The following is a 53,369-nucleotide window of genomic DNA, read 5'->3' as shown; positions in this document are numbered from 1 at the left end:
CGACGTCCGCTGCCCCCTCCTTGCACGTCAGTCGCGGACAACCCTCCCCGACGTCGCTGTCATCACTGGACAGCCCCTTGCCAGAGCTCTTCCCGACGTCGTGCCCACCGTGTCGGATCTGACCCGCGCCGTCGGCGTCGAATCATTCGACACAACGCGAGGCAAGATCCCTCTTGCTCAGATCTGAATTTTTTACCTGTTATAAATTATCTGTATAGTTTATTTGTAATATATTTATCTATGTGGTTTGTTTCGTGAATAATATTGATTTAAATAATAGATATGTGATAAACAGTATTTTCAGAATAATTATAATAAGTTAAAAGAATTTAATTTGGTAATGGATTTATTTTAGACCGCCGCATCGGATCTGACCCGCGCCGTCGGCGTCGAATCATTCGACACAACGCGAGGCAAGATCCCTCTTGCTCAGATCTGAATTTTTTACCTGTTATAAATTATCTGTATAGTTTATTTGTAATATATTTATCTATGTGGTTTGTTTCGTGAATAATATTGATTTAAATAATAGATATGTGATAAACAGTATTTTCAGAATAATTATAATAAGTTAAAAGAATTTAATTTGGTAATGGATTTATTTTAGAGAATTTATAATATTTAAAAAGAATTTGTTTTGAGAAAAAGACCTATTTTAGATTAATAATGAGAAATAATTTTAAAGGAAATTATTCTTGGAATTAATAACTGAGATTTTGATTTTCATGTGCAAAACATCTGTTAATGATAGTTTCATCTTGCATTGGTAATAGTAGCTTTACTCTCATATGTTTCTTGCATGTGATCATGACCTTGTTCACACTTCATGACATTGACACTTAGCATAATTGCATTTATTATTCCATGTTGAGAATCATGAGAAGTACATGACTATAGTGACATGTATGACACAGTTAGGATCTAGATCCTCGTGTGTAGTTGACCTGGAATTACAAGAATTGGGGTGAGAAGTCTTGGTCCATGTGAGCGGTTGGGATTGTTGATGTATTTTCCAGGCTCACGCCGGTGAAGTTTGTGTAGTCACCGGGGTGGGTCTGAGGAGTTGAGATATTTATGATTGTGGTTGTATTCCGGACTCGTGCCGGTGAAGTTTGTGTAGCCATCGGGTTGGGTCTGAGGAGTTAGGATATTTATGATTTGCGATCAGTCAGTTACTTGATGATATGAGTGTTGACTCTGTGTGAGTTATGAGCCAGTGACCTGTTGTAGGATGACTAGTTACATGACTTTGATTCTTGGCTAAGTATGATTCTTGTGAGATGTAGGATAGTTGTATTTCTTTTCATATGTAGATCGGGATTAATACTTAATTACCTACAAATTGAGACATATGGTATATACATGAGGGTTTCCTTGTTTGGATTATTTTGCTCGACGTAGTACATCTCGAATTATAGATTTTTAAGTATTAATTCCATCTAGTGTATGACATTATTACTTGGATGATTATTCTGATGTCTAGCTGCATGATCTTGATACTTGGTTAATTTTCTGGGATTCTTTGACTATTATATACCATTGGTGGATTTCATCTAGTTTTTCGTATTCCTGTTGCATGCTTCTATTTTTTATTATTAAAGTTTAGCCTTGATCGTTCGACTGTTTTCTTTTCTCCCTTGTGGGATCTTACCGTGTGTCATGCATGCTGACGTACATCTATTTTCTCTAGTGTACGTCAGATTTAGGAGATAGATAGCCTCAGCTCGGAATCGTACAGGAGCCAGAGGATTCACAGTAGGAGTGCCTTGCAGATGGAGTAGAAGAATAAACTGAAGCCTAGACGTGTTTTTCTTTTTTTGTAGTAACTGATAAACATTAGAACTCTTTATAGTATTGTCCTTAGTTTGATGATGGATTCAGTTATTTTATCAGCATTTTCTTTTGTCATAGACTATGTATCTTTTATTCTTAGTTGGACCGTTTTGTAATAAAGTTATGTTTGACCTATATTTTTATGTTTGGGATGATTTACCATGGATGATATGTTTATTTCTTATTCTGGATTATCTTTATATTCTTGCTATTGAGATCGGGGACCTGTGATTGAGATTTATGTATTCGACGCTTAGCATATTAGATTGAGAAGAAAAGGAAAAAATGATAGTGTATATTTCTTCTCAATCTAATACGTCGCGGACTTATTCACGTTTCGATTCCCGGGTATTTTAGAAAGTGGGGCGTGACAGGTTTTACTGGTGGCCCATGCAGGTCCGGGTCCCGAGTCCTCATTAGTAAGAATATAGTAGATAATTTAGATACATATCATATTTCATCCGTAAGACTACAATTAAGTTCTTATACTATTATTTTGATAATTATATTTTAGTTCCTATTTTTCAATATATTATTTTGATTTTAACCTTGGTTATCCCCTTGGTCCTCGTTTTTCTTTAGCACCATGGCGATTACGCGTGGTAATGGTAACCAGTCCAGTAGCAGTGCCCCACCGCCTGAAGTGGAACCGCACCAGCTTTTGGAGATGATTCATGGATTGGTGACGAATCAGCAGTTCTTGGTTGGGCACTTGTAGCTAGAGCCTCAGCACCAACCTCCCACTCGTCTAGAGTCTAGTGTTAGGGAGTTTCGATATATGCGGCCCCCTTCTTTCTCTGGTGCTGAAGGACCCTTAGCAGCGGAGGAGTTCTTGAAGGTCACTGAGACTATCCTCACGGTGACCCGTATTGCCCCTGCTGAATGGGTAGATCTCATGGATATTCAGCTCACCGACACCGCTAGGATATGATGGGCATCTGAGAAGACCCACCTTAAGAGGCCAATCCTATAGGAGACGTTCATCGAGCGCTTCAACTGGAAGTATTTTCCTCAGTCAGCTCGGGACGAACTCCTGCGTAGGTTTGTTGAGCTCAAGCAGCAAGGCCGATCAGTTGATGAGTATGAGGCCGAGTTCTCTTCCCTGAGTCGATATGCTCCCCATCTGGTTACGAACCCTACCATTAGGAGGCATCAGTTTCAGAAGGGTCTGGATAAGTATATCAAGTTTGCTTTAGCTGGTAGAGCACTTGTGACACACGATGCGGTATTGGATGCAACACGTGAGATTAAGAGCGTGCAAAAGGAACCTAAAGACCCACATGTGATTCAGAGTAGGGCACAGTAGTTATAGATAGGAATTTCGAGCGTCCTCCTCAGAGGCATCAGCAGAACCCGCAGAGGCAGCAGCATTCTTAACGTCAGCCATTTCATCAGGCTCATCCTTATCAGCGTCCTAGAGTGCAGTCTCAGAGCCAGTCTTTGGTGCAGTATTCCTATTATAGCTACCCTGGGCATACCCAGCAGGAGTGCACCAGGCGCTTTCGTCTGCGCTACAACTGTGGGTCCCCCGACCATGTCAACCGGGACTGTCCGCAGCGGTAGCAGGCCAGCTTGCCCCCTCCTCCAGTTCGATCAGCTCTTCTAGCTCCACCTCGATCAAAATCAGCAACTCCAGCTCAGTACGAAACCTACCCCCGAGCAGGCCCTCTTCCTCGGCAGAGACAAATTTATCAGGAAGCACAAAGGCAGCAACCACCTCGTCAGATGTTTTCGATGTCAGCTGTGGAAGCTGAGGTGAACAACCAAGTTATCACCAGTAAGAATAGTTCATTCTTAGTTTTAATTACATATGAACTTCCTTATTTTGCATTGCCTTATGATGTTATGATAGAATTTGTTTATGAGTGCTAGTTTAGATGTATTTTCCTTCTACACTAGATAAGGTTCTTGTTTCTTCTATTATTGCCTTATCACTCTTTGACTCTGGAGCTTCATATTGTTTCTTGTCTCGTCGATTTGCAAGTACCCACTCTCGTTCCATATCTCTGTCTTTGGGTTTTTTTAATTTCGAGGATGGAATTTATTTTAAGGGGGGTAGAATGTAAGAACAATAAAATTTTAAAATAATTTTCTAGTATTTTAAAATATTTAATTATGATTTTTAAAAGAGTATTTATATTTTCTCGAATTTCTACAATTTTCTATGATTTAAAGTCTAAATTTTGTATTTATTTAAATGATTTTAATATTTATAAATTTATTTTGTATGGTAAAAAAATTTCTAGAATTAATTTATTGTGTTATCGGTACTATTACGTGTTATTTTAAATAATATATTCTATTATTAATATTATTACAAATTATTTTATATAATACGTGGTATTATTAATTACGTTTTTTGGGTATAATTTGTTGTATTATTTCTACTGTTACATATTATCTGTCGTATTAGTACAACTAGTACGTTTTACTGTGTACGTAATTATCCCATAATTATTTGATTTTAAATGTAAGTAAAAATATTTTTATTATTAATTATTCTCGTTTAATTATACAATATGTGTATATTTTGACTATTTCGTATCAACTGTTGTATTAGCACAACATGTACGTTTTTGTTTGTAGATAATTATTATGTAATTAGTTTAATTTTTAAATACCCGTAATTACTTATTTTATTTTTTTATTTTAAATACCTAAACCCTAAACCTATAAATATACCTACCTATGTATATTTTTCCCCTCCTCGTTTACAATGCCACCATACCCTCTACTATTCACACACCCAGTCACCCATAACCAGACCTCTCTCCTTTCTCTCTTCTTCTCTCTCCTCTTCATCTCTTTCATTTCTCTTCGTCAAAACCCAACTCTGGCCACCCTAACCCCGCTCGTCGCCCCTGACCATCGCCACCTCGCCACCTCAGTGTCGTCCCCGACGCCGTGGCCTCCTCCTCCTTCAGCACCCCGCCAACCGACAGCCCCGCGTCCGCCCAGCCACGCCGCGTGCCACACTGAGCGCACCTCCCCCTCTCTCTCGTTCTCTCCTCTCTAAGTCGCCATCGACTTTCACCGTTCCTGAGCTGACAACACCACCCCTGCTCTCTGCTCCGCCACCCCCCCTCTCTCCTCACCGTCGGCTATCTTCACCACGCCTCCTCCTTTCTCGGCCCAAGCCGTTCGCCCTCCTCATGACCGCGTGCCCAGATCTATAACCACCCTCGCAGCCAAGTGCCACCTCGTTCGTCCTCCCTTACCTCCGCCCTCTCCTCTCCAGCCACTCATCGTCGTAGCCCTAACCAAGCCGCCTTCACCGCCGATGTCTGCTGCCCCCCTCCTTGCACGTCAGCCCCACGGACAGCCTCCCCGACGTCGTTGCCGTCGTTGGACAACCCCTTGTCGGAGCTCTTCCCGACACCGTACCTACCGCGTCGGATATGACCCGCGCCGTCGGCGTCGAATCATTCGACACAACCAGAGGCAAGATCCCTCTTGCTCACATTTGAATTTTATACCGGTTATAAATTATCTGTATAGTTTATTTGTGATGTATTTATCTACGTGATTTGTTTTGTGAATAATATTAATTTAAATAATAGATATGTGATAAATAGTATTTTTAGAATAATTATAATAAGTTAAAAGAATTTAATTTGGTAATGGATTTAATTTAGAGAATTTATAATATTTAAAAAGAATTTGTTTTGAGAAAAAGAATTATTTTAGATTAATATTGAGAAATAATTTTAAAGGAAATTATTCTTGGAATTAATAACTGAGATTTTGATTTTCGTGTGCAAAACATCTGTTAATGGTAGTTTCATCTTGCATTGTTAATAGTAGCTTTACTCTTGTATGTTTCTTGCATGTGATCACTGTTAATGGTAGTTTCATCTTGCATTGTTAATAGTAGCTTTACTCTTGTATGTTTCTTGCATGTGATCATGACCCCTGTTCACACTTCATGACATTGATACTTAGCGTAATTGCATTTATTATTCCATGTTGAGAATCATGAGAAGTACATGATTATAGTGACATGTATGACACAGTTAGGATCTAGAACCTCATGTGTAGTTGACCTGGAATTACGAGAATTAGGGTGAGAAGTCTTGGTCTATGTGAGCGGTTAGGATTGTTGATGTATTTTCCAAGCTCGTGCCGGTGAAGTTTGTGTAGTCACCAGGGTGGGTCTGAGGAGTTGAGATATTTGTGATTGTGGTTGTATTTTGGGCTCACGCCAGTGAAGTTTGTGTAGTCACCGGGGTGGGTCTGAGGAGTTGGGATATTTATGATTTGCGATCAGTCAATTACCCGATGATATGAGTGTTGACTCTGTATGAGTTATGAGCCAGTGACTTGTTGTAGGATGACTAGTTACATGACTTCGATTCTTGGCTAAGTATGATTCTTGTGAGATGTAGGATAATTGTATTTCTTTTCATACCTAGATCGGGATTAATACTTAATTTTCTACAAATTGAGACATATGATATATAATTAAGGGTTTCCTTGTTTGGATTATTTCACTCGACGTACTACGTCTCGAATTATAGATTTTTAAGTATTAATTCCATCTAGTGTATGATATTATTACTTGGATGGTTATTCTGATGTCTAGCTGCATGATCTTGATACTTGGTTAATTTTCTAGGATTCTTTGACTATTATATACCATTGGTGGATTTCATCTAGTTTTTAGTATTCTTGTTGCATGCTTCTATTTTTTATTATTATTGTTTCGCCTTGGTCGTTCGACCGTTTTCTTTTCTCCCTTATAGGATCTTGCTGTGTGCCATGCACGCTGACGTACACCTATTTTCTCTGGTGTACGTCAGATTTAGTAGATAGACAACCTCAGCTCGGAATCGTACAGGAGCCAAAGGATTCACAGTAGGAGTGCCTTGTAGATGGAGTAGAAGAATAAACTAAAGCTGTAGGCGTCAAAAATTGCCTAAAGGTCCCGGTACGTAGCTCGAGACAGAGAGGAGATGATGAACGTCACTATTCGATTCACAAAAGCTCATTTGACGACGACAAACGCATGAAGTGAGTCGACGGATCATGCGAAGCAACGGAATTTCAGAATAACCGAAACACGAATGAACCGGGAGCTGCACGTCGCTTACGAAAGACGAAGCACCCCTCGTGTCTCATTTACTCCATATATGATTCAATCATGAGAGCTTGTAGATCTCCTCGTCGACTTTCCGATGCATTCTGGATCGCGTGATTCGAAGTTCGAATGATGAAAATACGGCGAAAATGAACGAAGCGCGCGAGACCAAGCCCTGAGCCCAACCAAGACACCCCATGGTGTCTCGGCTTGGTCGAGACACCCAAGCCGAGACACTCACAAGTGTCTCGACCACGCCGAGACACCAGTGGGTGTCTGCAACCCAAAAAAATCAGATTTGGTGGTTTTGAAGCCGTTTTTTCGACGTTAACCACCTGGATTTGTTCCAACTGGTCTGATATCATCTAAGAACATGGTTAAGTGGTTACAACTGAGGATTAGAGGGAATCGGTCATTCTTATCCGAAAACAGAGGTCCCGAAGCCTATAAATACAGCCCTAGGGCCTTCATTTTTCAGATCTGGAATTCTCGAACGTTGGCAAAGCCCTGCTGAATTGAAGACTCAAGGAGCACGAATTTTAGAGGAGAGGAGGAGATCGGATCGAGTTTGTCAGTATAAAGAAGAGGAGCTCATCAGATCTATAGTTCCCGGTTCTTTCCCTTGAGATTGCCCCGTTGCGGTGATCTCGAGAAGAGTGGTTATCTCGTTGTTGTCGAGATAATTGCTTCGGTTTCTTGATTCCTTCACGAATCAATGAAGCTCCAGATCTGATCTAATTGTTGGATAGTCCATGTATATCAACGTCAAAGGCAACACCAACGCCTTACACGCTAATTCGGCAAGGCTTTGGATCAGGTGGACGGACTCCGTTACCAAGCAGATTTGGAGTTCAAAAAGCACCAAGTGGTTAAGCCATCTCCACGGCAAACTTCGGGAACCTCCTCCTAACCACCTACTAATAAATGGGTTCGGGTCAAACGAACCTATTCTACTCTCGAGGAGCCCATCCAGAAGTGCCGCACACTTCTTGCGCATGCCCAGATCCTTGTGTGAAAGGCACGAGAATTGCAGCAGTAAGAGGTGGTCAAGAAACCACCAAGATCTAAGCAGGTTTGGGTGCCGAAGGCCAAAATAGCATATCTACCCAATAGACACCAGTTGTGTCTCTCACTCGATTCCAGATCCAAAGCTGCTCCCCGGCCTTCGTCAACTCCAGATTCCGCTCCTATTGCTCCGCACCTCCAGTGAAGCCCTACGATAGCGTGGATCTCTCCGAATCTAGAATTCCATTGAAGGCTCACCTGGGTCCTCTACATGAAGATCAAGGCAAAACTCCTATTAAAGAATGCTTGGGCCTAGTGAAGGAACCCCGAGCAACTCAACGAGCTAGGGGTCGCACGCGCCCTCATGACAATATAAAGCCTTCTCATAAGGAGAAAATTCCAGCAACTGACCGCATCGAACTGCGAGTCGAACTCCAAGAGCCCATTAAGGTCCCGTGCTCTTGAGAGCGTGGCTCTAAACGTGTGACTCTTGAAAATTCTAACAAAGCATTATATCTTCAGAAGGAAATGTATTCGTCTAATGATGATAACATTATACCTAGGAAGTTGTGCCAGCGCACGATAGGCTGCTCCGGCAATCATGCCGATGAGTTGTACTATCGGACTGGGGGTACAAACAAATCTCGAAAGAGAAGTACACAAGAAACAGACTCTCATTGTCTGTGTGCCAAGTTTATCAGGATAGTATTATCAGCGTGTAGCTGCCCTAAGACCGCTCCACAGAGGGTCTCGGTATTCGAGAGAATCTCCAATGGAAAGGTTAAGTATAAGCCAAGGCGTTTCCGTAGAAAAAGATCAGCTACGCAAGATGACGAATTCCCAGAGGTCACTATCAATATGGTCGATAAAGGAAAGTCAATGCAAAGTTTCAGTCCCCGTCATTTTTCGAACGTATCCCAACGTATAACTCAGTTACGTGCGGGAACTACTAGACGTAGGGACTATCAGAGAATGCAGAGGGGATTATCCTCGTTTGATGAAGCGTCAGATGCTAACTCTGCAATCGATTCTGACAATACAGCATCCAGCCCAGGACAATCCCGTGAGGCACTTATGATTAACACCAAGGAAGTAGCCAAAATGGTTGAGGATGCTCTAGCCAATCATTAAGAAGCATTTAAAATTAAAATGGAAATGGCTATGCAGCAGATGAGAGAAGAGCATGACCAACAGATTCGGGCTCTGTCCAATCAATTTGGTGAATCCAGTCGTCGCAACATTACTAACCAAGCAGGTAGCGATTCAGATATGGATGAACGTATCAATGCTGAGAACCCTTCTGTTAACCAAAACGCTGGGGATGGCCCCACTGAAGACAATAATACTAGGGGTGGTCCCACCGAAGATGACAAAGCTAGGGGTGGCCGCATTATTCCTCTCGAAAATTGTCCAAAACAGGATATAGATAAGGACGAAAAGATGAAGGATCTAGAGAACAAAATCGACACTCTGATGTCTGCTCGAGAGGTAAAGAAGACCGGGATTCTGTGTCCTTACCCAAGAGAGTGGGATTCGATCCCGTATCTGGCAAAATTCAACCTGATCAACTTCACGCCGTTCGACGGGAAGGGCTCGACCACTCAACATTTAATCTATTTCAAATCCCACTTGGGCATGATTTTTGGTAACGAAGCCTTGATGGTTCGGTCATTTGTTGGCACCCTCCGCGGGCCTGCTTTCGATTGGTACCGTCATCTCAAACTTGGAAACATCAACATCTGGGACTATATGGAGAGCTCGTTCCTCGACAATTTCTTTGATGACGATGCTGAGATATCCATCAAGACATTCTTTGAGGAGAAATAGGAGGACGGGAAAACGATCGACGACTTCGTCAAGCGCTTCCGGAATAAGGCAATGAAATGCCGAGATCCGATCACAGAGGACTTCATCCTCCAAACATGCCACAACAACCTCTCTTTGGACGTGTTGAAAGTTATGGGAGTAGCACCATCCAACACCTGGAAAGAGTTGAAAGTGCGTGGAAAGCAGGCTGAACGCTTCCTCCGAAGGAAGAAGGCCGAGAGGAGCCAACCGACGGCTAATCCTCTGAACTCGAACTTCACCTCTCGTGGTAAGGACAAGGCACCTACAGTAGTTATTGACGTTAATCAGACGTCGCAATAACAACCCTAAAGACAGCAAAAGACTTCGGATCCAAGACTCCAAAAGGAGAATTCCTTCAAGGACGAAGACGTTCCGGCCATTTTCGAGTCCCTCCTTAAAAATAACAAGATCAAGCTACCACCAATCGCAAATAGGAGGAAGCTGACAATATTGTGGATCCGAAGTACTGTGCGTACCACAGGAGGATCCTTTATTTGGGACCGTCATGCTCCAACACCTTAAGAGCTTAAACTGTGTAGAATACAACAAAAGTCAATGCCGCACAACGCGTTACAGTAAAGATCGATGCTGGTCAACACTTCAGCAATCTCGCCAAAATAAGGCAAATGATGATTTCACGGAGTTCAATCGCATTCAGATATGAATTTCTGATGAAGATGATCAGTTCAAAGTCGACTCTATGACATGAGCTAAGTTCAGAAACTTACACACCAACTTCAATTCAAGATTTTGACAACGGTCAGATGATAAACGCAGCATCGGAAGAACTTTATCTATTCGATAAAACACCGGATAGACTGAAGGCTGAAGAAGTTAAGAATTGAACACGTATTGCCGGTGTAACGCCCCACCCCAGAATCCCGGAGTAGATACAATATTAGATCTGATAGACTGGCCTCACAAACCACCACATGTCTTTTTACCCTGGGGCATCACAGCCGGGTAGTCTATTCCCGTGAAAAATACGAAGTCTACATATTCAATATCATAGCACTAAGAGAGTTAACTCTCTTAGCACAACATCACATGCGGAACGGACTTAAACAATCCGCATGCAAGCCCGATTCGAACGGTAATCGGTAAAGGCAAGACAAATCCGTTAAAGGCTAAGGATTTGTCAAAAATTCTAAGTCTACGTCTAATACACGTTGCCATTTAGTCTTTTCACGGGAGAAAGATAAAGTCTACATATTCAATATCGTAGCACTAAAAGAGTTAACTCTTTTAGCACAACGTTACGTGCGGAACGGATTTGAACAATCTGCATGCTAGCCCGACTCAAACGGTAGTCAGTAAAGGCTAATCAAACCCATTAATGGCTAAGAATTTGTCAAAAATTCTATAAATGTGATAGTCATTGATGCACCAGCTCCATTAATTGGTCTTGTGACTCAAGGATCCGACAACTTCAGGATAAGATCCATTCATGCAGATGAATCAACTTTAACAGTTGGTCCTGTAGTCCCAACATTTAGGATCGCCACTCTCTAACATCTTAAGAGCATAAACTGTGTAGACACCGGTCAAAGCGTTGTGACGAAAGTCAATGTCGGTCAACGCGTTGTGATGAAAGTCAACGTCGGTCGATGCGAAACCCTAAGGTCAACGCCGATCAACATGTAGCTCTGAGTCAACACCGGTTAACACGTTACGAAGGAGATAATCAGTTCAAAGTCAACTCAATGACACAAGCTAAAACCAACTCACCAATTCCGATTCAAGACTTCGACGACGGCCAAACGATAAATGCAGCGCCGGAAGAACTTAAGCTATTCATGAAAATATTGAATAGACTGAAAATCGAAGAAGTCAAAGATCGAAGCTGACTACAAGTCCTTTCACACCAACTAAAGGTTGGACTGATCACATCTAAAGTATTTTAGGCCCTTCTATAAAAGAAACAAGACTGAAACACATTGGAGGAGGTATCTATAGGCGTCAAAAATTACCTACGGACTCTCGCACGCAGCTCGAAGCAGAGAGAAAATGATGAACATCACTATCCAAGTCACAGAATCTTATTGATGTTGATGAGCACATGAAGTAAGAAGACGAACTATGTAAAGCAACGGAACTACAGAACAACGAAAACACGAATTGATCGGGAGCTACGCTTCTCTTACAAAAGACGAAGCACCCCTTGTGTCTCATATACTCCACATATAATTCAACCATGAGAGCTTGTAGATCTCTTTGTCGACTTTCCTATGCACTTTGATTCGCATAATTCTGAGTTTGGATAACAAAGATACAACGATTTTAACCAGGACGCGCTTGAATGGTGCTCAAGCCTTGGCGGAGACACTGCGAGTGTCTCGGCCAAGGCCGAGACACTCCAAGTGTCTGTTTTAGAAGAGAAAATTATCAGAGTGAATTAGAGCCCCAGTGTCTCGACAATGGTCGAGACACTGCGAGTGTCCGTAGACCTAAAAATGCGGTTTTGAGCCGTTTTTAACCATTAACCACCTGGATTTATTCCAACTAATCTAATATTATCCAAAAACATGATAAAGTGATTATAACTGAGGATAAGATCAAATCGTTCATTCCTATCTAAAAACGGAGGCCCCAAAGCCTATAAATACAGCCCTAGGGCCTTCATTTGCACAGATCTGGAATTCTCGAGCCTTGGCGAAGCCCTGCTGAATCAGAGACTGAGGAGCACGAATTTTAGAGAGGAGGAGAAGATCAGATTGAGTTCTTCGACATAAGAAAGAGGAGTTCGTCAGATCTATAGCCCAGTTCCTTCCCTTGAGATCGTACCTAGCTGCGATCTCGAGAAGAGTGGTTATCTCGCTGGTGCCGAGATAATTGCTTCGGTTTCTTAATTCCTTCGCAAATCAATAAAACTCCAGATTGATCTGATCACTTGGTAGTCCACGGAAATTAACGTCCCCGGCATAGACAAAGATCTCACGCAAATAGCGGGTGATAAATGTCCGTTGTGTTTGTTTGAGAAGAGTTGTAATTTTCTTTATTTTATTGTGTAGGGAGATCTTATAAAAAGATCAGAGTTTTAAAGTTATTGTAACGACTAAAGCTGTAATAAGTTACATAATAAAAACATCAACTTTCCACCCAAACACATAGCACCTCTCTATCTGCTGCATAACTCTCTGATATTCGCCATCAAATTAATGCTCTTCAGCATAGAGTCTCTACATCTACTGTACAACTCTCTGGTATGCGTCTTGCTGGTTCTTCAGCCAACCCTTCGGTCTCTGGTATGAATGATCTCTTAATTTTTGACTCTGGCTGTTATTTTCATATGACTCATAATGCCTCCCTCTTATTTTTTGTCTTCATTTCCTCTTCTCTTCCCCCTATCTACACGGCTGCTGGACAACTTTTGTCTATCACTCAGTATGGCTCTATCACCCCACAAACTAACCCATCTGGTCATCTAACTCTTGGCTCCATCTATGTGGCTCCTCAGTTGTGTTTGAATTTATTTTTTGTTAGCTCCTTATGTATGGATGACATACTTGTCTCATTTTCTTCTGATACTTATATTGTACATGATCCACAGACGGGCAAGACTATTAGGACCGATCGAAGGAGACATAAAATGTATTTTCTAGAATATCTTCATCTTCCAAAGGCCATACGTCTACGTTCTCTTGTTGCTTCTTTAAGTCTAAAATACTCTATCTTACTTTCCACAGATTTGTGGCATAGACAACGTGGTCATGTGTCTCATAAAAGGCTGGAAAATCTTATCCAGTCTGGAGTACTTGGTCCCATATCCTCTCGTTCTCATATTGAGTTATGTACTAGTTGTAAATTAACAAAATTCACTGCACTACTATTTCCAACCAGTACATCTGTTTTCATTTTCTTATTTGATTTGGTTCATTCTGATATATGGGGCCAGGTCCTCTGTATTCTTCATCTGGCTACTTATATTATGTTAGTTTTATCGATGAATTCTCTCGTTATACATGGGTCTACCTACTTAAAAATTACTCTGATGTACTTGCTGCTTATCAAGCCTTCACTGCGATGATCTTCACCCAATGGCAAGCTCGTATTAAAGTTTTTCGCTCTGACTGTGCTAAAGAGTACATATCCTCTACCATGCGCTCTATCATGTCTTCTCATGGGACTATCTTTCAACAGTCATGTCCCTACACTCATGAGCAAAATGGTAGTACAGAACGCAAACATCGTTATATTCTCGATACTGCTCGATCCATGCTCATTTCTTACTTTGTGCCTCGTCATTTCTGGGCTAAGGCCATTCTCACTGCTACTCATGCCATTAATATCTCTCCATCTACCTCTCTTTCCGGTGCTACTCCTCATAGTCGTATTTATACTCATCCTCCCTGATATGATCTGGTCCGTGCTTTTGGTTGTTTTTGTTTTGTTCTTCTGCCATCTCACGAACGTGATAAATTGTCTCCCAGAGCTGTTCTTTGTGTTTATTTAGGAATTAGTTCGGAACATCGAGGTTATCATTGTTATAATCCTGCATCTCGTCGAGTTCATATATCCCAACATGTTCAGTTCGAAGAGGATTATCTATTTTATTCTGCTTCCGATGATTTTAATTTCCTCCACACTACTGATCGTGCTTCTTCGCCAGCTGTATCACCTACTTCCTTACCTCAGTTCTCCTTTTGAGATCTCCCTGAAATCTCTCCATCTCCTTCTGTTGACTCTCCCTTACCCGAGCCTTCTCTTCCACCATCTGATCCCTATCTCGTAGACACGACAGCCACTCTAGAAAATACTGTTGACCTCCATGCATATGCGCCAGCATCTCCCCCACCTGAGGTTCCTCTTGCTCTTCGTCGAGACAAACGCTCACATATCATGACTACACGGTATGCTTCAGTTACTTCCTATTCATCTATCTTTCATAATTTTCTTACTACCATTCATACTATAGTTGAGCCAAAATTCTTTCAAGAGGTCGTTCAATTTTCAGAGTGGCGATAGGCTATGGCTAAGGAATTTTAAGCCTTTCAGCAAACACATACCTGAGATGTTGTTCTCTGTCTTCCTGACATCTCTTTAGTTGGCAGTAAATGGGTTTATAAGGTCAAGTATCGTCCTGATGGCACCATTGAACGTTGGAAAGCTCGTTTAGTGGCTCGAGGTTTTACTCAGCAATAAGACATTGATTATGAGGAGACATTTGCTCTTGTTACTCAGATGCCTACCGTTCGTACTCTTCTTGCGATCGTTGCTGCTCATCGTTGGCCCTTATACCAGATGAATGTTAAAAATGCTTTTCTCCATAGCTCTTTATCTGAGACAGTATATATGCAACCGCCTATAGGGTCCAATATTCCTCCGGGACATGTATGTCTCCTTCACCGTGCTGTTTATGGTCTCAAGCAAGCACCCCACGCTTGGTTTGAGTGTTTTCGCGATGTCGTGCTCAAGGCAGGCTTTATGGAAAGTCATCAAAATGCTTCTCTGTTTGTTCGCACTACATCGCATGGCAGAGTTTTATTACTCATCTGCGTAGATGATATGATCATTACAGGTGATGATGTGGCTGGTATACAGTACGCAAAATCTCAGTTGTAACAACAGTTCCATATGAATGATCTTGGATCCTTCGGTATTTTCTTGGTTTAGAAATTTCTCAAGGCCCGCGGAGTGTACTACTGTCTCAACAGAAGTATCTTTTGGATATTCTAGATCGAGCTGAGCTAACTGATGATGCAACTGTTGATACTCCACTCTGATAGATTGTTAAACTTTGCTCTACTGATGGAGAGCCTCTATCTGATCCTACCCGATATCGACATCTTGTTGGCCAATTGGTCTATTTGTGCATCTCTCGACCAGATATCTCTAATGATGTTAGCATTATCAGTCAATTTGTTAGTGCCCCACGTTATGTATACTATACTGCCTTATTATGGATTCTTCGGTATCTCCGGGGTACTAGCACTCGCTCTCTTCTGTTTTCTGCTACATCCAAGTTAGAGCTTTGTGCATATTCTGATGCTGATTGAGCTGGTGATCCCACTACTAGGAAGTCTATCACTGGTTATTGTATATTTCTTGGTGATTCCCTAATTTCCTAGCGGAGTAAGAAACAATATATTGTTGTTCTTTCCAGCACCAAGGCAGAGTATCATGCAATGTCCACAACAGCTAAAGAGATTATTAATCTTCGTCGCAATCTTAGTTATTTTGGTATTTTTGTTACGACTCCTACTCCTCTCTACTGTGATAACAAGAGTGTCATCCAGATTGCTAATAATCTAGTATTTCATGAGAGGAGCAAACATATTGAGACCGACGCTCATTTTGTCTGTTAACAATTTATCTAGGACAAGACAATTCTACTTCCTTATGTCTCATCCGCTGACGAGCTTACAGATTTTCTTCACAAATGCCTTACCTGTTCATCGGTTCCAGTTTTTTATACACAAACTCACTTTGTTTGATCCAATATGAGTTTGAGGGGGGCTGTTGATAATAGTGTATTCTAGTGGGCTTTAGTCCCACATCAGTTGTGAGAACATATCTCACTCTCCTCTACTTGTATAAATATATGTGTACACTCATTATTCAACTCAAGAAAAATTTACCAAAGACTCTCTCTCTCTCTTACTTTAACATTAATGTTTGGGGGAAAGTGGTTATTTGCTGAGAGACCCCTTGTACTATCACCCGATGGCGGAGGTACCTTATGTACTTCTATCTTGCAGATAGACCCGCTTGTACGATCATTCTCCGGGAATATTTAATGGTTTGCACAAAGTTAAGGCTTCAACCTCACCCAAAGCTGCCATCCCACTTCCTCAATCCCACCACGTTCTCCCCTTCCCGACAGGCTAAAAAAAAATTTGAGCGCATATTTATTTAGAAATAAGTTTACAGGAAAAAGCCTGCAGCTATATATATATATCTATCATCAAACATGTGCACCACTAACATTTCTTCTTTACGCGACCTTAACAAACACAACCACTCTTCATGTATGTATGTATACATTCAGAAGCAGCACATATCGATCAGAATCCCCATAGCTCAAAGACATCAAGAATGGCCGAAGCTAGAGACTGGTTGGTAGCGATTCGCCGCACATTTACAAAATTCTCGTGCAAATCTGTCGCCGTTGTCAACCACATTGACTTGATCCATGATGTCACATTAGAAGAAGAAGAAGAAGAAGAAGTCGCTCCTCCTGCTGTAACGGAAAAAATAGCTTGTTACAAAGGTGAGAGAAATTTGAAACGTAAGGGACTACTCGTGGCCAATGATGTTGCAGCAATCAAGATCCAAGCATGCTTCAGGGGGCATCTGGTACGTTGCTGCGATGCTTCAGTAGGCATGGCACACAATAGATAACATTATGTTGCCTAACCTCAAATATTTCTTCCTTTAGGTTAGTCTTAATATATACATTTGATCACTCATTAACTTTGTTTATTTAATCTATTGTTAAGTGGTAATCCATGTGAAATTGAGCATTAATTAGAGTTTTGTACACTAAATTAAAGGGCATGTTGAGAGTTGCTACTGAAATGAATAGGAAACGGAAAAGTTCTAATTATTTAAAATATTTGCTCAATTACTTTATCCTAGTTTTATCATTTTCTATATTTATGGGTTTTTGTAAGTGAAATTAAGCAAACCCTGTATTATTATATATCCTCCAAAAAAGTAATCCCTTTATTACAAAATTTTTTCTTTGATTAGCATGTTTCTCTTTCTCGTCACATATAGGTCAAAGTATTGACTCGATCATTGTCACGCCCGGGCCCCTGAGCCCATTGGCACGATATAAGTTGTAAGACCCACTAAGTATAATGCGTTGTTTGGCTAAATTATCCACTGCCAAAAATTGTTAGCACTTGTTACACTTGAGCCTTAGGCATATCTATTTAAGCCACTCAAACATTTCACACGTTCCGATGTGGGACTAAACAGTTGGGGGTCTCACAATCACCCCATCTTACATATGCGATGTCCTTGTCGTGACATGATCGATGATTAACATATTGTTTGACTAAATCCTCCGCTAAAAAGTGCTAGCACTTGTTGCACTTTTTTTTTGATCGAAAAACAGGGGTAAAACCCCGTTCATTAAAAATATCAAGAATCCAAAAGATTGTTTAGTTACAAAAATAAGACACGAACTGTGTCCAAAATGTTGGAAAATAGAAAATGAAATTTCTACTAGTAGTGATGTATAACTTTCTTCTTCCAAAGATCCATGAAGATGAAGAGATGACCTTGCCGTTATTCACCGTTGACACAGATTTATGGAAGAACCAAAGCTAGCCATACATGTGCATAGTAGAAATTTAATTTTCTATAGTCAACAAATGAAAGATAAAGGAACAGATATATACACAACAAAAACTATAGAATAGATGACTCAAAAAGTCCTCCATCTTTAGACACTTGCTCGAGAGAGAGGAAAATCTTCAAATCTAGCAGAGAGTTCCTTTGCCGCAACACCTCTTCCATTATCTGACCAATCATATAAGCCATAAACCGACTGATTAATAATCTTCTTGTAAGAAAAAATAGTTTTGTCAAAAATTGATTTATTCCTACTGATCCAAATGTTCCAGCATATATATGAAAAAAAGCTGCGCCAAATATAACCAACTCTACCATGAAGCTTATTAACAGTTAATAAAAGATCTTCAAAAGATGATGGCCATGGGAAAGGGAGATAGTAATTCTTGAAATGTGTCCAAACTTGCGCAGATAATGAGCAGGAGAAAAACAAATGGTCCCTGTTTTCCTGATGAGAGCCACAAAAGATACACATTGGATCTTCTGTCCAACCTTTTAGCAAGAGGTTATCCTTTGTGTGAAGTTTATTGTTACATAAAAGCCAGATAAAGAAATTGATTTTAGATGGGATTGAATTCTTCCATATAACTTTGAAATGGGGTGATAAGGAGCCTCTCTGGATGAGGAACTGGTAGAAGGATTTCACTGTGAAAATACCAGATTTAGAAAGCAACCAAACAGGATTGTCAGGTTGATAACAAATTTGAAAATTTCTCAAAAAATTCAAGAGATCAGCTTTGTCAGATTGAGAACAGAGAGAAATGCATCTCCGCAATAGAGGTCTCCAATGCCAAATAGAGTCTATCAGAAAAGCTTGACTGCAGATAGGAACATTTGAAGAGAAAGCTAGATTATAAAGAGAAGGGTAGAGGCTTGCCAGAGTGTTTGAACCTGTCCACTTATCTTCCCAAAAGCGAATCTTATTACCTTCACCAAGAGTCCATGAAATATTATGAAGAAATTCATCTTTAAGAGATATTATAGCATTCCAGAATGATGAGTATGATGGTGATGAGTGAATCATTTGAAAAGATAAACCCCTGTTGCAATACAGTTGACGAAGAAAACCTCCAGTATATGAATGTTGATCTAGGCATTTCCAGAACCATTTTGATAGCAGAGCATTGTTGAAAACACGTATGTCCTTTACTCCTAGTCCACCCTTTAATTTGCTTAAACATACTTTTTTCCAGTTAACTAGGCATTTGAAACCACTAGCTCTTTCAGCTCCCTTCCATAAGAATCCCTTCCTAATTTTATCAATACTTTTGATGACCCAGTTTGGAAATCTGTAGAAAGACATGAAATATAAAGGAATAGAAGTGAGCACTGAGTTTAGAAGGACTAATTTTCCTCCATATGATAAAAAATTCCTCTTCCAAAATGCAAGCTTCTTATGAAGATTGTCACAGATAGGTTGCCAATCAGATTTCTTCAACTTTCCATATTTCAGAGGCATACCTAAATATTTAATAGGAAGAGAGTCTGCTTTGCAACCAAGGGAATTAGATAAAAGGTGCTTTTTCATAGCTATTTTTCCAAAGTAAACAAGGGAAGATTTGGAATAATTAATTGCCAATCCTGAGACATCCTCAAAAAAATAAAGAATTATTTTCAGGACAGAAATGTCCTTTGAAGAGCTCTTAACAAATAGGAGTGTATCATCTGCAAATTGTAGGATTCTCAACTGATTGAGGGGTGGCTTAATACCAAGATTTGATAAGATTCCATCTTCAACATTGTTATGTATCATCTTGTGTAAAACATCCACTGCTATATTGAAAAGCATTGGAGATAAAGGATCTCCTTACTTAAGACCCCTCTTGCAAGAAAAGAATTTTGAAGGTAAGCCATTAACTTTAATAGAACACTGAGAAGAAGATATAATATGATAAATCCATGTGCACCACTTAATTCCAAACCCTCTAGCTTTGAGCAAGCTAATTAAAAAATTCCAGTTGATGGAATCAAAAGCTTTGGTGAAATCAAGCTTAAGCATGTCAACTTCATTCTTCCTCTTAGAACAAAAATGAATCATCTCATTAGCCATGATAATGGAATCGAGTGTTGATTTTCCTGACTGAAAGGCTGATTGGGTGTGAGAAACTAAATTAGGAAGAAGAGGAGCCAGTCTGTTAGCAATCACCTTAGAAAAAATTTTGAAAATGCAGTTTATAAGACTGATTGGTCTGAAATCCTTCACTAGAACACTATCTTTGATTTTTGGAATAAGGGTGATGAAGACTTTGTTCACCCTACATAAGCTAGATGGATTGAGTTGTAGAAAAGTCATCAAATTTATCAAATCATACTTGATAACATCCCAAAAAGTCTGGTAAAAAGCCATAGAAAACCCATCAGGGCCTGGAGATTTGTTGGCATTCATACCAAAAACTGGTTTTTTGATTTCATCTTCTGAGAAGGTATCTTCTAAGGAGGTAAGATTAACACCTTCGTGAGGATATAGCTGACACCAGTTCATACTTATGCTTGAATTTGAATCCCTACCAAAAAATGATAAGAAGTATTCACAAAAAGCATTGGAGATATCTTTTTCATTTGACAGATCTTTTCCTTGATGATTAATGGATGTAATGAAGTTTGCATTCCTATGGAAAGTAGCAGTATTATGGAAAAAAGCCGTATTTGCATCTCCCTCCTTTAACCATTGGATTCTAGATCTCTGATGCCAATAAGTTTCTTCTTCTTGAAGAATAGAAGAGAAGGAGGATTGAAGAGACTTCCTATCATGGAATTCTGAATCAGTTAGAGGCCTTTGTTCCTCCAACATATCAAAGGAGTTAATTTTAGATAGAAGCTCATCTTTTCTAGCAATTGAACCAAGACAATTCTTTTTCCACCATTTTATTCTTCTTTTGGTAAGATTGAGTTTTGAAATGAAAACATCTACAGGACTTCCGTGACACCGGAAAGAATTCCAGCAACTTGTAATGAAAGGAATGAAATCTGGATTCTGTAGCCAACTTCTTTCGAATCTAAAAATAGGAGGTGCAGGATGGAGACCAGAACTATCTAGAACAATAGGGGAATGATCAGAGCCCAAAGCAGGAGGGGAAAATTGCAAGGAAGATGGAAATTTTTTGTCCCAATCAGAGCTAACAAGAAACCTGTCCAGTCTTGCTAGAGAAGGAGATAGACGTTTATTAGACCAAATATATGATCTACCTGATAAGGGAAGGTCATAAAGAGATAAATTATCAATGAGATCTCTGAATGAGTTGATGTCTCTATATGAACCTATTCCTCCATTTCTCTCATCAGCATGCAAGGTAACATTAAAATCACCACAAAGCACCCATGGCCCATTAAAAGAAAATCTTATTCGATTAAGCTCCCACCAACAAACTTCTCTATCTTCCCTCTCATTTGGGGCATAAACTGATGTAAAAGAGAAACTCCATTTAGAATGTTTATGAAGAAAAGAAACAGTGACAGAGAAGATACCAACATATGATTTAATTAAGGAGAAAGAATATGACCAACCCACTAGAACTCCACCTCTAGTGTCCAAAGAATCAAGACAACACCAATTAACAATCCTCTTACCTCCTATAGACTGTAATTTTCTCTCTGAGGGATTAGAAAGTTTGCTTTCTTGAAGGCCAACCACATCTATAGCAGAACGAACTAGAAAATCTTTCACCAGACGCCTCTTAAGAGGGTCATTTAAACCACGCACATTCCAAGTAGATAGCTTCATATTGGAAGAAATTAAGAACCAACCAAACAACTAACCACAAGACCCACCCTTAGGAACTAAGTCCCATTTCCACTTCTTTAGCTTTAAGAGAATCTATAGAATGATCAGAAAGAACTAGACCACAATTGGTAGCTATGTTCTTAATAACATCCTTAGCTAAAGAATTAATGGGAGCTGAAGAGGAAGCAGAGGAAAGTAAAGAAGTACCTTTTTTGCTCACACGGATCTTCTTCCTAGCAGCTAAGGATTGTCTGATAAAAAGATTATGCTTGGAGCTCAATGGTGGCTTTCTGGCAGATTTGGAGGAAGTACCAACTTCAGCACGACGAGAAAAACCTGGAGGAACCGATCCTGATGATTGAAGAGCTGGAGTATGTACTGAATTTGGCGCCATTTATGTGGCAGAATTTGAATTTGAAGAATCAGCTTTCCCGCCAATATAAGATTCCCAAGCAGACCTCTCAATAAAAACCATGTGACCTCACAATCATTTTACACTTGAGTTTGGGCATATCTATTTAAGCGTCTCAAACATTTTACACTTTCTAGATGTGGGACTAAACACATGGGGGTCTCACAATCATGCTATATTCTAGAATTTGGAGTAGTGTTTCCTTGTCTTTAGTGTCTATATTAAGTTTTGTTATTATTCTATCTTGAGTTAATGGTTTCTTTTCCATCCATTTCTACAGTAGTAATAAGTTGCATTATTGCCGCGTAGGATATGATCTGATAAGTACTGTAAAATCTATATGTATATTTGGTACGTATTAATGCAGGCTAGGCGTGCCTTGAGGGCTTTGAGGAGTCTGGTGAAGCTGCAGGCCTTGGTGCGTGGTGTTTGCGTGCGAAGGCAGGCGAAGATCGCCATCCACTGTATGCAGGCCATGGTTCGGTTGCAGGTCAGGGTTCGCGCAAGGCGGCTCCTAAGGACCTCAGGGGAAATGGAGCTCTTGCAATCTTAATAACAAAACTGTAGTGTTAATCCTCACTGGTATGTGCGTGATTTGTTCAAAAGCATGCCTGATGTCAATTTTATCTATATGTCGTGTGTATTCTATTTACAGCACTCCTCAAGTTTGTTAGACAAGAGTTTAAATAACACGTGCACATCCTCTTTCTTCCTTATTTGAGAATAGAGAATATGAGGGTTTGCTTTGGATTATTTTGCTCGACGTACCCATTCTCATGTTGTGGATTTTAAATCTCAACTCCTCTTAGCTCAGTACATATGGTTATTATATCTATATATACTATACTTGTATTTTTATATACCTAACCCCCTTTCCCCTGGGGGCGGTGGAGATGTTCTCGCTAGCGTTTTGACGCTCATTGTTTTCATCTTTTTTAGGCAGCGAGCCAGGCGTCCGGAGAGTCGCAGGTTGACGGAGATTCAGTCTAGCTCACCGTCATCTATTAGTAGTTAATTAGTGCTCCACAGTAGCTTATTATTTATTTTCAGTCTTTAGAGATGTATTACATGTTGGATGATTAGTGCCTTAGTACTATTTTCAGTTGACTCTTGTGTTTGGAGATTTATTACTGTGCTTCAGATTATCAGTTGTATTTTCTTTTTTTCCTATTGGAACATGATTACATTTACTATTGGTTATCTCTTCTTTATATTATTTTCCTTGTATCATTACATTTAATCTATCTCTTTGTACCCGCACTTTTTTTGTTTGATTTCCACTAGAGAGATATTACTGTGATGGTGAAACATGTTGTTGCAGTGTTGGGTGCATGACATGTTTGACATCTTTGGGTTCACCTTGGACTGCAGCCTTGTGTGAAACCAGGGGCATCATAAGTGTTAAACTTTAAATTACAGCGAGAGGATACGAATCTAAATGAGCGTTCAAAGTTTTACCTAATTGAGCTCCATCATGTAACTCGCTCTCGTTAAGCAACTGCTTATTCCGTCTACTGTAAAACTATGGAGGAAATTAGAGAATAGAGCATCTTTGATCAGTGAAATGATACTACATATATGCCCCATCTTTGGTTATCTTAATGCCAGTATATTGCAAAAAATGTCGAATGCAATGGCAAGAACATAGTAAAGATGACCAAGTTAAACAGACTGAATAAAAAAACCTCTTATTCAAGGAATTAATACACACAAATTTTCAAAAGAACCACCTATGATTCCAACATTTAACATCACTTATTTCAGAGGAAGTCAGTGTCAACCATCCTACATGATATAAATGACCTCCTCGACCTTATTCAAACAAACGACACAGACTTCACACAACAAGAAGAAAGCAGAAACAAAAAATACATCAACAAACCCAAACAACACAATCAACAAACCCAAACAACACAATCAATTACAATGCTCTCACAGTGACAGGACCCTCATCGGCGGCTCCTTCTGCATCTCCACCACCTTCCTCCACGAAGTCCTGCTCGATATCATATCCCACCACTTCATAACCCTCCCCTTCGACTCAAACATTGATCTACACCTTGGTATCTTCATAAGCTTGTGTGCATTGGGGAGGTGAGAGAGATCAGCGAGCGAGAAGCTGTTCCCAGCCAAGTATGCACTGTGTCCGAGCCTTTTCTCGTAAACGTCGAGCACATTTATAAGCTTCTTCTCACTCTGCTCGACCAGTTCCTCATCTTCTTCCACTCCAGCAAACGGAGCGAATGCCAAGTGAAATATAAGTGCAGAGCTTGGAGGGTCGAAAATTTGTGCTTCGTTTAGAAGCCATTGCTCGATTGATGCTCTCTCTAGTGTCCCGGAACCTACGAGGCTCTTGGTCCCTTTGTCTGCATATTTCTCTCCAATGTGTCTGATTATTGCCCTCGAATCTGCACGTGAAGGTAAAACAGTTAAAAGCGAGATCCCTGCGTTTTGTATTGAGAGTTTGAGACTTTGGATACACTTACCAACCATAGTTAAGCCCTCGTCCACGAACGTGAGGGCTTGACCGCATGGCTACACAAGTTAACAATAAGATTTTTATACCGTGTAAGAAATAAATTACTTATTTAAAAAAGAAGTAAATTTCATATATATAGAACAGATGCTGTAGATAACTGTAAAAGTGGATATGGACTAGACTAATTAATCTACTTGGACCAAGATTGACTCAAAAAGATTCAAGTCTTTATTAATCAGGCAGGAGTCCGTATATATTTAGCCACTCTCAGTCACATGGAAGTAAAATATGTTGAGTCCTGTGAAATATTAGCAACAGTAAGTACGTAGTTTCTTGTGATCATATATATTGCATGAACCTGTAGCTTGAGATAATCTGGCTGCCTCTTCTGACCCTTGAAGGAGTCAGCACGGACGAGCCGGAACTCTACATTTTTCTCGAAAAGGCATGTTAGGACCCTGGCAACCTCGGAGGATGTTGGTGATCCAAATACCGTCACTGCTGGAGCCATTTCTATCTCAAAGCTTTGGGAATTATCTGAACTCAGAGAGAGGGAGGATGCGTTGGTCGTGACATATTTGGATCAGCATACACATATATAGGCATTAGGATGTGAAGGCATGAATACTTTGCTTCACACAGGAAGAAACAAATAAAAGCAAAAGGGCGAAAAAGATGAAGAATGAATCATTAAAGCTAAAGCAAATTACTTGTGCTGATAAACCTGCTTGGAGGGCTACAGGCCACATTTAGTATCTCCTTTGAGATTATTCAATTAAGAACCAAGACCAAAGTGGATCCCATGCTACATGACCAAGATTTGTTTTCATGTAATGATTACAGGAATAACCTTCTATAATTTAAATGTCTATAAGAAATTTTTTTTCTCCTTTCATGAGGAAAAGATGAAGATGAACACAGAAGTAATATCTTGCCCTCGCTGAAGACATTACTAGCATTTTATGCAACCTCAACGAATCTAAATTTTTGTTGGATTCCAACACTATGATCTTAGGTTAAATTTCTCTTTTATAGAGTCAATTTTGTGAAAAAATAGCAATCAGATTCTTATATATGTTAAACAGCATGTATAAAGAAAGATTCAGACGCGCTTAAGTAGGAGATAAATTAAGCAAATTTAATCAAAATTAAGTACAGAGGTACAATAAAACTCATAGATTAATTTGATTTAAGACTCCGTGGTGTTCAGTTGCGTTAGTTTGAAACACGCTAATTCCAGCTCAATGTCGTCCCATGAATACTGAAATTTCGGTGACGTGTTCGTTTATGTCATCCTTCTTATACCAACAACGTAATCTTATATTATCATAAAACATGGATGGGATGTTAAAATATTTTTCCCTAAATGCCCCCCCAACACATCCCTACGATCGTACTTACATGAATGCATAGAAACTCTTAACTATCACTAGTGGAAATAGAGCTTTTGCTGACGGCAACATCGCTGACGGGAAAATACCGTCAGCGTTGTTTACATCGCTGACGGGAATTGCCGTCAGTGATGTTGTCGTCACTATTTCCTAGTTGCCGTCAGCGATGCAAACATCGCTGACGGTAGATGAACATCGCTGACGGGTATCTCGTCAGCGATGTTGTTCCAAAATCCCCATCTCGCGAAAATTCCCCCCTCGTTAAAAATTCCCGCTCCCCGTTAAAAACTTCCCTCGTTCCCCCACCCGCTCGACGGAACCTCGGCGTGCCCTCGTCCCCCGCCGACCCTCACCGTGCCCTCGTCCTCGCTAACCCTTGTCGTGCCCTCGTCCCTCGCCGCCCCTCGCCGCCAAAGAGTCGTGCCCTCTTTCAGGTATAAGATCTCGATCTCTATAAGATCTTGTTTTCTTGTTCCTTTGATTTTGAGAAATTAGGGCGTAATCTCCAGAGTCTCCCTCTCTTTGGTATTTGTTCGGGGCATAGTTTGATCTGTTAGATTCTAGGTTACGTTTGTTTGTTTATTCTATGAAGCTCGGCTGTTTTTACACTTGATTGTGTTTCTAAATTCTTGTAAAAGTTCATGCATGTGCCAGCGAAATCTTGAGTCTTGTAAAAGTTCTTGTAAAAGTTGATGTAAAGGTCTTCAAGGGTCTGATTTTGAGAAACTTGGAGATTTTATTGTTGTTGTTGTTGTTGTATTAGCAGTATGAATATTCTTGAGTCTTTGTCCATTCATATATCAGAGGTAACAAGTAAACTTCATCCCATATGTTCAAACCGTTTTCTACATCTCTCTCATGAATGAATTTTGATGATGAAAATATAATTTGAGAACCTTAATGAGCTAAACAATATACCTCTGGAAATGTCAGCTGCAAATGATGGGTCTTCTTCTTCTCGGTCTCAGGTGAGCTAACTGAATCCAAATTTTCTATAATATTACAAGATTGGTGTGTGAAAATGAGTGGGTGTTGAGGATTTTGCTCTAAATTTTGTCTCTAAATAAATTATTGTAAAATACAGTAGATATGAATATTAGGGCCTCGAATACTTGAATGGATATAAATTGAATAACCTAAATTTAACGCGTTTGTCATCGAAAGACATATTGCCATGAGCTAATTATGCTACTTAATCTCAGTTTGATGATAATTTGAGATGATTCTTACTTGTGCTGTCAAAGCCATTTAAAGCATCGCATTTGTTGTTTTCATGCTGATTCAATTTATTAGTTTATCCTAAGGTAAGTTTCTTATGTTGTGACTCTTAATGAGTATATGTTATGATTTGGTAAAGTATCAGTTGCTCCAAGAAATGGACTTTAATGCATATTTTGCTTATGTAGGTGCCTGGTGTGTCTGTTGATACAGTTTCTCCTCCCCTCATCGATTCATCTTCCACTGGGACATCTAGTAAGAGTGAGGTATATTGTTATTAATCCACGAGTTCATTGTCGATTTGGGGTAATTTATAATCTCTTGAAAGGAAAAAATTGATTTTTATATCTTTTATTCCTTGATTTGGGAGATTTTTGGATATAGTTTTTTTCCTAATAAGAAGTTCAAATGTTCTTGATTTGCTTAGGAACATATAAGCCTGACCGAAGCAGACAGGCAACTTATGTATGCAAGCAGGGAAGAGAGCAGATGAAGAAGAGTTAGAGGAGATTCAGGATGAGAGACCAACAAAAGAAAATTGTATGCTATGTAGGTGAAGAGAAATGCTATGTTTTGGTTGGTAGCAGGTGGATATGGTTGATTAAGGAGTAAAATTGAATGTGTGTTGTACAGGTAGAAGAGGCTAGAAATTGTATTTGTAATAATGATCTTGTATACAAACATAAAAATTTAGTTTATAATGGAAAAAATGTGGTCGTTTATTAGCTTCATATTTGTTTAATGATCAATTAATTGGTTTATGCTTCAAATAAACCTGTAATCAAGGATGACGAGCATCAGAAATATGAGCATCAGAAATATTATTGACGGGCTTGCCGTCAGGGATAAACATCCCTGACGGCAAGCCGTCAGGGATGTGCATAACATCCCTGACGGGCTTGCCCATCAGGGATGTTTCAACGTCCTTGACGGCAGGCGTCGTCAGGGAAGATGCCGTCAGTAATACGTATTACTGACGGCAGCCCGTCAGGGATGTTTCTTCCCTGACGGGACTTTTTCTGACGGCGTATCCTTGACGGGAAGCCGTCAAGGATACTTATCCCTGATGGAAAAATTATCATCCCAGACGGGAAAGCCCGTCAAGGATGCACATTTTTCTACTAGTGTATATGGAATAAAGCTTCTATAAACTTAAGTGGATATGAGCACTTGTCCACCAAACTTTATATATATATATATATATATAAAGAGAGAGAGAGAGAGAAATATGGATATGCTTGGTACCAAGCATAATTTTTATGCTTGGTAGTGAAGTAACACAATCCCCTCCACTCATTCAAATGGGGACCACATTCACATGGGTTGAGGAGTGCATGGGGATATGTAATCATTTAAATGAGTAGAGGGGATTATGTAACCTCACTACCAAGTACAACTTTTTATGCTTGGTACCAAACATACCTATTTTTCTATATGAGCACAGTTTAACTAAATGAGATCAAATGGGTCTCCCTCAAATCACAAACTAAGCAAGACCCACAAATCACAAAAAAAAAAGATCAAATGGGTCTCCCTCAAATCACAAACTAAGCAAGACCCACAAATCAAAATCCAAACTTTTTCATACCTCAAATCACAAACTAAAAAAGATCAAACTTTTTCCTACTCCGGTTGCTCGCGTCGGCTGCAGGGAGGCGGAGAGAGGAAAGGGGGTGCCCACGTTGGCTGCAGAGATGCTGAAATCCGACAGTGCGCTTATCAGAAGCTCGACGGTGAGATCAGGCGGTTCGCTATGGGTTTGGGGATCACGCAGGAGGAAAGGGGGTTGGGGAGAGAGAGATTTGGGGATTCTATGGAAGGAGGGGGTATTTGAGATCTGGATTTGGGTTAGGATCATGAGATCTAGGTTGGGGTCACGAGATGCTAAAATCGGATGAATTTTTTCAAAAAAACCCCTGCAGCGCACAAACTATGCAAGCTGGCAGCTCACATACAGTTGGACTAATGCCAAAGTCAAATAAAACAAGGACTTAAATGCAATAAAGCAAATCCCAAAAATCCCACATCCCACGCTTCTTTCCCCAAAAAGACGCTGCTTTCTTTTCCTCCTCCATCCTTCGCCAGCTTTGAAAAGGAAATTCAACCGAACCCACTTCTCAAGAAGCAGAAAATTCATCCGAACCCAATCCTCCATCCCACGCATCCCCGCCCTTCACTGATCTTCCTCAGGTATTTGCATCAATCTTTGACGTTTTTTATTTTATTTTTTTTAACCGAACCCAATCCTCCATCCCACACATCCCCATCGCCAATCCTTAGGAAATCTAACGCATCCCCTTCGCCTATCTTCAGGAAACCCAACGCTACCCTTCACTGATCTTCCTCGGGTATTTTATATCAATCTTTGAAGTTTTTTTATTTTTATTTTTTTTAAAGGAATCAACTTAATTTTTATTTGCTAGAAGTTTGATATAGTTTAGAATTATGTGAATTATTAAGATTTATTTTTTAAAGGAATCAACTTTAATTCTTGTGTGATTGTTCTCCTAAATTCACAGGCATATAGTTGATGAAAGTTTTTTTCCCCCAACAACTTTGATTTTAATTTTTATTTACTAAAAGATTTATCAAAATCCTTAGAATTTATGTGCTCTTGTATTTTTTTTCTTCGAATAATTGAAATTACTTATAAGCTATGTTTTCATTATTAATTTTAGTGAAGTTTTCTCTTTAATTTGCAATCTGTCGTTTGACGGTATGTTTTATTTTTAAATAAAACTAAATATAACTTTTTTTAGAAGCTTCATTGTTACATTTTCTTTGTCAACGAAGTGGATGCCATGCTACATGACCACGATTTGTTTTCATGTAATGATTACAGGAATAATCTTCTATAATTTTAAATGCATATAAGAATTTTTTTTTTTCCTTTCTTGGGGAAAAGATAAAGAAGATGAACACAGAAGTAATACCTTGCCCTTGCTGAAGACATTACTAGCATTTTATGGAACCTCAATGAATCTAAATTTTTGTTGGATTCCAACACTATGATCTTAGGTTAAATTTCTCTTTTATAGAGTCAATCTTGTGAAAAAATAGCAATCAGATTCTTATATATGTTAAACAGCATATATAAAGAAAGATTCAGACACGCTTAATTAAGTAGGAGAAAAAACAAAATTTAATCAAAATTAGTTTGATTTAAAACTCATAGATTAATTTGATTTAAGACTCCGTGCATGGTGTTCAGTTGCGTTAGTTTGAAACACGCTAATTCCAGCTCAACGTCGTCCCATGAATACTGAAATTTCGGTGACGTGTTCCTTTATGTCATCATTCTTATATCAACAACGTAATCTTATAATATCATAAAACACAGATGGGATGTTAAAATGTTTTTCCCTAAATGCCCCCAACACATCCCTAGGTCGTACTTACATGAATGCATATAAACTCTTAATATAAAGTGATAGTTAGCCAGCCCTTCGACACATCAAACCCCCCCAACCCAGTGGCGGATCCACACCCTCTCGCGTGGTGGTTCAAAATATACATTAATATTTTTTTTTCAAGATCTATTATTAGAGGCGTAAAAAACAATAAATAAATATAAAACGAAAAAATATTTTTAGAGAAGAAAAAATAAAAAAATAGGAGAAAGTATATATATATATATAAAGATAATTACTTGTCTTATCTTCATCTAAATACAGTAAATAGAATGTTGGGTTAAAAAAAAGAAAGAAACATAATGTAGAGAAAGTGGTTTGTAAAAAAGCAAACTTAGAAAGCTTTGGGAGGATTAGAACCTGTGACCCCTTAGAAACTAACAACCCACTAGTACCACTAGGCTATAAGTTTGTTATGTTCACTAACAGATATCTATAATATATAGTCCATTTACGAAAGTTGAGGTGGTTCAAGTGAACCACTTTGAACAGGCATGGGTCCGCCAATGCCCCAACCCACCCTACCACCCTACCCCCCACCCCAACACACACACAAACATATATATATATATATATATATGCATGTGTGGTGTGTGTGTGGATGGATGTGTGTGTGAATGGATGGATGTGTGGATGGATGGGTTTTTAGAAATAAGCTTGATGAGTTTGGCATAGTTACTAGGAATAAAACTCGTTTATTTGTCCAATGATACAATCAAGAGGATGGCATAGATTATGATGAAACTTTTGCACCGGTTGCAAGATTGGAATCTATTAGGATATTTTTGGTCTTTGCTAGTTTTAAAAATTTTAAATTGTTTTAAATGGATGTCAAAAGTACTTTCTTAAATGGTTTTATAGAAGAGGAAGTTTATGTTGAGCAACCCCCGGTTTTATTGATTCTTCTTTTTCAAATCATGTATACCGGATTCAAAAAGCTTTATATGGGTTAAAACAAGCTCCTAGAGCTTGGTATGCTCGGCTCTCAAGTTTTCTCCTTGAACATTGTTTTATAAAAGGAACAATTGATAATACTCGTTTTGTTAGAAAATGGAAAAATGGTTTCATTTTAGTTCAAATTTATGCAGATGATATTATTTTTTGTGCCACTAATGAATCTTTGTGCAATGACCTTTCTAAAGTAATGCAAGATCAATTTGAGATGAGCATGATGGGAGAGCTCACCCTCTTTCTCGGCCTCCAAGTTAAACAATCCAATGATGGTATATTCGTGTCACAAAGCAAGTATGCTAGGTAGTTGGTGAAAAAATTCGGGATGGAAAGCTATCAAACATGCCCCAATTCCAATGAGCACTACCATCAAGTTGGATGCAGATGATAGTGGTGAAAAAGTAGACCAAAAGCTATATCGATGTATGATAGGTAGTATCCTTTATCCCACCGCTAGTAGGACGGATATCATGTTTAGTGTTTGTACATGTGCACGCTTTCAAGCTTCTCCTAAAAAGTCTCATTTGGTTGCGGTTAAAAAAATTATCAAATATATTAATGGCACCTTAGAACTTGGTTTATTTTACCCTAAACATACATCTTTTAATTTTTATGGTTATTATGATGCTAACTTTGCTGGTTGTAGGGTGGACCGCAAGAGTACGAGTGGTACTTGTTAATTTTTGGGTAACTCCCTTGTATCTTGGGCATCCAAGAAACAAAATTGTGTCGCCTTGTCCACTACGGAAACGTAATACATTACCACCGGCCTATGTTATGCACAACGTTTATGGATGAAACAAAATTTGGTTGATTTTGATTTGTATTTTCATGATACAAAATTTTTTGTGATAATACTAGTGCTATCAATATTTCAAAAAATTCAGTTTTGCATTCTAGAACCAAACATATAGATGTACGATATCACTTCTTGCGTGACCATGTTGAACGGAAAGATGTTTCTCTTGTTTATATTGACACAAAATCTCAATTAGCGGACATCTTTACCAAACCCTTTTGTGAAGTTGATTTTTGCCGTATTAGAAATGAATTAGGCATGTGCATTCTTTAAAAATTATATTTTTGCCTATTTTTGCTTGCTATCTTTCTTCGCTTTACCATTGTTATATCTATTCTTTTATTGATCCATAATGTTATACAATGCTTAAGCACACACAGGTACCAAGAGGAGTGTAAAGGTGAGAGATCGGGATCAATTCCAAGAGGAGTAGGACCGGTAGTAAAGCCTAGTGAGAGATGGTAATTCTTAATGCTTGAGGAATATGACAGGGGTAGGCCAACACTTGAGGTGCATTGTGTGCGTTTTGGCATGCATTCTTGTCTTTTTTTCCCATTTTTGATGGTGACAAAGAGGGAGAGAAATCTCCTCATTTGTGCACATAGTTAGGGGAAGCCTTAGAGATAGAGGGAACAACTATCTATAAGCCAAATAATCAATTTTATTTGCTCTTGAATAATGGTTGTTTGTCATCATCAAAAAGGAGAAGATTGTTAGCCTTTTTGTTTTAATGATGATTTACAAACACCATTGTTGGTGCTAATTGTTTATTGAGCTATATTGTGGATTACAATTCATTATCACCATTGATTGAAGAGTGGATGGAATATGGGCTACAACGACGATATCTAAGGAGGTGGAGGCAAAGTGATGAAGTAAAGCTTTCAAAAGAGCACTACATACATGAGAAGCTTCATCAACATAGAAGCAAATATCAAGACTCAAGCCATGTACTTATATGTGAGGGATATTTGTTATTTTATTTTCTTCTTAGTACTTAATGTAGGTAAGTAGTTTGTTGATTACATTTGAAGCTCTTGGAATAACACACTTACACAGTTCAATACTCGTATTTTAACATTGTTGCTAAAACAATGATTTTTACAAATACGAGGACCTTTTTGAAATTCCTTTTCAAACAAGTTTGTTACTATATTTATAAATTATTTTCCAAAGTTTCATATTTTTTTAGAATTTATTTGCTATTTTTAAAAGATATTTGAAACTCATTTTCAAAAACCAATATTGGTTGAAAAATCATATCAGTCGACTGATGCTTGAGATCAGTCGACTGATGAAATCCGTCAGAATCTTAAAAAAGTATTTGTTTCTTATTTGGTCGACTGACCAGTCGACTGATGATCTCATCAGTCGACTGATGATCTCATCAGTCGACTGATGAATGAGATCTGTCGACTGATGAATGAGATCAGTCGATTGATGAAACCTACCAGAATTACCAAATGTTTCTACTTCTTATTTGGTCGACTGACCAATCGATTGATGATCTTATCAGTCGACTGATGATCCTGTCAGTCGATTGATGTGCTTGAAATTGACTCTAACGGTTAGCTCATTAGTCGACTGATGTAACCCGTCAGTCGACTGATAAGCCTCCAACGACTAGTTTTGTGCAGAATCATGTTTCTCAATTTTTGTATGCTTTTGTCTGTTTCTTTAGGGCTTGGCTGTCATCTTCACTTCTTATAAATACCCACCAACCCCATTAACTTCTGTAACCAAGCAAGCATTGAAAAATCTCTTGATTTTATGTTTATTGTTCAAAAGAGCTTCAACTTTCATTTTTTTTCACACTTTCAAATCTTACATCCCAAGCTTCACTTGTAATCTCTTCCTATTGCCATAGAGTTGCTGTAAGAGAGAGTTTTTCTTTCATTTGTAACTGTTGTGAGCTTGATCTCATGGAGATCTACTGTGTGGTTGTGAGATCTCAGTAGAGATCGTTGTGTAGAGAAGTTTCGGCTTCCAAACCGGGTGTGTTAGTAGATTTCGGATTTCTCCTCGAGAGGGGGGAGCTGGGACGTAGGTCAGAGGACCGAACCTCGTGAACATATCGCGTGTCACCAATTGGCTAACTATTTTTTATCCCTGCTCTCTTTTATTGTCATTGCAATTTACATTAGCTTGTGATTTGTTGGAATATCTTTTAATTGCATTTTCATTGTCCATAAACCCTATTCACCCCCCCCCCCCCCCCCCCCCCCCCCCCCTCTAGAGCCTTTCAATTGGTATCAGAGCAAGGTCTCTACTATTTGTTAGGCTTAAACCCCTTAGAGAAAAGAACTAAATGGAGGCTTCAATGAATATGTATATGTCAGAAGAACAATCCACCACTAAGCCACCCCTTTTCACTGTAGCAACTTTGCCTATTGAAAAGTTGGGATGATGATTTATTTATAATGCATTAACCTTGATATCCTAGATATTGTGGAGAAAAAATATGTCAAGAATCCTAGTAGTGAAATGACCGAGGAAGAGTGGAACCTAGCTAACCTTAATATTAAGGTCATGAATGCACTAATTTATGGTCTTACTCCCAATGAATATAAGAGAATTTCTACGTGTACAACCACACACAAAATTTGGGAGAAGTTATGCATCACTCATGAAGGAACCCCCTAAGTAAAGGAGTCTAAGATTAGTAGACTCATGCATGATTATGAACTTTTAAAATGCTTCCAAATGAATCTATCAATTCTATGTTTTCTCGGTTCACTGACATCATAAATGAATTAAATGGTCTTGACAAGGTTTTGGAGAATCAATAGATGAATTACAAGATTCTTCGCTCTTTGACGCCGGCTTGGAAACCTAAAGCCACAGCCATCGAAGAAGCTCATGACCTCTAAACTCTCACTCTTGATGGTCTTATTAGCATGCTCAAGGTCCATGAAAAGAAGATCAAGGAGAAGGAAGAAGAAACCCTAAAAACAACCGAGGAGTCATCCCAAAAATTAAAGTTTATTACACTCATGGGAGCAATTGATGATTCATCCTCCTCGGATAGTGAAGTTGATGTCTCTAAAGAACTGGAACACCTCTCTAGAAGGATATCAAAATTAATCAAAATGAATAAAAAATTTAAGAATCGATCTAACAACAAATTTCCTTCTCGTATAGGTAAATACTTCGAATGTAACGAACCGGGACACTTATCCAAGGATTGTCCCAAGCTTAAGGAGAAGTATTTAAAGTACAAGAAGAAGAAGGCTATGTATGCCGGTTAGGATGAATCCGAACCAATCGATTCTGATAGCGATGATGAGGGCGTTAAGATTGCTCTTCATCACCCCAAACATTTGTTTCATGACTCATGACGATGAGGTACAATTCGAAATCAAAAGTAAATCTCTTTATATGCAATGTGAACTAGAAGCGGCTTTAGAAGAATTAAAATTTGAATTTAAAAGATTAGCAAAAGTATATTCTTCATTCAAAAAAATTACATGTTTCTTGTGACTCTATGTTTGAGCAACTACAATGCTCTCTTGATCTAAAAGATGAAATAATAAAGATCTAGACTTTGAAAACAAATAATTAAGGTCTAAAATTAAGAGATTATATATTAAAAATAATAGAATTAAATCTAATCATGCTTACTCTAGTCATCATCATGTTGATAGAAAATGGTATCATCAATCTCATTCTCCTACATACAAGAAAAGGTTTTTGTGCACATATTGCATGAAATATGATCATATCTCTACTCATTGTAGGATAAAAAATAGCATTGATCATTATAAGTTAATGTTGGTACCTAAGGGTACCAAAAATACTAACATTCAAGCACCCAAAGTTTGAGTACCTAAAGGTTCTACAACTTCTGCATATGTAGGGAACATCTCGTACAAGACGTAAGGAGTTGTGGTACCTTGATAGTGGTTACTCAAATCACATGACGGGCAACAAGAAACTATTTGCAACCCTATCAAGGATTGAAGGAGGCAATGTCTCCTTTGATGGTGGTGAGAAAGGCAAAATTATAGGTATTGGTAGTATTAATAAGATACATTCTCCCATAATTGAGGATGTTTATTTTGTTAAAGGACTAAATCATAATCTTCTTAGTATTAGTTAATTAAGTGATAAAGGCTTTGATATTTTTTTTTAAACAGGATAAATGTATTGTTAGTATGAATGATAAAATTATTTTTGTTGCTTTTAGAAGATCTAATGTTTATATTTTAGTATGAATGATAAAATTATTTTTGTTGCTTTTAGAAGATCTAATGTTTATATTTTTGAGATGAATGAGCTAATTTTGTTGCTTTTAGAAGATCTAATGTTTATATTTTTGAGATGAATGAGCTAATAGATTAAGATGTAAAGCATCTTGGCGCGGTGGATGAGGATCCTTGGATTTGGCACAAGAGATTTGGATATGCTAACATGGAGCTAATATCTAAGCTATCCAAGAAAAACTTTGTAAGAGGGCTACCAAATCTAACATATATTAAGGATTCTACTTATGAGGAATGTGCTAAAGGTAAACAAACTAAGAATTCCTTTAAATCCATAAATGAGGTATCCACTTCTAAACATTTACAATTATTACATCTTGATCTCTTTGGACCTATGCGTGTTACCTTTCTAGGAGGTAAACACTATGTTTTTATTATTGTTGATGATTTCTTACGTTTTACATGGGTAATTTTTCTTGCAAATAAAGATGATTGTTTTGAAGAATTTTTTTATTTTGTAAAAAGAATTGAAAATAAAAAAGATTTGAAAGTTGTTAAAATTAGGAGTGATCATGGTGGTGAATTTAAAAATAAATTCTTTAATAATTTTTGTGCTCATCGTGGTATAACACATGAGTTTTTCTCTCCTAGAACACCCCAATAAAATGGTATTGTTAAACAGAAAAATAAAACCATACAAGAGATGACACGCACAATGATAAACTCTTTTATATTGCCAAAATATCTTTGGGTCGAAACCGTCAATACGGCTTGCCATATTTTAAATCGTATTTTGATTAGACCTACTTTTAAGAAAACTCCTTATGAACTCTTTTTTGGCAAAACTCTGCATATTGGATATTTTCGTATTTTTGGTTGTAAATGTTTTATCTTAAGTACTAAATACCACCATTATAAGTGTATGCGTCTAAAAATGCTTATAAGTTCCCACAAACAGCTCGAAGCTGAGAGAAGACGATGAACGTTACTATCCGAGTCAAGTAAGATTAATTGATGTCGAAGAGCACATGAAGTAATTCGACAAACCGTGTGAAGCAACGGAACTGCAGAATAACGAGGATATGAACTGATCGGGAGCCACGCTTTGCTGATAAAAAGATAAAGCACCCTTCATATCCTGTCTACTCCACATATGATCCAACTATAGGAACTTGTAGATCTCCTCGTTGGCTTTCCTATGCACTTTGAATCACGTAATTCCGAGTTCGGACGGCAAAGATACGGTGAAAATGGACAGAATACGTGAAACAATGTTCCAGGCCTCGGCGAGACACCCATAGGTGTCTCGGCCTCGGCGGAGACACCCACAGGTGTCTAGGCTACTGCCGAGACACCACGAACATCCGTAGTCCCGAAAACTGATTTTTTATAATTTCAAGCCGTTTTTCGACGTTAACCACCAGGATTTGTTCCAACAGATCTGAACCAATCCTAAAACATGATAAAGTGGTTATGAGTGAGGATAAGAGTGAATCGGTCGTTCTTATCCAAAAACAAAGGTCCTAAAGCCTATAAATACAGCACCATGGCCTTTATTTTTTGAGATCTGGAATTCTCGAGCGTCGGCGAAGCCCTGCTGAATTGAAGACTAAAGGAGCACGAATTTCAAAAGATAGGAGGAGATCGGATCGAGTTCTTCGGTACAGAGAAGAAGAGTTTGTCAGATCTACAGTTCCTTATTCTTATCATTGAGATCACCCCCGTTACGGTGATCTTAAGAAGAGTGATTATCTCGCTGTTGTCGAGATAATTGCTTCGGTTTATTGATTCCTTTGCGAATCAATGAAGCTCCGGATTTGATCTAATTGTTTGGTGGTCCACGTATATCAACTTCCCCGTCATAGGCCAAGATCCCATGCAAGCAGCGAAAGATAAACATCTGTTGCGTTTGTTTCAAAAATGTTATAATTTTTGTTGAAAATCTTATAAAAAGACTGTTTCTTTGAGTTTATTGTAAATGTTTGAAGTTGTAATAAACTCGTTAATGAAATCGACTTTCTCCCCAAACAAGCTGGCGACCACAGTGGGAGCCAACAGCCTAACTATCAAGGTTGTCATATCGCAGCCAACGATCAAGATCCCTGTGAACGAAGAGGTTGAATACGAATTCGAACAGCAGAAATTCAAAGAGTATATCTCTTCCTCCTCCTCCAGGTCCGCCTCTCCTCATAAGCGCAGGAAGGTCTCCTCCTCCCGGAAGATCCACTGGTCTTCAGATCTAAAGACTCAAGAAGGCGATCTCCCCGCTACCGCTACTGTAGTTACACCTCATAATGATCTGCTAACATCTAATGAAGCCAGATATGCAGATCTGAACTCCTCCTCGATCAAGGAGCCGACTACTGAAGGCGCGCTAACTCTATGAAAGAGAGCACGTCTAAGGCAACGCTAACACCTCGCGCGTCAACTCGTTAAGGCTTTGAATCAAGTGGACGGACTCTGCTACCAAGCAGATCTAGAGTTCAAAAAGCGCCAAGTGGCTAAGCCATCGCCACAACAAGTGTCAGGGTCCTCCTCCCAACCGTCAACTAATAAATGGGTTCGTGTCAAACAAACCCGTTCTACTCTCGATGAGTGTATCCAGAAACGTCGCGCACTACTTAAGCACGCACGGATTCTCGCACAAGAAGCACAAAAATTACAGGAAGAGGAGGTGGTCAAGAAACCACCAAGATCTAAACATGTTTGGGTGATAAAGGCCAAAATAGCACCTCTACCAGACAAGAGACACCAGTCGTGTCTCTCGCTCGATTCTAGATCCGAGGCTGTTCCCCAGCCTTCATCAACTTCAGATCCCGCTCCTATTGCTCCCGCATCTCTGATGAAGTACTATGACAGTGTGGATCTCTCCAAATCCAAAATTTCATTGAATGATCGCATGGGTCCTCTACATAAAGTTCGAAACAGATTTGTGGTCAAAGAATGCTTGGGCATGGTGAATGAACCCCATCGAGCTCAGTATCGTACTCGCCCTTGCAACAAGTCTGAGCCTTCTTGTAAGAAGAAAACTTCTATAACTAACCACCTCAGATTACATGTTAAAGTCTAAGAACCCGTTGAGGTTCCACGCTCACGAAGGCATAGCTCAAAACGTGCGACTCTTAAGAGTGCCAACAAGGCGACGAATCCTCAGAAGGAAACGTGTTCGTCAGACAACGATGTTATACATAAGAAGTTATGCCAATACATGATAGATTGTTCCAGTCATCATGCCGATGAGTTGTACTATCAGGCTGGGGGTACAAACAGATCTCGAAAGAGGGATACCCAGGAGACGGACTTTCATTATCCCTATGTCAAACTTATGAGGGCAGTATTATCGGTGTGCAGCTACCCCAAGACCGCTCCGTAGAGGATCTTGATATTCGAGAGGATCTCCGACGGAATGACTAAGTCCAGGCCAAAGTGTTTCTGCAAGAAACGATCGGTCGTTCAAGGTGGTGAACTTCCAGAAGTCATGGTTAATATGGCTAACAAGGAAAAATCGACTCGACCTTCTAGTTCTGATCCGCTCATATCGCATCGTCTAACCCGATTGCGATCGGGAACCATTAGACAAAGGGATTATCAGAGGATGAATAGAGGGCTATCCTCGGAGGATGAAGCATCAGATGCTAACTATGCAGTCGCTTCTGACAAAATAATATCTAGTCCAGGACAATCCCGCTAAGTGTTTATGGTTAACACCGAGGAAGTAGCCAAAATGGTTGAGGATGCTCTAGCCAAGAAGAAAGAAGCATTCAAAATGGAAATGGAAATGGCTATGCACCAGATGAGGGAAGACCATGACTAACAGATTCGGGCTCTATCCAATCAACTTGGTGAATCCAGTTGTCATAACATTGCTAACCAAGCATGTAGCGATTCAGATATAGATGAACATCTCAATGCGGATAACCCTCCCGTTGACCAGAATGCTGGGTTGGCCCTACTGAAGACAATAATACTGGGGGTGGTCCCACCGAAGATGGCAATACCGGGGGTGGCCACGTTGTTCCTCTTAGAAATCGTCCAAAGCATGATACAGATGAGGACAAGAAGATGAAATATCTCGAGAGCAAAATCAACGCTCTGATGTCTGCTCGAGAGGTGAAGAAGGCTGATATTCTATGTCCCTATCTAAGAGAGTGGGAGTCGATCCCGTATCTAGCGAAGTTCAACCTAAACAACTTCATGTCGTTCGATGGGAAGGGCTCTCCCACTCAACACTTGATCTATTTCAAGTACCACTTAGAAGTGATCTCTGGCAGCGAGCCTTTGATGGTCCAGTCATTCGTTGGCACCCTTCGTGGGCCTGCTTTCGATTGGTACCGTCGTCTCAAGCCTGGAAGCATCAACAGCTAGGACGATCTGGAGAACCTGTTCCTCGCTCACTTTAATGATGATGATGTAGAGGTATCAATCGGGACACTCTTCGATAAGAAACAGGAAGATGATGAGACGGTCGATGACTTCATCAAGCGTTTCCGGAATAAGATGATGAACTACCGAGATCCAGTCACGGATGACTTCATCCTCTAAATCTGTCATAACAACCTCTCTATTTATATTTTGGAAGTTATGGGAGTAGCACCGTCCAAGACTTGAAAAGAGTTGAAGGTGTATGGAGAACAGGCCGAACGCTTCCTCAGAAGGAAGAAAGTTGAAAGAAGCCAACCGGTGGCCAACCCTCCGAAATCAAACTTCGCCTCCCGTGGCAAGGGGAAGGCACTTGCACCAGCTGTTGATGTTAATCAGACGTCACAGCAACAACTCCAGAGACAGCAAAAGACTTTGGTTCCGAGACTCTAAAAAGAGTACTCCATCAAGGACGAAGATGTTCCAGCTATTTTTAAGTCCCTCCTTGAAGACAACAAGATCAAGTTGCTACCTATCGCAAATCAGGAGGAAGCTGATAATACTTCGGATCCAAAGTACTATGCATACCACAGAAGAATCCTTCATCCCACCAAGGCTTACTTCGCTCTTAAGAATAGCATCCAAACTTTGGTTGAAGCCGGCGTCATAACGCTGGGATAAGCTAAATGAGAACGGAACACTCCGAAGAGTATACGAGTATAAACTGCTTCTCAATCATCCTCTAATAGGTATATGAGGTTAAACTGCTCCCTGCATACTCCAACAGGTATATGAGTCTAAACTGTTTCCTTTTTTTCACGGGAAGTTCCTAGAGAGTGCTATGCCTGGTATTCTTAAGGATAACCTGATCATCCAACTAAGTACAATGTTAGATTCAGTTTTGCAAAGGAAGCTGGGGGTGGATGATTCATGTAACGGGAAGTTCCCAGAAGAATGTTACTTGTAATATTCTTAGGGATAACCCGGTCATTACAAACAAAGTGATAAACACTAATCTCCCGCTATTAAAGTCCTAACATAGCACTGAAAATTGTAATTCGAACGGTCTATTATGATTGTCAAAACCCCTTCGTGTTAAGTTCTTTTCAGTTAACACCAAGAACCCTTACTGAGTGATCGGTACAAGTCAATAATCCCACTATGACTTGTACTTCCACTCTCACTCCCACTTGGTCAAACCTTCCTATAGTTAGGACCACAACCAAAAATATCCTCTCGATTTCTTTCATGAATGAGAGGTCCACTTTCAAATCGAGCGATCAAACATTCCTACAGTTAAGGTCGTCTCAAACCTCTCATTTGATTAAACCTTCCTACAGTTAAAGCCAAAACCATAATTCACTCTCGATAAATAAGAAAACTACCTTTAGTTCGGTAATCAAACCTTCCGACAGTTAGGATTATTCGAATCTTTTCGATTCTCAGAGTGAAGATCTCACTCTTAGTTTCACTCTTCAGATTCTCGAGGTGGAGATCCCACTTCGAGTCACCTTTTTAACTAGAGATAGAATATAAAATTCTTCCTCTTCGATTTTGGGAGATAGAATATAAAATTTTTCCTCTCCCATTTTGGGTTCGTCTTTGCCCCAAGAAAAGACACTATCATTCAATTCTATAATCTGTACCTTACACGCACGGAGAATTTTATTTCGAAGCCTAAGTAGGGATAAGTCAACGCCTAATACGCGTTGTCGGTTTAGTCTTTCACCGATTGAAGAAGATACCAGAATCCAAGTCTGGAGACTTTTATCCCGAAGCCTAAGTAGGAATAAGTCAGCGGCTAACACGCGTTGTCGGGTAGTCTATTGCCGTGAGAAAGATGAAGTCTACGTATTCAATATTATAGTACTAAGAAAGTTAACTCTCTTAGCACAACGTCACATGCGGAACAGACTTAAACAATCTGCATGCAAGCCCGATTCAAACTGTAATCGGTAAAGGCAAGCCAAATCCATTAAAGGCTGAGGATTTACCAAAAATCCTAAGTCTACGTCTAATACACGTTACTGGTTTAGTCTTTCACTGATTGAAGAAGACACCAGAATCCAAGTCTGGGAAAGTTTATCCTGAATCCTAAGTAGGGATAAGTCAGCGCCTAACACGCATTACCGGTTTAGTCTTTCACTGATTGAAGAAGATACCAGAATTCAAGTCTGGGGAATTTTGTCCCGAAGCCTAAGAAGGGATAAGTCAGCACCTAACACGCATTGTCGGTTAGTCTTTTGCCATAAAAAAACAAAAGCCCACATATTCGATATTATGGCAGGTTATTATTAATAACACCATAATCCGTATCTTACAAGTATAGGGAATTTTATCCCGAATCCTAAGTAGGAATAAGTCAGCACCTAACACGCATTACCGGTTAGTCTTTTTCCATAAAAAGGACAAAAGCCCACATATTTGATATCGTGACAGGTTGTTATTAATAACACCATAATCTGTGTCTTACACATATGAGGAATTTTATCCCAAATCCTAAGTAGGGATAAGTCAACACCTAACATGCATTACCAGTTTAATCTTCACCGAGTGAAGAAGACACTTAGAGGGTGTGGAGTGTAGTTACATTGTGAGATTGTGATCATTGATCGGTAAGCGTTGAAAACTAATATTGTTAGGTGTAATCGTTATTCGGGTGAGCGTAAAAAACCTGGTTGTGATAGTGGATTTCTCCCCGGGAGTAGGAAACGGAGACGTAAGATGGAAGGTCCGAACTCCATGATCATCTGTGTGTGTTTGTGATTGCCTTAGCGTCTCACTTGTGCTTATTGTTTATTTTATTCTTGTCGCCATTATCTATTGCTCATAATGACCACTATCTTGTTTGTGTTTATATTACCCTTAGTTTCATATCCTCACACATATATCTCATAATATATATCATTGTTAGGATATTGTCATTTGTTCATATTGCATATTCTTACTCATAACATATTTTATATCTATCTTGTAAGAATAATATTTGAATTAGTTTTAAGTGACACAAAATCGAAATTAGATTAGCACAAGACCCTAATCACCCCCCCTAGGGTCTAACAATTGGTATCAGAGCTTGTTGCTCTTTGATTTAAGGTCTAATCACCTTGAGTTAAAGATCCAAGTTATCTTTTGTTCTAATCTTTTTTTTTTATTTTTTGCTTGAATATATATATTATGGATATGCACGGTGCATCTAGTTTAGGTTATGCCATTAATGTTGCTCCTCGTTTGGATATTTTTCCTTATGCTCAATGGCGTATTAGATTCAAACTTTTTGTTCAATCTAAACAATTCAATTTATGGGAAGTTATTGAAGATGCTTATATTGTACCCACTTTGGAAAATTCCAAGTGGAGTAAAAATGATGAAAGAACGTTTAATATGAACAAGCTATTGTTAGAATATTTGCTTAGTGCTTTTCACTCATCCTTTTCTAACAAATTTATTCATTTTGATAGTGCTTACAATTTATAGAAATTTATAGAAGCACATCAAGGGGACTTGGAGGCGATCCGACAAGCTTTGGAGGCTTCATCTTTATGTTCCATTAGAGGATCATGCACACGACCACTAGGTGATAACCCTAGTGAGGTATGCAAGCTCGACAACTATGATGATATTACTTTTGATGAGCTTGCGCATGAATTTGAAAAATTATACAATATTTATATTGATTTAAAAAGTAAGCATGATAATATGAAATCCTCTCATGAAACACTAGTTACTAAGTTTGATCTCATTGCAAATAAAAATATAAATCTTAAAGAATGCAATGAAAATTTAAGATTAGAAAATGCTAGATTGCTTCATAAAAAATATGATGCCATGTTAGAAGTAGAGATTAGTAAAAATAAATTAAACTCTATGGTAAATGATTATGTTTATCCTACTTCTAGTAGCAATGCTTTTATGCACAATGATGAGTTGAATCAAATAAAAAAATGCATATCGACCTTAGATTTAACACTAAACACTTGTATTGCGAGTAACAAAAAGCTTATGGACATGTGTACAAAGTACAATGTTAACTCTTTTAAGAAACCTACACACTATGCACACATGTATGACAAAATTCTCAAATGTTCTATTTGCGGTCTTAAAGGCCATATAGCCAAATTTTATCATAATACACAAAAGCTTGACAAGCCTATTCATGATTTTGCATCCCATCAAGCTTCTTCATCCCATACACATGTACACACACATGCACTCATTGTTCATCACAAGCATGCTCATGTGTATAGATGTGATCATTGTGGTCGTTTTGGTCATTTGACCGAATATTGTTTTATTTGAAAGGGAAATCTCGTTTGACAAATGTTTCTAGTAGACCAAATGTGTTTGAATATGATATTTATGGTAGATTTGACCATTTGACGAAGTTTTGTTATGATTTGAAAAAATGTTCAAACTTGCCAAATTTCTCAACTAAACCACCTTTGTTTAATAATGTTTCTCATTTGCGAAATAATTTAAAATAAAAATCTTTATTTTTAAATGATTCCCGTGCACGCCCACTTGGTCAACACAAATCATTTAACCCTTTTCATTGCACCTATTGTAATCAGAAAGGTCATGTGTACAATTTTTGTTTTGACCGTGCTAGTATACCATATGTGCCCAAACAGGTTCATAACCCTAGGACCTTAAGCTTAAATGATAGGGGTCATGTCCCTAAACCTTTTGGTACTAAGAATACTTAGGTACCAAAATAAATTTGATTTTAAACCAAGAATTTTAGTGTTTTTCTTTTTCTTTTTTCTTGGTTTTGAAAATTATGCTTTAAAATTTTTGAATATGAAAACAATTTTTCTTTGATTTTTTCTTTTGTTTTTCTTTTGTTTTCATGATTATTAGTGTCGATTTTGAAGAGAGATTTGTGTTTATATAACCCCCCCCCTTCCCTCCCGGGTTTATTGGGTGTTTATTCCCAAACCTTGTTTACCGGGTGCTAAAAATATTTATATGAGTTAAAACAAGCTCAAGAGCTAGATATGGTTGCTTCTCTCATTTGTGGAAATCAATGATGATTTGGTTTTATACTTCTGAAGATGATTTTTTTCCCCATAGTTCATGATTCTTGTACGTTTTATAATCTTATGTTTGAACTATGAAAATTTTGTTTTGATTTGTTCTTTTGAATTTATTATATAGCACAAATAGATGATTCAAATTTCAAATATGCTTTATAATGTATTCTATGAGTGGTTTGATCAAAGTTCTTCAAAGAAAATTTTCTTTATTGATCAAACATCATTTTAGGGCTTAAAATTTGATTTATGGTTTTATTTGGTTGATTTGTTTTCATTTGATAACTGTTTGCATGACTCTCATGTTTCTCTCTCTTTTGATTTCATAAATCTATTTATATTTTTATTTTTATTTTGAGTAATGAGACACCTTTTTCATATTGATATATTATTATGTGTCCTTATAGTATTTTTGTATGTGAGTGGTGTTTAGCATATTTTTTATCTATGCTTGCTCATATATTTACCATGATCTTTTATTGCATATATTCTTTATGGCATTTTGATTAGGGGAGCAATCCCTATATTTGTTTTATACTCACTCATGTTTATTTGTAGGGGGAGCTTTCGCTCTCTTTATCCTTTTGTTCTTTTTTTGATGTTGTCAAAGGGGGAGAAATATTATGAGTATATTCTTTCTTGCTTATATGCATGATAATGAAAATGTATATATTCATTTCCTTTCAGGCATATATCATTTTTGTAAATTATTTGTCATCATCAAAAAGGGAGAGATTGTTGGCCTTCTTGTTTTTATGATGATTTACAAATAATTTATATCTAATATTGTTTGTCTAGTGTTTGTGTTTTATATTTATTCTAGGCAAACAATATGTTGGAGGATGGATAGAATTGTGCATTCATGATCATATCCAACGGAGGTTGGCGGAATTGTGAGGTAAAGCCTACGTAATTCAAAGTTAAAGATTCAAGTTCAAGCTTCATCCATAAGTGTACCAAGTCAAGCTTATTGAAGATCAATATTGCTTGGGTAACATTTAGTTTAGGTGTTATATTATGTATGTTGGTACTTTAAGCTTAATATAATATGCATACTGTAAGGACCATGAAATTTTGATATTAGTTAAAATAATTTTCTGGTATTTTAAAATATTTAATTATGATTTTTAAAAGAGTATTTAAATTTTTCTCGAGTTTCTATACCATTCTATGATTTAAAAAATAAGTTCTATATTTATTTAATTGATTTAAATATTTATAAATTTATTTAGTGCAGTAAAAATTTTTGGAATTTATCTGTTGTATTATCGATACTATTACGTATCATTTTGGATAATATGTGGTATTATTATTATTATTACATATAATTTTGTATAATACATTGTATTATTAAATCATATTATTTATATGATTTATTATATTATTTCTACTGTTACATATTATCTGTCGTATTAGTATAACTAGTACATTTTACTGTGTACGTAATTATTCCATAATTATTTGATTTTAAATATAAGTAAATATATTTTATTTATTAATTATTCTTGTTTAATTGTACAATATATGTATATTTTGACTATTTCGTATCAACCGTTGTATTAGCACAACATGTACATTTTTATTTATAGATAAATATTCCATAATTATTTTGATTTTTAAATATCAAAAATTAATTAATTTAGATTAATCTCCTTTTTTCAAAAACCCTAAAATTACCTATAAATATATCATTTACTCTCTCTTTCCTTCTTCCTGTTCACAAAACCAAAAACACCACCTCCCCTCCGAGCAACCAACCAGCGTGCCCTCCTCGTCCGCCTCTTCCATTTCTACACCGTCTCTTCAGATCCACGCCGACGAACTCAACCATGCCGAACACCCGCGCCTGAACTAGATCCAAGCTGTCGTCTGTCTCCATCAAACACCACACGCTACGTTCGTATCGGTGTCGTCGTCTCGTTCACAGGCCCCTTGGCCTCGTAGGTAAGATCCCACTTGCTCAGAACTGAAATTTTATATTTATTATGAATTATCTATAATTTTAGATCTGTGATATAATTATCTGTGTGGGTTTGTTTGATGAATAATATTAGATAAATCATAATTATGTGATAAATAGTATTATCAGAATAATTATGATAAATTAAAAGAATTTATTTTGACAGTAGAATCATTTTTGGATAATTATAATAATTAAAAGGAATTTATTTGAGAAAAAAATTATTTTAGAATAATTATAATAAATTTTAGAAATTATCTTGTGGAAGAAATTATTTTAGAATGATAAATATTTTTAAAAAGAAATTATTTTGGGAAAATAGGCTATTTTGAATTAATGGGAATTTATCTTATAAAAATATTATTTTTGAATTTATAAATTTATTATTTTAAAATATTATTTTTAGAATTATTATAATGAGAAAAGAATTTATTTTAGAAAAAAAGAATTATTTTGAAGTAAATAGATTGTTATTTCAAAAGATTATTTTAGAACAATTTTATGATTCAAATTATTAATTTTGATTATCTGATATGCTATGATATTATTGTACCTGATTAGCTGCATTGATTGTTACTTGTTGTGATTGAGAATCGTTAGGAGTTTATGACTATAGTGACCTGTGTGACATGAATAAGACCTAGAGAGAACCAGTCCCATCCTTTAACGGACAGGGGGTTCCATCTCTACCCTCACGCTCTGTGAGAGGTGCCAAAGGAAACCCTCTCCTTTAGCCGCCGAGATTACTCGAGCAGCCCCACCGCTAAAGGAGTGGGCTCAGTTTATGCCAAACACAGCCCTCAGTGGTGCGTTGTGCAATCAAAACGCAGCCTTCAAATTTATGACTATAGTGACCTGTGTGACATGAATAAGACCTAGAGACTTGTGTGTTGTTGACTTAGCAAAAACGAGAAGAGTTGGGGTGAGAAAGTCCATGTTCATGTGATCGGATATAGCTGTTGATGTATTTTCCGGGCTCGCGCTGGTGAAGTTTGTGTAGTCACAGGGGTGGGTCTGATGAGTTGAGATATTTGTGTATTCCGGGCTCGTACCGGTGAAGTTTGTGTAGTCACCGGGGTGGGTCTGATGAGTTGAGATATTTGTGTATTCCGGGCTCGTGCCGGTGAAGTTTGTGTAGTCACCGGGGTGGGTCTGAGGAGTTGAGATATTTGTGATTATTTGTGTATTCCGGGCTCGCGCCGATGAAGTTTGTGTAGTCACTGGGGTGGGTCTGAGGAGTTAGGATATTTGTGATTGCGATCTATCAGTTATCCGATAATATGAGCCAGTGACCTGTTGTATGATGACTAGTTACATGACTTAGATTCTTGGCTAAGTATGATTCTTGTGAGACGTAGATCAGTTGTATTTCTCTCCATACATAGATCGGAATTAATATTTAATTATTTACAATTCGAGACATATGGTATATACATGAGGGTTTCCTTGTTTGGATTATTTCGCTCGACATACTACGTCTCTTGTTGTAGATTTTTAAGTATTAATTCCATCTATTGTATAACCTTGTTGCTTGGATGGTTTCTGATCGCTACCTGTATGATCTTGTTACTTGGTTGATTTTTGGATTCTTCTGATTATTAGTATTCCAGTTGTATGCCTCTATCGTTATTACTATCATCACATGTTCTATTTCTATTTCTGTTATCGCATTGACCATGCATATATTATCAATACTGTTATTGTATTTGTTTCTGGCTTGGGGGATCTTGCCGTGTGCTATAAACGCTGACGTACTCCTATTTTCTGGGTGTACATCAGATTTAGGAGATGGATAGTCTCAGTTCGGAATCGTACAGGAGCCAGATGATTCTTAGCAGGGGTGTCTTACAGAAGGAGTAGAAGAACCAGCTGAAGCGTAGTAGTTTTTCTTCCGTAGTAGTAGTTGGACATTAAAACTCTTTTACCATACTTTTCTTTAGTTGATGATGGATTTAGTAGTTTAATAGTACTTTCTTTATGGACTATGTATTTCTTATTTTCTAGTTGGACTGTTTTGTAATAATGGCATGTTGGACCCATATTTTTATGTCGGGGATGATTCACCATGGATGATATATTTATTTCTTATTCTGGATTATCTTTATATTCTTGCTATTGTGATCGGGGACCTGTGATTGAGATTTATGTATTTGACGCTTAGCGTATTGGATTGTGAATGAAAAAAAATGATAGTGTATATTTCTTCTCAATCTAATACGTCACGGGCTTGTTCACGTTCCGATTCCCGTGTATTTTGGGAAGCAGGGTATATATATATATATATATATATATATATAAGTTAAGTTTTGGTTTCTATGTATATTTAGTTATATATATACATACATGGTTTTGAGTTTTCAAGTTTTAATATGAAACAATTGAATACAATTGAAAATATATTTTTTATTTCATACTTATATGCATATATATGATTTCATCAATATTAACTTTATTTTGTTCAATGAAATCGTATTTATTGTTTTTGAAAAGTTTACAAAATATGTAATTTTATGAAAATATTGTATTCTTAGTTTTTGGACTTAACAATAATCATATACATCTTTTATTAAGTCTACAAAATCATTTTGTAATGTTTCAAAACATACTTAAGCTAAAATGTCAAAACTCATGTGTTTACATTTTCATGTTTTGCACTATTTTACAAAATGATGATATTTCTCATTTGGAAGGTCCTTTTTGAAAACCAGTTTTTCTAGCATGTGTATTATCATGTCTATAATCATTTCTCAAAGTTTCATAATTTTTAGAATTTGTTTGATATTTTTAAATAGGGTTTTAAAGACAGAAAAACTGTTTCAAACCTGTAATTGTCATATGTTAGTTTGCGGTCGACCACCCTTGAGTTCAGAGACTCAACATGATTTTTAGAGGCTCACGGTCGATCGTGACGGTCGACCGGATGCAGTCTAGAGTCTTTTGCGGTCGACCGCCATGGTCGATGGTCGACCGCCATGGTCGACCGGCTGTTTTCCTGAGCCCAGTTTTTGCCTCTGAGTTGCTCGCGGTCGACCGCGAAATTCCCACAGTCGATCGCCGATCGCCCAACGACTCTATTTGTACAGAATCTGATTTTTGATTCTGTGAGTTTTTTTGGTCTTTTGTCTTGGGGTTTTGGCTGTTGGTTTTTCTTCCTATATAAACCCTCAAACCCCTCTCTACCAGTGCAACTAATGGAATATTTTAAACAAGTTTAAAAGAGTTTTTAACAAGGGTTTAAGTTTGGTTTAAAGTTTGTTTGGTTTATGAAGATTGTTTTACAATTGGAGGAGATCATCTACATTGATTGAGCTTCATCTTAATCCATCTCTCCATCTTGTTTTTCAAAGAAGAATTTCTAAACTCATATCTAGCTTTACATTTGCATATTTGTTTGATTATCATTCTTTAAAGCTAGTTTTCATATTGAGTTTAGATTTGATAAATCTTATTGTTACACACACCCACATTGAGCTTATTGTATTACATTCATAGTATAATTTGGGGTTGTGGGTTTGTGACTAAGAGTTGTGTTTAATTGAGTTCTCACCTTGTTTAGAGAAGAATCATTTGATTTTTGAGCTTTAATTGTGAGGATTCACTTTGTAATACACTAGTACACCGAGAGGAGTGTGTGGTCGCTTCCAAGAGAAGTGACGTCGGTTGACGAACCTAGGGAGAGGTTGTATCCGAGCACTTGAGGAAGGACACGGGCTAGAGACCAATACTTAGAGGGTGTGGGGTGTAGTTACATTATGAGATTGTGAGTTGATCGGTGAGCGTTGAAAACCGATATTGTGAGGTGTAATCGTTATTTGGGTGAGCGTAGAAAACCCGGTTGTGATAGTGGATTTCTCCCCGGGAGTGGAGAACGGAGACGTAGGACGGAAGGTCCGAACTCTGTGATCATCTTTGTGTGTTTGTGATTGCCTTGGCGTCTCACTTGTGCTTATTGTTTATTTCATTCTTGTCGCCATTATCTATTGCTCATAGTGACCACTATCTTGTTTGTGTTTATATTACCCTTAGTTTCATATCCCCCACACATATATCTCATAATATATATATATCATTATTAGGATATTGTCATTTGTTCGTATTGCATATTCTTTCTTATAACATATTGTATATCTATCTTACAAGAATAATATTTGAATTAGTTTTAAGTGACATAAAATCGAAATTAGATTAGCACAAGACCCTAATCCCCCCCTAGGGTCTAACAATCTCATCAGTCGACTGATGATCCTGTCAGTAGACTGATGAGCTTAAAATTACCTGTAACGATCAACTCATCAGTCAACTGATGTAACCCGTTAGTTAACTAATAAGCCTCCAATGGCTAGTTCTGTGCAGAATCATGTTTCTCCGTTTTTGGGTGATTTTATCTGTTTCTTTGGGGCTTGGTTGTCATCTTCACTTTTTATAAATACCCACCAACCCCATTAACTTCTGTAACCAAGCAAGCATTGAAAAACCTCTTGAATTTGTGTTTATTGTTCAAAAGAGCTTCAACTTTTATTTGTTTTCACACTTTCAAATCTCACATCCCAAGTTTCACTTGCAATCTCTTCCTATTACCATAGGGTTGCCGTAAGAGAGAGTTTTTCTTTCATTTGTAACTGTTGTGAGCTTGATCTCGTGGAGATCTACTATGTGGTTGTGAGATCTCAGTGAAGATCATTGTGTAGAAAAGTTTCGGCTTCCAAACCGGGTGTGTTAGTGGATTTTTCCTCGAGAGTGGGGGCAGGGACGTAGGTCAGAGGACCGAACCTCGTGAACATACCATGTGTCACCAATTGGTTAACTATTTTTTATCCCTACTCTCTTTTATTGTCATTGCAATTTACATTAGCTTGTGATTTGTTAGAATATCTTTTAATTGCATTTTCATTGTCCATAAACCCTATTCACCCCCTCCCCCCAACCCCCTCTAGGGCCTTTCAATAGAAAGAGCACTAGCTATACGCGTCACTAGTTATGTCATTCATTAGTCTCATGGGCTAGTAGAAAATAAAATTATGTCATGTTTTTCACTACCGAAATGGCATACATTGGGTTAAGAGGTTGTTGTCAATAGATTTTCTGGATGATGCAAACCCTAAAAGACTTTGAGCTTAGACTTACTAAAGTATCTCTCAAGTGTGATAGCAAAAGTGAAATTGTTTTGATAGATAACCCCGTATAGCACTCAGACATGAAGCGCATAAATTTCCGACATCACTTCATTCGTGATCATATAGAGAAACAGGACAAATGCATTGACTTTGTGACCACCAATCAACAACTAGCTGGCATCTTCACCAAAGCTCTACTTGAAGTGAGATTTTATCATCTTATTCTTAGGTAAGAGTTAGGTATCATTTCTATAAA

The 53,369-nt window shown here is 38.2% G+C and overlaps 3 protein-coding genes across 11 annotated transcripts; 2 read left to right on the top strand and 1 right to left on the bottom strand.

Moving 5' to 3' along the window:
- LOC109836041 (protein IQ-DOMAIN 32) lies at positions 16,725 to 23,322 on the top strand. The gene is made up of 3 exons (XM_020403971.1): positions 16,725 to 17,059; positions 22,565 to 22,779; positions 23,137 to 23,322. Exons 1-2 carry the CDS (start codon positions 16,730 to 16,732, stop codon positions 22,748 to 22,750), a joined length of 516 nt encoding a protein of 171 aa, XP_020259560.1. The 5' UTR covers positions 16,725 to 16,729; the 3' UTR covers positions 22,751 to 22,779; positions 23,137 to 23,322.
- LOC109837812 (glutathione S-transferase F10-like) lies at positions 23,867 to 28,920 on the bottom strand. The gene is made up of 4 exons (XM_020406172.1): positions 28,874 to 28,920; positions 25,035 to 25,213; positions 24,684 to 24,732; positions 23,867 to 24,605 (listed from the first exon to the last, which is right to left on the bottom strand). Exons 2-4 carry the CDS (start codon positions 25,185 to 25,187, stop codon positions 24,130 to 24,132), a joined length of 678 nt encoding a protein of 225 aa, XP_020261761.1. The 5' UTR covers positions 25,188 to 25,213; positions 28,874 to 28,920; the 3' UTR covers positions 23,867 to 24,129.
- LOC109837811 lies at positions 29,335 to 50,048 on the top strand. 9 transcript variants are annotated; one of them, XM_020406171.1, is made up of 5 exons: positions 29,335 to 29,475; positions 35,217 to 35,790; positions 36,302 to 36,452; positions 44,494 to 44,600; positions 46,863 to 46,901. In XM_020406171.1, exons 2-5 carry the CDS (start codon positions 35,683 to 35,685, stop codon positions 46,887 to 46,889), a joined length of 393 nt encoding a protein of 130 aa, XP_020261760.1. In that variant the 5' UTR covers positions 29,335 to 29,475; positions 35,217 to 35,682; the 3' UTR covers positions 46,890 to 46,901. The 9 variants fall into 9 exon arrangements, 1 of the variants encoding a protein (XP_020261760.1); XR_002246461.1 differs by lacking the exons at positions 35,217 to 35,790; positions 36,302 to 36,452; positions 46,863 to 46,901 and adding exons at positions 29,599 to 29,633; positions 49,779 to 50,048; XR_002246463.1 differs by lacking the exons at positions 35,217 to 35,790; positions 36,302 to 36,452; positions 46,863 to 46,901 and adding an exon at positions 49,779 to 50,048.

The sequence above is a fragment of the Asparagus officinalis genome, chromosome 4, assembly GCF_001876935.1.
Source record: "Asparagus officinalis chromosome 4, Aspof.V1, whole genome shotgun sequence".
NCBI classification, from domain to species: domain Eukaryota; kingdom Viridiplantae; phylum Streptophyta; class Magnoliopsida; order Asparagales; family Asparagaceae; genus Asparagus; species Asparagus officinalis.
This window is presented reverse-complemented; position numbering and strand designations above follow the sequence as displayed.

Excerpts from the sequence above, each read along its gene's own strand:
- LOC109836041 (XM_020403971.1), top strand. The coding sequence starts at position 16,730 with ATGTATGTATGTATACATTCAGAAGCAGCACATATCGATCAGAATCCC. Across the intron at positions 17,060-22,564 it reads CATGCTTCAGGGGGCATCTG|GCTAGGCGTGCCTTGAGGGC; the intron begins GTACGTTGCTGC and ends GTATTAATGCAG.
- LOC109837812 (XM_020406172.1), bottom strand. The coding sequence starts at position 25,187 with ATGGCTCCAGCAGTGACGGTATTTGGATCACCAACATCCTCCGAGGTT. Across the intron at positions 24,733-25,034 it reads CAGATTATCTCAAGCTACAG|CCATGCGGTCAAGCCCTCAC; the intron begins GTTCATGCAATA and ends TAACTTGTGTAG. Across the intron at positions 24,606-24,683 it reads CGAGGGCTTAACTATGGTTG|ATTCGAGGGCAATAATCAGA; the intron begins GTAAGTGTATCC and ends CTTCACGTGCAG.
- LOC109837811 (XM_020406171.1), top strand. The coding sequence starts at position 35,683 with ATGCCGGTTAGGATGAATCCGAACCAATCGATTCTGATAGCGATGATG. Across the intron at positions 35,791-36,301 it reads TCATGACTCATGACGATGAG|GGAACATCTCGTACAAGACG; the intron begins GTACAATTCGAA and ends CTGCATATGTAG. Across the intron at positions 36,453-44,493 it reads TGAGAAAGGCAAAATTATAG|AAGCACATCAAGGGGACTTG; the intron begins GTATTGGTAGTA and ends AGAAATTTATAG.